This window comes from Cryptomeria japonica, chromosome 3, assembly GCF_030272615.1.
Source record: "Cryptomeria japonica chromosome 3, Sugi_1.0, whole genome shotgun sequence".
NCBI classification, from domain to species: domain Eukaryota; kingdom Viridiplantae; phylum Streptophyta; class Pinopsida; order Cupressales; family Cupressaceae; genus Cryptomeria; species Cryptomeria japonica.
Genome location: NC_081407.1, coordinates 244,960,853 through 245,032,941, shown reverse-complemented (window position 1 = coordinate 245,032,941; position 72,089 = coordinate 244,960,853). Strand labels below are relative to the sequence as shown.

Here is a 72,089-nt window from a genome sequence, read left to right as displayed (position 1 = left end):
GTTTTCATATCTTCTCTTAGTAGTTAATCTCTTTTTCATCTTGACTCTCTCAATCCCTTCATAGATCTCTTTTAACTTTTGCCAGACTTCATGAGCAATATTCAAAGAGATAACCTTAGTCAATTCAGTTTTTGATAATGCAGTGAATAGAGAATACCTTGTTTTTTCTTTTTCTTCATAAGCTTGAATCTCATCTAGAGTATTGAGTCCATTCACTGAAAGAATATACTTAGTCTCCACAACCTTCCAAGTATTGTAACCCAAAGAAACCAAATAACCTCTCATATTCGCTTTCTAGAAACTATAATCAGATCCTTCAAAGATAGGAATGAATAACTTGTGTGCTATCAGATCATGATCTACCTCAAGTGGTTAATCTGTATGTCAAGGAACCACAACTCTAATACCAATTGTTGAATATTTGAGCAACTGAGAGGGGGGAGGGGGGGAGTGAATCAATTGACAACAAATTTAACCTTTTTAACCTTAATGCACAAATCTAAGATATTAAGTAGAATTAACAGAATTAGGAAACACATGCAAAATTCAGATTAGACACAAGAAACACTAGAATTTATGTGGAAATCTCAAGAAGGGAAAAACCACGAAGAATGCTAGCTCTCAATATATAAACACTAGTTAAGGTGATTTTTACAATGGATGACTCACTGCCAATGTGCTCAATGTTGGTGGACTCACTACCCTGAAAGGCTCACTACAGATGGGCTCACTACCAGAGAAGAAATAAAGACAAAGAGAATCCACCATAAGAAAAACACAATTTGTACTATCGGAACTGCTTTCGGTAAAAAACTGACGCAGTCACTGGATTCCTTCAATCTTGAATGTCCTCAACACAAAAAGCCATATATAGAATCATCAAATCAAGCTCCTATATATACTATCATTGGAAATTATAATTTTTAATGTCAGATGAGATAGGGATCTAAAATAGGTCTCCACTAAACATTCCAATGGTGGAAAGGAATGAAAAGTGAACCATATCACATTGTTCCTCCTCGAACACATCAACGCGCTACATACATCACCAAGGCCAGACCTAAAATGCATCCGCACACTAGGAAATCTCAATATATGGTCTAAGGCCTTGATCTCTGGATCACGCTGGACCCAAAAATAATACATAAAAACATCTTTTGCGATACCAAACACATCTGGTAAAGCAGGGAAACCTTCAAGTGCACAATATACCTAAATCAAACACTCTTTCTCATCATACCACATCCGGACTTAATCTGGACCAAAGGATTTGACATCAATGATAACTTAAGGGTTCCTCAGTGTTGGGAGGGGAATCATACAAGGGGACCCTTTATCCTCTTACCTCTTTATTCTGTTAGCTAAGGTCCTTGGAAGAAATATCTTAATGCTGGTGGATTTTGGAGCCCTTAAAGGAATTAACTTTCCTCCTCCCTTCAACCTTTTTCCATCTAGAAGTATGTGGATGACATAATCCTCTTTGGAGCTGCTTCTATGGTGGAATCTAGGAGCTAGGTATCCTGTTTGAATAATTATGTTGATTTATCAGGATAATGTAATAATTATGTAAAAATAATTTTTTTACTTCTTTGATATCACCCTATTTATGCAGAGGATAATTCATAACATTCTTTTTACCAATGTGTTGAATTTCTCGATGTTTATTTGGGCCTCTCTCTCACTATTAAATAAATCTCCCCCTCAATCTGGAACTTAATCCTTGAATGTCCCCAGAAAAAATGGTTGGTTGGTTGGAAAGACAAGCTCCTAAGTCACTCGAGTAAAATTAAACTCCTTGGTTCCTCTTGACAATTATTCTTGTTTACTTCCTCTCCCTCTTCAAAGTTCCTAAATACATTGCTAGAAATTTTGAAAAAATTCAAAAGAATTCTCTTTGGTCTGGTATAGAGGAAATGAAAATAATGACACTGATTAATTGGGATAAAATTTGTTTCCCTAAAAACCATGGTGTTCTTGGCATATGAAAAAATTATCTCTTAAATAGAGCTCTCTTTTCTTAGATTGGTTGAGAGTTCACTCTAAATGAAAAATATTGCAATGCCATTATGAATGCTAAATACCTCAATCATGCTAGGTTCCACAATATTCTTTCTGAATTGAGTTTTCCTAGTGGTTCATGTATTTGGAGCAATATCCTCAAAAACCACAACTTGATTCTTTTGGCTCTAAAATGGAAGAATGGGAATGGCAATGTTATTTGTTTCTAGGAAGACGCTTGGCTCACTGATCAACACCTTCTTTTGCATCATACTTTTAGGGAACTTTATGGTGCAACACGATCTTTCTTTGGCTGTGTTAGCTTAGATTACATGTTGAATACTAAAACTTAGGAAAATATTCAAATTTGTTGCTAGAATTAGGATCACTTTATTCAAAAGGTTGTTTTGATCTAGCAAGAACTTCAAAAGACCACGTTCCCCCTTTTTTCTAGATTGGATCATTTCTTTTGGTCTAGAGATACTAAAGGGAATTTATCTATCAAATCTGTCTACAATTGTTGTTAGACAATGCCAACTACAATATTTTCTAGTGAAGGTTATGGAACAACCAACTCATCCCCAAAATTAATTTTTTTGGTGGATTGAAATACATAAAAAAATTCTTAATCAGGACAACTTTATTAAGCGTGGATTCTAAATGCTGAATAGATGTGTCCTTTGTGGAAATAGGGAGGAAATTATTTGACACCTCCTTCTACATTGTCCCTTTTTAAGAGATGTATGGGGGCTCATGCTATAGAAGCTTGAGATTAGCTAGTCTATGAATGTCGACTTATCCAATTTATTGAGAATTAGGTCTACTCCCTCCCACACTCCCTTATTAAATAATTATGGAGATAAATTCCCCCACACCTTTGCTAGAGCCTATGGAAGGAAAGTATTAATCAAATATTTAGAGATACCGAAAGAAGCCCAAAAGAGGTGTTCGTTGTATTCTCTAAGATACTTCTTAATAATAATATTGTCAGCTCTTGGACAAATCCAAAGACCCACCTCACCCTATAGAGTTCAATATTGCTTCTTAGTGGGGCTTGCCCCTAGACTTCTCTAAAGTTGTTAACACTAAGAAGTCAACCCTTTTGAGAATTAAATAGATGGAACTTTATTGGTTGGTTCAAAATCAACTTTGGTGTCATGACCAAGGGTAACATTGGCCTTGCTAGTGGGGGTGCTATTCTATGATCCCATTTAGGAGCTATTGTGGTTGGTTATACTAGTTGTATGGATGTGAACACAAATAAAGTGGCGCAAGACATGGATTTTATCGACAAAATTAAAATTGGCTTGTTTATTAGGATACAAACCCTCCTCATTAAAGATGACTCCAAACTTATCCTTGATAATATGAAAGGAATTATCTAGCTAGGTTGGTTTATGGTGGATACAACTAATGATGTCTAAAAAATCCTTTTGGGGCTTGATGGATTTGATTTAGCTTATTTATATATAGAGGGAAATAGGGTTGTTGACGTCTTGGCTAGTTTGGGGATAAATCAAGAAACATTAAGATCTAAAGGAGTTTTAGTTGCTTCTCATGAAATATTAAAAACATCCTTTCTAAAGAATGGCAAATTTCCAACCTTCATGATGATTGTTGATTCTAGTTCTAAGTGGGTGGTTTGGATCCTTTTTCTTAACCCTAGTTTTTGTGGTCTAGTTTGAGATTGGATTTGGTTATGCATGATGATCACATGGTTGTTAATAGGAGATGGTTTGATATGTATATGTGGATTTTTGTTTTGATGTGGAAGTTGACTTTTTATAGTGCCTACATGGTGACTACTTGGAAATGTTTTGGAAATACTCTATGGACTCTACACTTGATGTGGATTCTCTTTTCATGGACTACCAATATGAAGATGATCTAGACTTGACCTTATTATTATAAATGGTTCTCTACTTGTAATGATGATAGTTGTACTTGGAAAATCCATGATGGGACATTTTTTAATAAAAAATACTCCCATCTTAAGGCCTTGATTTAAAATGATTATTTGATGGTGACTTATGGCATGAGGATCTCCTTTTACCAACACATGCAAACTTTTCTTTTCTTTTAATCTTGATGGTGCTAGGTAATAATCCTTAATACCTTGGCATGCATCTTAAATTAATCAACAACTTTTTGAAGTCTTCTTCTATTGATTTTTCTTTTTCTATCTAGTGTGTTATTTGAGCAATTATATTAGGAGCGTAGGTTTTAGGAAGAGAACACACATTTTGTCTACTTTATTTTATGTTGTGGATTGTAAAATGAGAGGTGATAGAGTCAAAACTGAACTTGGGTAGTCTGAAGAGTTTTGCAATGATGCCACCATATGACATATATGTAGTGAGGGTGGAGTTTCTTTAGTCTTGGAGTACCTTAATATACATGAAAACAATCTTTTTGCTAAATTTGCTTGCTCCTAGGATAATCATTGAGTACGGGTTGGTAGGATCTCCTTTGAGGTTGATGAAGTTACTGTTGAAGCTATGAGTATGGCTACTAAAGGTTGTAAATGGAAGTATCATAACAAAATTTCAAACAATGAAAACCTTATCCTATTATTTAAAGATGGTGAAATGCTAATCATTCTTCATGGGGGTTTTGATGAGGACAAGATCCTTAAACCTTGGATAAGGTATGCCTCATGTTGATGAAATTTTTTACTCATGAAAAAATATATAAGTGCTAATATTTTTTACCATTTTCCCTACTTAACCACTTCTACAATTCTTTGATAACCTTTTCTTTTTCCCTACTTTATTTTTTTTGGAAGCTTCTATTAAATATTCCCTAGAAATTGTGTCCTAAAACCCATAAAAGTCCCTATCCTTTTGCACCAAGGTTTCATCTTTTAGGTATATCTATTTCACCTAGCCTTTTGCCCCCACATGAAAATTAAAGCTACACTTGTTGATGATTATCTAGAAACCAACTCCTCACCATCTGCTTATCTCATGGGAGCTTGCAGGGTAAAATTTTCTTCATCTGTTAAGGGTAAAAATAAGCTTCGTATGCATCAAAAAAATACCCATGCCTCCCTTTTCGCTACCAAAGTCAAATTCAAAATCCCTTCCCACAAATCACCTCTAATATCACCCTCAGTACCGCTATATTCCTAGGCCTCATGGCCATGTGCTTTTCTGTTGTCCCAAAACTCCCCACACCTCCCAAAAAACTAGTTTCCCAGAGTCTTTGTGATCTTAATCCCCTCACTTCAAATCTAGGCAAAATAAACCACATTGGAAAGTCTCAAAATCCCAAACCCAAAATCCCTAAAAAATGCTATGGCCCATTTTTGTGTGGAGGAAGTCCCTTCTAAGGATGATATGACCTTCGATAAATAATAGGGAAAGCGATGTTGTTGATGTGGGATATACCCAACCAAGGAGATCCAATGGGTTGGCTGACCATCTCAAAATTAATACCAAGGATGAGGAGGTGATGGATGTGATAAAAAATAAAAAGAACACTATTGAAAATGATGAACAAAAAGAAATTGAATACATGTTGTGTTGGGAAAATAGGTGTTGTACACATTTCATAATAATGTTTGTAATTGTAATATTTATTTATTATGTGAGTTTCCCATGGACATGTAATGTAATATTTATTTAATCGATGTTGCACATGGACATGTAACATGTAGAGATTCCTTGGGAATGTTCTCAGGACCACTTGATGAGTTGTATTATAATATTGAGATATTATTATATTACATTTATTTGATATTGGAGAAAGTAATTTAATAAAGTACCCAATATTAGATGTGGGGTCAATGGGGTAGTTAGCCCATGGTATTTGCACATGGTTTTATAGCACATGGTTTTGATGTAATACCACTTGATGATTTTGTGGGAGCTTGTGTTTATAAAAGCAACCACAAGGGTAGTTGTTTGGGTTAGAGCCAAGTTAGCAAGGTTTAGCATTTGTGGAGGTTGGAAGCATGACATGGGATGTGTGGTTGCATGCTTGTTCACATGGAGTGCTTGTTGATGGCTGGAGTTTCAAAAGATTTCACAGTTGTATTGTAATGTTGTATTCCTGAATAATACATGGTTATGGATGCTTCTGGAGGTTGGGTTTTTCTGTCATGAGGGTTTTGTCAGGGTATATCTTGTGTCATATTTGATGGGTATGTTGTCTATTATTTGCATGTGGATTCTATGCGATTATTTTGTTGAAATCCTAATTGGGCTAGGTGGAAATTGTCATAAAGTTGATTGCAAGTTTACTTACAAGTGGTATCAGATCTATGGTTTTACGATGCTATAACCCTAGGTGTTGAATCCATGAATGCATGTAAGAATTAAAGACAAGGCAAGATATGAGGGTTTTGTAGGCTGTTTATTACAAATGTGAGGCTTTTGAGTTTGCTGTTATGATGGGTTGTTGGCAGATTTGGGGTTGGCAAAATGTTGGGTCAAATGGGTTTCCTTGGTTGTGATTTTATATGAGGGTTCTGGGGGTGATATTTCACAAATGACCCTGTGGACAAAATGAACCTCATGGATGGATTTAGATTGGTCGAGAGACGACAAATAATATATAATTTGACCTATTTGGGTAAAGCTAAAAAAATTACAATTTTTTTTGTTTTGAGGCCTTGGCGGCCGTCAAATTTTATGTTGCAGTCCACAAAAAAAAAAATTATCTCATCCAATTTTCTTGCAAAATGAAAAATTAAAAAAAATATATTGTGGGGGGCATTTTTGAAAATACTTGAAAAATAAAAAAATAAAAATCGTGTGGGGGAGGTCTATAGACCCCCCACGCACATAGTCCTTGTACTTCTGATAGCACCGATAGTGGGTGGTACCACTGTCAATACCCATTGTTGGCACTATCGGTAGTGGCACCACCACTTATTGACAACAGGGCCCCTTGTCCCATGGGGAGATCCCTGGGCAGGGTAAAATCCCATTGGGACCACCCATGGGGTGCGGGTTCATCCCCCCATGTGGTTGGTAAAAATTAAAAAAAAAATAAACAATTTTTTTTTCCGCCCATTTAAAAACTAAATTATTTTATATTATAAAGTTTTTTTTTTTTAAAACTTTGTAATATTTAAAATGCTACCATGATAATATTATATGTCATGTAATATTTTATATGCCGTGGTTAATATGTGGATAGATCCGACCAAGGGCCGAAAAATAATATTTATGGGATATTGGGAAAAATTGGAAAATTATTTTTATGGCATATTGGTGAATTTTTTGGAGTCCAAGTGCTTGCATATAGCTAGAATTGGCTATTTTTCTTCTATTGAGCATAACTCAAGCGTATGATGTCAAAATTTTAACTTCTTATAGTCATTGGAAAGGTGGTTCAGCGTACTTCATGTTTATATGATCAATTTTTCTAGATTTTGTTGTTTGGGTAGTGAACTGTCAACTAGAAATGGCTGTTACCTTTTTGAATTTGAGAGGTCATAACTTGAGCATACAAAGTTGGATGATGCACTTTGAATAGTTGATGGAAAGCTCTTGGAGAGCACTACGCTTTGGTTTAGATTTGGAGCAGGTTTAAGATGATTTATTTACTGATATATTGATTTGAGTTTTCTATGGGTTCTCCTGACTATGGTGACAATATGAGTTTATGACATGTTACATATTGAAGATTTGAAGTTTATGTCATTGTACACTCAAAGTTGTATCTTGATTGCTATCATGTTGACATGGTTATCAGTTTTGGTTTGAGCGTGTATGTTGCATTGGTGGGTCTACAAGTTGTATAGTGTTGTAGGCAGTCTATACTTACAAGATTGCATTTATGGCTTGGATATGGGTTGTCTATGCCCATAGAAATTTTATTGTTGATTTATATTCAGATTGGTGGCTTGGTTTGGTCACATGGTTTGCTGATTTTATTGTCATGTTGAGGAGGAGAGATGTCACCAGGTACAATCATGATGGAGGACCTATGGTGTTGACTATGTGATGTTGACATGCTGGACACTTTGAGAGTTAGATGCTTGTTTTGTGGAGGTGATCATGATGCAATGGATGTTTCTTATGTTTAGAGATTTTGGCATGACATGATTGGATTTGGAAGTGCTTTGATTGATGATGATTTGATTGGTTATGGTAGTGTATCTTCTTGTTTAGGATCATGGTTAATTTGGATTTTGAGAGCTCATGATATGCATTGTTGAGTTCTTTGGTTATGTGAGAACTTAGTTTAATTCTCATGTTAGAGGATGGTTTAATCATGGTGTTATGGATAGCTTGTTTATACACTTTCATTGGGAACTTTTGATAGTGATGATGTGGAAGTGTAGGATTGGTTCCTAATTATTTGTTCGTAGTTTTGTATCTTCTTGGCTTGGAGTTCATGGTTTACTTGATGTTATTGAATTTTTAGTTGTATGTGTGTAGACCTGGATGATCTTCATTTAGGAGATGGCTATCAAGATGCTATGGAGATCTCGATATTAAAATTCAACGAGAGCTTATGGAAGTGATGTGTATTCATCATTGGATGGTGGATAATCTTCTTAGTGTGTAGATAATTGGAGGATGGCTTAGATCCTATCACTGTAGAAGGGTCTTTCACATTTGTGGGTACACTAGTAGGAGATGGTGATCTTCATGATATTTGATAATGTGGACATCTTGAGGGACTCACAAATTTCATTGGTTGAGGTGTGGTTTATGCTTTCATTTGACATGTTATCCTTGTTTGATAGGATGGTTGATATTATGTCATGGTGCACTCGTGATACTCGTTTAGAGTTTTGACATGATATGGTTATTTGATATATTCATATGGAACATGTTATCTCTTTGGAGGAGTTGGTTAGATCATGTTTAGAGTTTTGGCATGATATGGTTATTGATATATTTATATGGAGCATGTTATCTCTTTGGAGGAGATGGTTGGATCATGTTGTCATGTTCATGTTCCTGATTCTGCGGTTGGAGCTTTGATATTGATCTTGGTAGTTCTCTTTGTATTGAGTACATGATCATTTTCTTGATTACTTTATGGTGGTGCTATGTTGCATTTGGAGTTGGGATGGATTGATTGGTTGCAGGTACTCATGGATACTTGGAGACATAGGTGATGCTGGTATTCTCTTGTGATTAGAGACATGTGTTGAGATGGTTGATGGTTTCAATAGGAAGACTTAGGAGCATTCACCTAGTATAGACTTGAGATGAGATTGTTCTTAGATGAGTCATGATGACTTGGATATCTTAGAGGAGCATTCTCATTCCCCACACTTGGTCTACTCGACAGTTTACTACTTGAGAGGTATTGTGTATTTTTTTCTTTCAAGTGCATTATATTTATTCTTATCTTTCATAGATATGGATAGATGGTTAGCTCTAGAGGATTTAGTCTGAAAGATGTTTAGCATTGGTTATCTCCTTGTGAATTTGAGTTATTATTATGACATCATTTATTGATATTGAGTTTGGGAGATGGTTTATTGGGCTTATTCCCTTGAGAATGGTATTAGTTTGATCTTCTTGGTTATGAGAGGCTTACATCCATGTTGCTCACATGTTATATATATTTATTTGGTCCAAGGGACTAGACGAGTTTTGGATGTTATTATGCTATTCTCATTTGGGTTTTTTATGGAGGAGATCATACTTGACACGGTTAGCATTTAAAGGTGTATGTAGGACTTACTACACATTTTGATTTGCAGTGTTTCTCTCTTTGGTCTTGGTTATCTTCCTCAATGTTCAGTTGCACATTGCATTGGATTTGAGGTTGTTTGGAGCTATGGGTTCACTAGCTTGTTTTCATGATATGTCACGTGGGAGATGACATGGAGGTTCTTTTATCTCTTTCTTTTATTGGTTGTGGAGAACATGGAAGAGTTATGGAGACTTGTGGTGAGAGTTTTACTTGCGGGTTATTGGTTTATAGGTTATTCATATTGTTGTGGATGTTCCTTGATACTACATGGTTATGGTTACACTTTCTATATGATGTTGTGGATGTTCCTTAATATTTCTACATTTGATCAATTTACATCATTTCAAAATTTAATTTAGAAATGTCACTTTTATGTGGTCGAAATTAAATAGTTTTAGTTGTGTTAGCTGGTTCCTTTATAAGAATGTGACACAGATTTGTATTTTTACCCATACAACACTGTTGTTTTGCTAGTTAGTATTATTAAAAGAAATGATAGTAAGAAAATATGCATAAGAATGAAATCATGTCAAAAGGAATATATATAAATAATGATCAAAATGTTAATACCTAACAAATTAATAAAAACGTGATCACATGTCTAAACTAGATTGAGAAGACAATTCAACTAAGGAGAATAAAGAAACTACCTAAAAATTAGAGATCAAATAAATCAATCAAAAACCAACAAGAAAATAAAGAATAATTTATAAATCTTGGAAGCTAACTAGAATATGAGAGAACAAATAAATATATACAGCAATAATATCTAAGTTACCAAATATATACATGAATATACATCAATGTATATACATATACATATACATATACATATACATATACATATACATATACATATACATATACATATACATATACATATAAATATACACACATATATATACACATATATATACATACATATATGTATATATGTACACACATATACACAGACACACATATATTTAAATGTATATGCTTACATATATAAAATACTATATACATATAGAAAGAGTACAAAATGCACTCTCATATCATAAGCTTAGAAACATAAAGCAATCACACATGTACAAATAAGGTGTCAATGCCAAATTAAGCATAGAATAATTATATGTACATGCTATTAAAAAAAAGAAAGAGGGAACAAAAATTAAGAGATATGTATTAAGGAAAAAGTAATTATATGCATTTGTATTAAATAGAAAAAAAAAGCCTCTTATTCTATTAGATAAAATAAAAAAGCATAAATGCACATATTAATAAAATGAATTTGTAGTGAGAACCAAGAATGAAATATTGAGGCTACTAGACAACAATCACTACTCAAAGATAGGACTAATATAGATATAAATAATTATTTATAAAGATAATCGATTCCAATACAAATGGTTAACTAGTATATATGGCCCCAAATTAATAAATATTTATACATAAATCAATAATTTTTATATATATAAAAGTGACTTAGGAACCAAACCTATATACAAAAAGATGACTACACCAAAGCTCAAAAAATGTCCCAACTCGTCAATGGGTCCTTGGTCTACTAGTGAAATTGAATGGTTCCAAATGAGCCCACCAGGGATCAAGTCTTGCTGAGTGCAAGGCTTCGACATCATAAGGAATGAAACCGAGATCGGATGCATGCATGCAGATAACAAACGAAATCACTGGTTTGCTCAAACCCCTAATCATTGACTTTGAAAAATCTACCCCTTGACGGCTTGCGAGTTTTTAGCATGCACATCACTTTTTTCTCCCAAATAATAAACAAGATCCAAGGGCCGCTGTATGGCATGTTGAGAATAGGCCATACCCCATCATCCATAGTGGTTCAAATTCACTCTCCACTTTGCTCACACCAGTTTCTCCATGATCCTTCTGATTGATGCGCTATCCTCATAGAGCTCAAGTAACCAACCCAAAAACATGGACGCAATGTTTGAATTCACTCACTAACGAAATGATGAGTTGGGGTAATGCTCTCCTAGATGAGCTTAATAGCGTACAATATCTCCGCGTCATTGGATTTCAAAATATTCATTAATCTTGTCTGTAACGCACCTTCTAAAGTCCATTTTCCTATCTAGCACATCCAAACTGATTGTAGTCTCCATCCCGCAAGATGATTGCCGAGAGCTACAAACTGCCGTGCTCATAAATGGGCATGAGGGGAGCCATCACATGTACGAAGAATTACTCTATTCCTCTCTCATTAATGCGGCCATGTTGGTCGCCACTAATGAGAGATTCCTTTGCCATCCAAATGTCTCACAATTCGTAACGTTATTCGCACCAAACACTGCTCAAGTCCATCCACTGTAGCATCTCCTCCATATCTATGGCCCGACTGGCTAATTTATCCACCTCTTTGTTGCCTTCCCTATAAACATGGGTTATCACAACTTAATCAAACTTTTCTAATTAGTCGGACCGAATTTGAACCAATAGTTTCTTTAATTTCCAATTCAACATGTCTTTACTTCTAATAGCATTATGGTGATGATAGAGTCAGTTTCAAGATGAAACCTTTGTTATTTCATAGATGGTGTCATCATAGAATCACTTCAAGTTGAACCTTTTCTATTCATAGATGGTTACACTCTTGTAGTCCTAATGAGGCAATCTGAAATTTTGTTTTAAATTTGTTAGTACCATTCAATAACTTCTAGAGTGAGAGTCCTTCCCTCATGATCGCTGACAATGCATCCAACCCTTAAGAGAGTTAGGTTTCCTTGAGAGGGTCTATTGAAGTTGACCTTTATCTAGCCAACATCTGGCAGCTCCCACTTAGCATCTACTCTACATGAGGCCTTTGGATCAGCCTAGTCAATGCCATTAATGGGGAGAATGTAGAGCCCATTCCAGATAGATCTCATTCCAAGTCATCCCAAATCATGAAGGCACAATTTTTTGATTGTTGGGTGTGTGCACCAATCATAGTGTTGCTTGGAGGACTCTCCTTTCTCCAACCCTCTTAGCTAATCTTAATTATTGATATTCAAATCCAATCTTAGAAGTTGATCCTTCGTCTCGTAAACCTACAATCTACAAATCTATCCAATGTAAAGTCATTTTGGTTTAGAGAGAAATCACATCCTTCTATCACACATCCAAAGTACAATGAAACATACATAGTGTGTGTGCAACAAAAGGTTATAATTCCATTTTCATAAGGGCCTTTCTATTCAGAGAGAAATCACAATCTTTTATCACACATCAAAAGAACAATGAAACATACTTAGTGTGTGTGCAAGAAGAGGTTATATTTCCATTTTCATAAGGGCCTTTCTATAAAAACCTTCCCACTACCTTGAATCATCACACCATAGACTCTCCAAAATACACTCTATCCTACAACATATCCTTTAGATATCACATCTTTAAAAAATTATAACCAACCCACCTTCCTTCATATCTTCTCTATTTGTGTCATAGAAAATATTTCTACTATGAAATACACTTCTTACAAGAATCCATCACCACATTACTCTTTCCCCCCCTATCTAATAAATCTCTCCATCATTCTATAGTACTCTTTAAACTTGGTTCTCCCTTGCCATCAATTCCAAGCCTCCATCATTCTATACTACCTATATATAATCCAATCTGATCTCTTACTTAATTTACCATAATAGTCTCATCTAGATGCATGTAAATACTAATCCAATCAATCTTGTAAAGCCATCTAGCATAACACCCAAAATATCCTTTAGATTTTTTCCCAGTGTCACTGTCAAACTTGATTCACTTTACTCAAATTATTATCATTGGGATATATTGTTTTCCAATCTTTGTATTGTTCTCATTATTAATAATGCTAGATTATTATCATTTATCCATCAATAGATCAAATTTTAACTTGACTAGCAACAACAACTTATTTGCCCTTGTTTAATTTATGCATGCTTGCTTGTTTTCTTATGTGTGCTATCAATTTTATAATATTTTTCATGGTCCTTAAGGAATATCACTACAAAAAAAATTATAGTCTTTCATACCATGGTTCCCTATAGCGTATATTTTCATACAACCTTTTTTTTTGGTCAATCCTTTACACATTTGGTGTATAATCACCCCTGTTCTTATATCTTAATGCATAACATTAAGTGACTCAACAAAAAAATAAAGGTTTCTCAAACTATTGCAGTACAACTATCCTCCCTTTATCTACCCATCTTATTATTCCCCCCACAAACACACACATATATATTCTTTCATCTTTTTTATATTATATTATCCAATCATTTCCTCTATATTGAGAATGCATCCATGTTCTTTAAACCCACCTTTCATCTTGAGACTACATACCTACCTCTTTAATCATTGTCATTCCTCTCCTTCCAATGAATGATACATCATTCCAATTGCCTCATCCCTTCCTAACCACTATATTTTATTCTTGTTTGAAACAATACTACGTTTATTTATAATACAATCTCAAAGAAGGAAAAATAATAGATGCCTAAAATCATTCACAATCAACTACACTCAAATTTATCATATTTTAAGTTTAATTATTTAATTAACCTTCCAAATCATCTTTCAATTATTAATTAATTAATTTGTAATCATTTATTTGATTTTTTTCACCTTTGTTCCTATCTTCCTAGAATTAAATACAATTATTTATTTAATTCTCATAAAAATCCCCCTCAATTAATTAGGTGTCTAGACACAATTAATTGATCTAATTAATAATGATCAAGTTTACTAATGATACGTCAAATTTTGAAATCAAATCTAGCCATCCATTTATCCTAGGAAATCCTCATCTTCCTAATCCTCACACAAGACTCACTTTTCACAGCACACATCCCTATGCATGATCTTGAGACATGTCATAATTCCTTGTGTCTATATGATACTCACACATGAGAGGATATTTATCATATCATTCTTCCTAATAATCCTTATCACATGTTTGAGAAAGTTTAATCTCAATTTTTTGATCAAAAAGGAAATCCTTTTCCTCAAAATATTCCACTTGAAGGCCTCTTGTTCCTCCAAACCTTTCAACTAGTGTCAACCATTTATATTTAAATCAAATCTTAATCTTCTATCTTGTAAATATATAATCGAGCCATCCTTCGACCAAAATAAAAAGTATCTCCAATGTAAAGTCATTTTGGTTTAGAGAGCAACTACATCCTTTTATTCACATCAAGGGCACAAATACACACACTTAGTGTGTATGCAACAAGAGGTTTGGTTTACTATAAGTATTGCAACAATAAGGAAATCTGGGAGCTTTTCCAAATGGCTGGCTTCACTCCCTTCTGCTTAGCATTAAAAGGTTATAACAAGGAGCTTTTTGCTAGATCCTACAACTCCTGGCAGAATGACATGGTCACGGTCGATAGAATTTCGTTTACTATGACTTTGGAGTACATTGTGGAGGTGACGGGCTTACAGAATGAAGGGGAAAGAGTTGAAAGGAAAATATCAGGAGATTATAAAGGGTTCATGAAGTGGTTCTTTGAAAAGGGTGAGAAATCGATGCCATTCCAGAATGGGTATGATCACTCTTCATTACCCAAACCCTTTCCTATTGTTAGTTACTATGTCATAAATTATTTTACCTTAGAGGGTATATACCCTACTATGCACAGGTATCATTTCCCTATCTTGAATCACATTAGGCACCACAAGAAAATTAATTTACCTTTAAACCTATTCTACTCATTGCAAATATGCATTCAAAATGGGGCTAAGCTCCCTCTCCACCAGGGTCTTATATAACTATTGTATAAGTTTGTTGTGGAACACTCTCCTTCTGTTAGCTGTCTTGTCTCCTTGTCTAGTAGTGTTGGTGGCTTTGTTAAGGCTCCTTTTACTTCCCCCAAGTTGTTTCTCTCTGACCCTAAAGCTCAAAATTCTCCTAGCCTGTCTTGCTCTGTTACGACTATTCCCAAGAATCCTACCGCTGTTCTTGAAAAAGACTACTTGAAATGACCCTGCTTGATGTCAATCCTGACAAAAGAAAGTTTGATTCCCCTAAATGCATGTTGAAAAAAATAAAGAAAGCCAATATAGGGTCAGAGGGGAAAAGCATTACCAAAGACTTGGAGGTGCACAATTCTGATGATGAAGGGGAAAATCTGACATAGTAGGGAAATATTGAGAGCAGTTCAGGTGAGAGAAGGTCGGCCTGCCTACGTGCGAAAGGAAGAAGAGATTTAAATAAGGAAGAGGAAAACCCAGCCAAGGCCAATCTGTAGGAAATCTATGACTCAGAGGAGGCAGATGACTCGAAGGATAACTCAGAAGATGAGGACTTCCAGGTGGAAGAAGACTAATGATGAAATGGAGGAAACTGACGAAGAAGAGGAAGGGAAGGAAGAAGAGGAAGGGGAGGATGATAGTGTTGGCAATTGACACTCATTTGGTTGGTTTCAATATGTTGTCATTGATGGTAACATGTTTTGACTTCATATTTTGGTTTAGTACCGACAGACACTTCACTGACATCAACAGGTTGGAAGGAATTCTTTGGTTACCGACATTGCAGGCCGATATCAATTCATCAGGTTATAGGTATTGGAGGTCAACATCATTTGGGAGATCCGACATCGATAATTGTTTTTGATAGTCATGTGTTTATGTTATTGAGCCGACATGTATATTCATATTGTAATTATCTTTGTAAGCTGACATAAGGCACGATTGATTGTAAAGGGGTATATAGGTCAGTTGATTAGATCATTTTGTATATAGGAAAGGATATGGATATGTAAGGTTATGGAATGTAATGGAGATGTGAAATATATAAGAGAGATCATGTATGTGAGGATATTTATGTAAGAGGGTATTCCGGTAAAGGTTTAGGGTTTCAAATCGGAATAGACAAAGCTTAACTAGAACTGTATTCAGGCATAGAAGATGCTATCATTGCAGTTCAATCATTTCTCCAGATTGTAGTCTGGATTTGTATGTAGTTAGTGGGGCTTCTTTTATGATTGAGTAGTGTACTCTAGGCTATAAGCCTTCTTGCAAGTGCAGGCCCCTATATCTTGTAATATCTCTTCATATGGCCAGTGGATTGATATTGTGGGTCACAAATCCCATCGTGGTTTTTCCTCTTTGAGGCTTTCCATGTATAATTCTGTGTGTTATGGTATTCATTTGTGTGATTGGCTTATTGGTTGCTTTACTTCTTTCAATTTTGTATGTACCGGTATACCGGTTGGTGAATGCATGTTTTAATAAGGTTAAAATTGATCATTCCCAGTAGAACACTGATTCACCCCCACTTCTCAGTGTTCTTGGATTCCAACAATTGGTATCGGAGCCTTGTGCCTCAGAGGAAGTTTAACAGCTTGAGGCAGATCCTAAATTTGGAATCCATGGATATGAGTTTGGAGAAGCAACTTGAGGTAGCAATTGAAGATTATGATGCTGAAAGGATGAAGAACTTGAAGTTACAAGATAAATTGAATTCTGCTCAAAAATTCATTCTTGTCCTATAGGAGAGACTATCATCTGTTCAAGCTAGGAGGAAGGAACTTTTGCAGAATAAGGATAATGATGAGAAAGATGCCCTTAATGAGAGATGTCAGAAGTTGAGTAAGGAGAACATGGTTATGAGGAGTGAAATGAAAACTATAACTATGAGGATGTCTAAAGAGATTGAGGGCCGAAAGAAAAAGGAAGAAAATCTTGCTGTATCTCTGAAAACCAAATTTGAAGAATGTGGAAGGTTGGTTCATGGAAATGATATGCTGAGAACTGATTTAGTACAATCCCAGAGTAATGAACAAGAACTTGAGAGACAAATGATAATTCTGAGAGATGATCTTATTATTGCAAGTGAGTATAAAGAAAAATTCAAGATTAGTTCAACACAACTAGATGAGTTATTGAAAAGACAAAGGCAAAATGGAGATGCCAGTGGACTTGGATTTGAACAAGGTCAGAGTTCCAATACTGCAAATGAAGATTAAAACCATAAGGCACTGGTAAGGTAGTTGAATGCTTACAATTTTAATTGTAGATGCTTTGTTTGTAATAAATTTGGTCACATGGCTAGACAATGTAGAAATAGAGAAAATCAGAACCCTGATTCTGCTCCTGGTCAATGTTCTAAATGCAATAAGTATGGTCATAAGACAAAAGATTGCAGAATGAATGTTAAATGTTTTGCATGTGGAAAATTTGGACATATGGCTAATCAGTGTAGGTCAAGCAATTATACTAGTTTTAGCAAAGCAATTCAAAAGAACAATGTTACATGTTATGCATGTAATGAGGTTGGACATATTGTTAAGTTTTGTAGAAGCAGAAATCCACTTGTTGGTAATGATGGATCAAATGAGAAAGGGAAAGAGAAGGTTAATGAAATCCAACAAGATCATACCCAGAGATGGGTCAGGAAGTCAGAAGAACAATCAACAGATGGAAATGATTCGGTTACTCAACCGACATAGGAGGTTGCTCCTGCACTGGTAGGAAGCTCATCCGGTAACTAAGGTAGATGCCTTAGGGGTAGGAAAAATTTATGAAGATAGTGCATATGCCCTAGGAAGAGGTTCTGGAATATGTTCCAGACATTGGAGATGTTTATCTGGCATGGAGATGTTTAATCGAGATCCGATATCTTTCACCATAAGTCATTCATATCAATGATGAATTAGGGTTTCTTGGAGGTTAAAAGGATGAATTCACTTCATTTTTGATTACTTTGCATTTAGAGTGATTCAAAGGAAGTCTAAGGAGATTCAGTGCGATCGATATCTTCTTGAGCAATTTCACCAACGATCAGAAGAGTTCTTTAGGGTTTTTCACCGACATCTATTCACAGTTATTTATCTTTCATCATGGAAGTGAGATCACCATCTGAATCTATGCTTATTGAAAATCCTACTATTGTTGAGGTCAAGGACTGTCCCAGGCCTATTTTTAAGTGATATCCTCATATTGCTACTTTAGATGATTCAGTTGGCGCATTTTCCTGTGTCCTATAAGGAGTCATATATGTCAAAGATGTCAAAGCTTACATTCACTGTCATATTGAGGATTTGGGAATGAGTGATATTAAGAGCATGTACATGAGCAAGTTAGTGGGAAATTCTGGAAAGATTAAGTCTGAGTACCAACATATTGAGGATCTAGGGTTTACCGACATTCTCGATATTCCAAAATTTGAAGATGAGATTGTCAGATATGTTTTGAGCAGAGTGTATGGAGAATTTATTTGGTTAGACAGACCATATAAGATTTCGAAGGAGGCCATGAGGGACATCATCAGTTTACCACAGGTTGGAAAATGTCCCGAGAAGAATGTTTCTAATGATCAAGTCAATAAGATTACCGACACAACATTGGACAAGCGATCAATGAGGATTGACACTATTACCAACATAGATATCAGATTCGGAAGCATGGTCATTGGTTACAAGGTAACACAATCAAACCAACTAAATTCTGTTTCTAGCTCCTACATTTATGTAACTCATAAAATGATGAGGGAGAATGAGAAGTTAGATCTATGTGGTTGGATGTTGGATGAATTGTTGATTAACCTAGGAAAGATCAAAGGAGAGAAAGGAATATTCTAGTATGGAAACCTAATTGTCTCTTTAATTCTTTTTTTCATTAATGAGACTCCCAATTTTGAGAAGAGACAATGGGCATTTAATATCCTGGTAGGGAGGCAACTAAAACAATCAATTTCTACATTGGGTAGTTAGAGAGATGAAAAAGTGTGGGGTTACTTTAAAGCATTTCAAAGGGCTATGAATTCTAGGGAGAGGGTTCCAAAGGACATTGTTGAGAAGTACTCAACCGAGATATGCTTCATGGTCAAGAAAGATGAAACCTTGATGGAAGCTGTAAATCCCCAGAAGATTTTGATTGAGGAAATGGGTTATGAAGTTGATGCTCAGATTCTAGATGCTTATGCACAATTGCTAGCTGATGCACCTATTGATGAAACTATAAAAACCGTTGGTACTTCTACGTAGAAAAAGCAAGAGGTTAAAACTGAGTTCAACTAGAAGAAGAGGGAGAAGCAGCAGGGCAAGGCAAGCAAGTTTGTGGAACATGTTTCACAGGACATCAAGGCATTAATTGATGCTGTTCTGGAGAAAGGGAGAAAAAAGAAAGAGCCAAAAATATTCAATGAGCCAATTGCAGCAGAATCTGGATCTAATGATGACACACCCTTAGCATTCAAGAGGTTATTAAGGAAGAAAATAAATGAGACTAAGGTAGAAGCAAAGAAGAAACCAGTTAGGAAAGTTACTATCAGAGTACCGACATAGAAAAGAGCATGAAAGAAACAACTTCAGCCCCATCCGGTACTAGAAGAAGGAAGAAGAAGGATAACACCAATCTTGCACTTGTATCTTGTAATGTAACTACTATTTTACCCAGGACTTGTGCAAAATTAGTTGATGAAATAAATAAAGATGGTATGTTGAAGAATGTGCAATTTTATTATGAGCATTTGGATGATGGCGAACAAAGAGAAGTAGAGGAATAAATTTTGTTGTATTTGGATATTTATAAGAAAGACTTGTTAGAAATTCAAAACCAAATACTGACACAATTATATGACATATTAGATGCCAAAAGATTATCAGTAATGGGAGATGACATGCATATAAAGATTCAGGAGTTGTTATCTATTTGTATTTCTATTAATCCAGAGGAGATGGACAGGACACTTGAGGTTGTAGATAGAAAGATTTTTTCACAGAAAACACAAAATAGTAAGTCTTATGTTAGGTAGGGTTAATGAGATAGTTAATGAGACCCACAAGGCATGGGTTAAATTCTTTTCAGCAAACCGTGGTTTTTGTACTTCACCGGAACCTAAGACAGATACTACAGACATCCCGGTTGAAGGGAAAGGTAAAGGTATTGTGGGTACTTCACCCTCAATTTTGAAAAATATTAAGATATTGGATATAGAGCCCTCGGTAGAGACTAATGTATAGGCAAATGTTGAGATACCGACAGAATCAGAGAGTGTAAAGGTTGCAAGTGTACATGATACTAATGTTGAGGACAACAGTCCTCTGGATCAAAATGTATAGGATAAGGACACATTTCCTAAGGAGGAACCGACAGTAACTGAGACTGCACCAAGTGACGAAGCCATCGGTGCAATTGAGGAAGCTATAAAAGTTAAACCATCAGAGGAGAAGAAAGGGGAATCTGATAGGGAACCGATAGTGAGTCCATCATTGTTGTCAATTGACACCTCTTAGGTTGAAAAGAAAAGTATAATGAAGATGAGTTCTACTAAACTCATGATGATGGCTGCACAAAAAATGATGAAGGAAGGATCTATGGATAAAGGGGTTATTGATCAGTCTACCACTGTTTTGCATAGACTTGTCCTAGAGTTAAAATTTGACAAAGAAGCGAGACCATCCAACAAACTTAAAACAATTACAGAGCACATTTCAAAGGACTTTCAGTCTTTACAACAAATATCAAACCATCAGGCACTGGAGAGGTTTACACAAGAAAAGAGAGCTAAATTTGATCAAATGATTAAGTCAGAGAGGAAGGAGATTAATGATAAGTTGAAGTTGATAGATAACTCTTTAAGGAAGTGTACTAATATTTATAGATTATGTTGTAACACCGGTTTACTAACAACTAATTTTGATAAAAGGATTAAGGATATTCAGGAGGAGATTGTAGGTATAGTCAATTCTTTTGATGGTTCACACTCATTGTCTACATCTATTGATGGTCAAATTTTAGTTTTGGAAGCCTAAGTTTTAGCTCTTGAGAGGGAAAAAGACAAAATCATAAGGAGAGCCAAAGATCTTAGAGGATTGGTGAGTCCCCGATTGGATTCATTAAGTGTACATAAGAAGGAGTGTATATATATTGTTGGTAAGCCCACATCGACAAAGCTTAATGAGAAAAAGTCATATGCCCATGTGCTAAATGGACTTGTATCTATTTCTAGTACTTTCAAATCAGGTTGGGATACTTATCTAGAGATTTTGGAGAAGGCCTATCTGGATATTTTCAAATATATTCAACAACGGTAAGGTATTTTGGGACATTCATTGTACAGTATTTCATTCTTCGTCCTGATTTTTGGTATATTTTTGGTATTTTTGGCATTGATGTCAAAGGGGGAGTATAGGTGAAAAATATTTAGGAGGTATGGAGTATTTTGTTCAGATGAATATTCAGCTTAGGGGGAGTAGGCTCAAGATGAAACCGACAGATGGAAACCATGACCATTTTTGACATGAGTGTTGCCATCAATGCCAAAGGGGGAGATTGTTGGCAATTGACACTCATTTAGTTGGTTTTAATATGTTGTTATTGATGACAACATGGCAACATGTTCCAACTTCATATTTTGGTTTAGTTGTGTACCGACAGACACTTCATCGGTATCGACACCATCTGGTTGGAAGGAATTCTTTGGTTACGAACATTATAGGCCAGCATGACTTCATCAGGTTATAAGTATTGGAGGCTGACATCATTTGGGAAATCGAGCATCAACAATTGTTTTTGATATTCATGTGTTTATGTTATTGAGCTGACATGTATATTCATATTGTAATTATCTTTGTAAGCCGACATAAGACGTGATGGGTTGTAAAGGGGTATATAGGTCAATTGATTAGATAATTTTGTATACAGGCAAGGATATGGATATCTAAGGTTATGGAATGTATTGGAGATACAAAATATGTAAGAGAGATCATGTATGTGAGGATATTTATGTAAGAGGGTATTCTAGTAAGGGTTTAGTGTTTCAGACCAGAACAAATAGAGCTTAACCGAAACTTTAGTCAGGCATAGAAGATGCTATCATTGCAATTCAATCATTTCTCCAGATTGTAGTATGGATTTGTATGTAGTGAGTGAGTCTCCTTTTGTGATTGAGAAGTGTGCTCTAGGTTGTAAGCCTTCCTACAAGTGCAGGCCCCTATATTTTGTAATATTTCTTCATATGGCCAGTGGATTGATATTGTGGGTCACAAATCCCACCATGGTTTTTCCTCTTTGAGGTTTTCCACGTATAATTCTCCGTGTTATGGTATTCATTTGTATGATTGGGTTATTGGTTGCTTTACTTCTTTCAATTTATATGCACCGGTATACTAGTTAGTGAATGCATGTTTTAATAAGGTTAAAATTGATCATTTTTGTAGAACATTGATTCACCCCCCGCTCTTAGTGTTCTTGGATACCAGCAGACAGTAGAAATACTGAAAGTGAACTGGAGTCCTAGATCAAAAGCCCTGTCTGCCCCAACATCTCTAAAGATGAAGATATGGTGTCGTGTTCTCTTATGTCACCTGTGCATGATGATAGCAATATGATGGAAGGGCAACTAAATGACATGAGAGAGAAACTATCAACCCTAGAACAAAAAAATGAGGAGTAGGACAGAAAAATCCAACTACTGTGTGATGCAATTAACTCTCTTTGCTGCATTACGAACGATATCATGAAGAGTGCTATTCTGGAACTGATCTTGGATACGGAAGAATGAAAAAAATTAAAAAGAAAGTGGCCAAGTAGGAAGCGAAGGAGTTGGATGAGGAAGGGGAAACAGATCAGAATGACACATGGGATCTAAACCTGGGAAGACTCAAAAGGGATTGGAACCTGAATCAAGAAGGAGTAGATATTTTTTGTTTGGCTCCTTCCTTTTGCTTTTTGTTTATATTCTGCTCATGGTGGATTATCGGGGTCTGTGCACCCATTTTGATAAACTTTATATTTTATGGTTATGCTAAGACTTTTATTTCTAGGTTTATGGTTGATATAAACATTAAAATTATTAGTTTTAGGATTACTGATAATAGGTATACTGGGACTGTTCTGTTTAAAATCTGGAAGCTTGTTAGAATATGTAGAAACAAATACAAGATTATGAGGGGTTTTTATCACTTTTGATGGGGGACTAGGTTTTTTTTCTAGCTTCTGGTGGCTGCTTGGTGATGTTTTGCTATAATCCTTGTCTCCAACTCAAGGTTGTCTCCCTGCTAATCTAATAAAAAACAAGAGGTTTAGTTGAGAGTATATATGTTCTTTTATTTCATATTTGTTGTAAATTTTGAACTTAACTAGATATATACTTTAGGATTTAAGTTTTTTTTATTTTAAATCTTGGCTTATATACTTGGCATGGTCTACAAATCAAGCACTCAAGGGAGCAAAAGTAAAATATAGATGAATTAAGTAATAAAGTAAAATATATATGTATGGGTGTATGCAGTTTTTTGGTTTTTTAGTAAACTTAATTTAATAAATATATTAGTCTATTATTATATTTAATCAAATTTATTATTTAATTTAATATATTTATTAATTTTGAGTTTGTTTGATTTATTAGTTCATTTTTTAATTTATTAGAAATAAATAATTGATCAATTTCAACCTTACCCAAAATTAATCAAATAATTTTTTCAAAGATAAATTAAGTGAGAGGGTTGTGACAGATAAAGGTACAATATTGATCATTTACACACTTAAATTAGATGTCATGTTCAACACCAATATTAGTTATTCAAAATATATAATTTAAAAAAAAAATTGATGTAGATGAATTTGAATTTAATATTGAATTGGTTCTAATATAAGATGGGTATATATTTTCCTACAACAATGAGACATTTTTTGGTATTGTATATTTATCTTACATATGATAAGGAGTTGTATGCTATTATTTATGCCCACAAATAATGGAAACACTATATCTTGAGGAAGAAGTAATAACGTTGTAGATTGGTTGAGTTGACCTTCAATAATTGGCCTAACAATTGTGTTATATTATTGTGGCTACCAAATAATGGATTGACCTTAATTGTATGACATTGATCTTGATTTTGTTACATCGACCTAAGACTTCTGGATTGTAAAAAAGCTCATGATTTCTACTCATGGATAAATTATCTACCACATAAGGAAGGAAATTTGTGCTCCTATGGGGGAAAAAATGATGATATGGTTAGAAGAATAATATTGTATAGAAAGAGACTTTGGAACATAATAGATAGTTATTATAATCCATAAGTAATTTTATTGGCCAAAATACATCAACATTATCCTTTAGATTCAATCTTGTATATACCATGGCATTGTAAAACCTATAGATTGAGAACAAAGATTATAAGCTCACCTTCATGTTGTTGAGAAGTCTAAATACTCTATTTCCATGGATTTCATGTTAGGAATTCTTACTACCAAACATGATCATGACTATGGTACATGATGGTAGATAGATTCTCAAAAATAGCCATCATGGTAGCATGAAAGAAGATAAATTCAATAGAAGACACTATCAATATTTTCTTTAAATATGTTTGGGTCCATTTTGGTTTTCCATATAGGATAAGTTTTTATATGGATAGTAGGTTCCTCAATAATTTTTGGTCATCACTATAGTCCATGATGAACATTATGCTAATGAAGTATATGGTATTTCATTGGCAAAACTAGGGCAATGAATTTCACAATTATTTACATTCTATGAATTTATTATTTAATGTATCCCCAAACATGGGATGCGACTTTTTATTATGTACAAATATGTTTTGGATATCTTGACTCAGAATAGTCCATCTAACATTTAGCTTGGGTGTCAACCATTGACACCTATTGAATTATAATTTCTTTTTATGTTAAACAAGACATCATTTCATTCACAAAAGGAGGTATATAAAGTATCTAGGCTTGTCAAGAAGATCTATCATATCTAATAGTATGCTCATGAGATACTACAATGCACTAACTAGACAGACAAGGAAAGATGCAATTAGTATTTAACATCTCTTAAGTTTTAAGTTGACATTTAACTTTGACACAAGGCTTATCTTCACCGCTTGAAAGAGTGGCTTCAAGGGACACATAGAAAATTATTTTCTGTTTAGTATTGATTGTATGCCATCCTCAAATAGATAGGTGAGAATATTTTTTATCCTAATGTAATCCATTTTATTAGATTGCATTCAGTATTAAAGCACTAGTGTTGTGTCCATATTTTATACGATTTTTGGACACATAAGAATTTTTTAAACAACTTTACAAGATAGAAAGGAATCCAAAATTAACAAATTATAACAGACATATATATCAAGTTACTAATATTTTTTCAAAGCAATAAAGATATACTGAATACCTCTCTATCATGTGATATAAGAAAGCTAGTTTCCTCGCTAGGGAAAGTGGTTCACCAAGGGTAAAATTGATAAATAGGTTTCTTCATGCTGGCAATATAGCTTTATAACAGACAATGAAAGATTGTTGGCATTTCAATAAGGATATTGAGAAGGTTGTTGATGATTATGGATATAACTAATTAAAGATGTTTTTCTATCTTTATATTATTATTTTGTCATTGATGTCAAGAAATTGATTTTCTAATTCAGTATGATGTTGCCATATCTTGAGAAGTATGATTTCAAGAGTATATAGATGTCGGTAAAAGACACAGGAAAGAATATGATGAATAAGGTATTCAATGGGCAACTAGTACCGATTCAGACAATGATGAGATCATGATGTTTTAGATTGTTTTAACATCATACATATGCTGTAAAATGTAAAGGTTAATACTATACTATGTTATCAAGCAAAGAACCTAGTTGGTAAACCCTAAGGTTATCACTATCAGTTAATGAAGGCGGAATGTCTACCGAGTGAAGTTTAGTATTCACCGAGTTGTTACCGAGTTGTAATCGAGCTATAACAAAATGAATTAAATGTTTACATGCGTTATTTAATGAAGGAAGCTGATGAGCTGGAACTGATTAAATGATTAGTGAGCCACGAAAGAAGTTTGTTAACGAATCTAAGGCAATGAAAAGTTGGCATGAAGATCTACAGCTCAGATTGAACCACAATACCCTGGCCCAAGTTCCAAGACTAATATGCAAGTTCCAAGGCGGGGTAAAACATTTTCAGATCAAAAGATGCATTGAACCTAGACAAGATCGAAGATCTGATGGCTATGATTGATCATGGGAAATGTGATCAAGGAGATTAAGCTGTTACCTAATTGTTTATAAATAGGAAACTGTTGATAAACAATGTATGCGGGCATGTGTATGCACAGGGATGCTACATAGTGATTACCGAGCACAAAAGCTTGAAGACCTGTTTGAATAACAGAGTATAGAAGCCCAACAGATGGACAAGATTAGTTCTATGTCTAGATTGTATTGAACAAATAGGAATCTGCTTTAGCATTTTAGATGTGAAGTTGCAGATAGATTTTATTACTGTTATTTTGTGAAAGTGACAAAAAATCTCTTAGCCGAGTGGACTTAACAGTCTTATTTGTAAAACCCTCTAGCAAGGTGACATTCTGATTGAGTGTTTGAAATCCTTTAACAAGGTCACCTCTAACAAAGTGAAGATCCTAACAGATTTGAGGGAAATCCCTTAACCGGGTCACATCTAGCAATGTGTTTGTAATCTTTAACAGGATTTTCTTTTAATCGAACATACTCTAGAAGAGTATATTTATTAGTGGGTCTGAAATCCCACAGTGGTTTTTCCCTATTTGGGTTTCCACGTTAAATCTGGTGTTATGAGGTTTATGATGTTTATATGCTTTTGAGTTTGCATGTTTTACAGTTTTGGTTTTATTACTGAAATATATGTTACCGAGGTTGAATCTGATGTTTTTATGGATGATTAAGTTTGTATGATTCACCCCCCCCTCATCTTGTTGGCTATTGGATCTGTACTTATATTAAGTATCAGAACTATCAATTGGTATCAGAGCTTTGGACTTTAGAAGGAAAGTTTAAAGGCACTTGAGTTAAAGATCCAAAGATGTATAAGAGGGATGCACCGAAGTTGAACAAGTCAAGTTTCTCTACATGGTAGAAAAGGATGAAGCTACATCTATCAGGAGTTGGAGAATGATTTTGTTACACCGAGCACCTATCCATTGACTATGGAAGAGATAAAGGCAAAGCAAGAACATATTCAAGAAATGATTGAAATAACATCTGCATTGACCGATTCAGAGTTTAATGATCTAGAAGGCTGCAAAGATGCAAAGGCAATGTGGGATAAGCTCATATCAGTATATGGAGGAGATGAACATGTTCATAGAGAAAAAGTAGATAGTCTAAGAGGACAACTTGAATCTATGAGGATGAATGAAGGTGAGAACAAACTCAGTATAGTACAAGACTATAGGAGATTGTCAATCAAATCAAAGGAGTAGGTGGAACTATTGAAGAAAAGGATATAATAAGTAAGTTGTTAAGAACCCTTCTACCAGCTTATGCAATCAGAGTCTCTGCAATCAATGAATTGAGGTCTGTACCTAATATGCCAGTTTCTTTAGATGCTACTATTAGTAAGCTACATGCATTTGAGTTAAGTAATTTTGATAACAGTGGATCTTCAGTAAATAAAGTTGAATTTGCATTTAGTTCTTTTCATCTCGATGAATCTGATGATTTTAATGAAAGAAAGTATAAGTACTCTGAAGGAGATCACAATGGAGCAAGTGAAAGATTTCGTAAGAACATGGAGGCAGTACACAAATTATATGAGGAAATCAGAAAGCAAGAAGAGTTTGAAGCACTATTAGCTAAAAGGTTACCGAGAGGCAAAGGTAAGTATAAAGGAAAACTACCTTTGGAATGTTTCTATTGTGATAAGATAGGACATATGGATTCTAACTGTCCTGACAAAGATTCTACTGAAAAGAGAGATTACCAAGATGATAGACAAAAAGATAATTATTACAGAGGACACCGAGACTTTGGAAGAAGAGATAGAAAGACATGCCTAATAGCTGATGAGGAATCCAATGATGATAAATCAGATGATACTGATATAGGTGAAGTAGTTTATGTGGCTATCAAAGATGGATCAGATGAAGAAAGGTATGAAGAAAAGGCCCTTATATCTCACATAAACACTAATGATTCTTGGATTATAGATAGTAGATGCTCACATCATATGACAGGAGATAAACACAAGTTTGTTATATTAGAAGATTATGATGGAGGCTATGCCAGATTTGGTAATGATGCACCATGTCCGGTGAGAGGTAAAGGATCTATAACACTTCTTGATAATGCAAGATGAAATGATGTTTATTGGGTTGAAGGTTTGAAATACAATTTGTTGAGTGTAGCACAGCTAAACAACATAGGTTAGCGAATAGAATTTCAGAAAGGAATTGTCAAAGTTCATGACAAAAATAGAAAGTTAGCTACTACCGGGACACAAACAAAAGGTAACACATTTCACCTTGACTCAGCTCGGAATAAGTGTTTGCATGCAAAGTTAGATGATACTTGGTAATGGCATAAAAGGTTTTGTCATGTCAATTTTGATAATCTAATCAAAATAAGAAAGAAGCACAGAGTAAGAGGTCTACCGAGTCTTGAAAAACCTGAGAATGCTATGTGCCGAGGATGCCAGATGGGTAAGATGACAAGATCAAACTTTACAAGTAAGTCTTACACTTCTAAGGGAATTTTAGATCTAGTGCACACTGATCTTTATGGTCCTATGAAAGTTCAAAGTTATTATGGTGATAAATATTTCATATTATTTGTGGATGACTATTCAAGGATGATGTCAGTAATGTTTTTAAAAGAAAAATTAGAAGCTTTTCAAATGTTTAAATGGTACAAGGCAAGAGTTGAAAATGAAACAAGAAGACAACTGAAATGTCTTTGATCAGATAGAGGAGGAGAGTTCACATCTGATGAGTTCAACTTATTTTGCAATGATCATGGTATTAAAAGACAAGTCTCTGCACCGAGAACTCCACAACATAATGGAATAGCTAAGAGAAGAAACAGATCTATTGTGGATTGTGCTAGAACACCGATGATTGAAAAGAAGGTGCCACAAACATTTTGGAGATAAGCAATAAGCATAGCAGTTTACACCTTGAATTGAGTTCAATTGAAGAAAGGTACTTTGAAGACACAATATGAAATCTGGTATGATAAGAAACCTAATGTAAGTTATTTTAAAATCTTTGGAAGTAGATTCTATGTTCATAAAGATGATAGAAATGGAAAATTTGATCAGAAAAGTGAAGAAGGAACGTTTCTAGGTTAGTCTTCTAGAAGAAAAGCATTTAAATGTCTAATCAAATCATCTAACAAAATAGTAGAAAGTGCAAATGTGAAAATTATGAATTTGCAAAAAGAAATGATGAAGATAATTCGAAGGAACTAGAAGACTATGATGAATTTGTCTATGTTCAACCGACAAATCCTACCGAGAAGATTGTTGAAGAAAATGAAGAGAATATCCAGTTACCAAGTGATGAAGAAGATCATACAGAGCCTACCGAGCCTGTATTAGCCAAGTATGTCATAAGACATCATGCACCAAGTCATATTATAGGAGATAAAGATGATCCAGTGATGACAAGGAAAAAACTAAGACAAAACACATGTTTGATATCTGAATTTGAATCGAGAATAGTGAAAGAGGCATTTAACAGTGAAGATTGAATAAATGCTATGACAGAAGAGATTGATCAAATCAAGAAGAATGACACATGGACACTAATCCCAAGATTGAAGGACAAAAATGTAATCGGTACAAAGTGGATTTTCAGAAACAAGCTAAATGAAAAAGGGGAGGTCATTCAAAACAAAGCAAGACTACTTTGCAAAGGTTATGCTCAAGAAGAAGGAATTGATTATGGTGAAACTTTTGCACCTATTGCTAGAATTGAAGGAGTATGAACATTGTTGGCCTATGCTGCTTTCAAAAATTTTAAGGTATATCAAATGGATGTCAAATCTGCATTTCTGAATGGAATATTGGAAGAAGAAGTTTTTATTGAACAACCTGAAGGATTTGTTGAAGACAATAATAAAAATCAGGTATGTAAATTGAACAAAGCTTTATATGGTTTGAAACAAGCACCTAGAGTATGGTATGAGAGATTGCACTCTTATTTGATTAAGATTGGTTTTATAAGGACAAGTGAGAACAACAACATGTACATGAAGAATGATGAAAATGGAATACTGATCTCAGCCATATTTGTTGATGATATTATATTTTGTGGAAATGACTCTTTATGCAAGAACTTTGGAAATGAAATGAGCAAAGAATTTGAGATGTCATTAATTGGTGAGATAAAGTATTTTATAGGTTTACAGATACTACAAATGAAAAATGAGATTTTCATTACTCAATCCAAGTACATAAAGGAAATCTTGAAGAAATTTGGAATGGAGGATTCAAAACCAGTAAGTACTCCTATGACTACCAACTGTAAATTATCAAAGAATGATGAATCTGCATCTATTGATGAGACACTTTACCGATCCATGATTGGAAAGCTACAATATGTTGTTCACAGCAGACCAGATATAGCACATGCAGTAGGTATAGTTGTAAGATTCTCTGCAGATCCTAAGGAGATACACATGACAACAATCAAAAGAATTTTTAGATACTTGAAAGGCACAGAGGATTATGGCTTAGTATATCAGAAAGGAAATGATTTTGATTTAAAAGTTTATACTGATGCTGATTGGGCAGACAACATTGATGACAGAAAAAGCACAAGTGGAGGAGCTTTCTTTTTAGAAGAAAGACTAGTGAGTTGGCTTAGCAAGAAACAAGGATGTGTTTCACAGTCAACAACAGAAGCTGAATACGTTGCTGCAGCATTGAATTGTACCCACATTGCATGGATCAAACAATTGTTGGAAGGTATAAATGAGAAAGTTATCGAGCCAGTAACTATATTCTGTGACAATACTAGTGCCATTAATATTTCAAAAAATCCTGTTATGCACTCTAAGACAAAGCACATATCTATCAAATATCATTATCTTAGAGAAGAAGCTCAAGAGAAGAAAGTGGTGTTGGAGTATGTTAGCAAAAAGGAACAAATAGCAGATATCTTCACCAAGCCACTACCAAGGGACACTTTTGAATATCTCAAAAGTAGGTTAGGGGTCCTACCCCTATCTTCTACTCACTGACTGAGTTCGGTGAAAGGATCAATCTGATGACTCTATCAAATATCTTTTGGGAGTTGATGTTGATTTATACACTTTAGGATGTCTTCTAAAGGTGTACAGGAAATATTATAGGGAACAGGAATTGAAGACAAATGCTCTGACCGAGACTCAGTTGATACACAACAACAGGAAATAACTACTTACAGAAAGTAATTATGTTTTCATTCTTTACTTTTTGGCATTGTTGTCAAAGGGGGAGAAGACCTACAAAGGGGGAGAAGACGAAGACCTATCAGGGGAGAAGACTAAAAGAAAACTGAGCAGACTACAAATTGGAAAGAAGACCAAAAACAAGAGAAGTCTAATGTATGGGGGAGAGCATTTCAGCATTTTAGAATCATAGCAATCCGAATCTTTTAAGGTCAAATCAATTGGTTTTGCCATCAATGCCAAAGGGGGAGATTGTTGGCAATATAGCTTTATAATAGACAATGAAAGATTGTTGGCATTTCAATAAGGATATTGAGAAGCTTCTTGATGATTATGGATATAACTGATTAAGGATGTTTTACTGTCTTGATATTATTATTTTGTCATTGATGTCAAGAAATTGATTTTCTAATTCAGTATGATGTTTGCATATCTTGAGAAGTATGATTTGAAGAGTATATCGATGTCGGTAAAAGACACAAGAAAGAATATGATGAATAAGGTATTCAATGGGCAACTAGTACCGAGTCAGACAATGATGAGATCATGATGTTTTAGATTGTTTTAACATCATACATATGTTGTAAAATGTAAAGGTTAATACTATACTATGTTATCAAGCAAAGAACCTAGTCGGTAAACCCTAAGGTTATCACTATCGGTTAATGAAGGCAGAATGTCTACCGAGTGAAGTTTAGTATTCACCGAGTTGTTACTGAGTTGTAATCGAGCTATAACAGAATGCATTAAATGTTTACATGCATTATTTAATGAAGGAAGCTGATGAGCTAGAACTGATTAAATGATTAGTGAGTCGTGGAAGAAGTTTGTTAACGAATCTAAGGCAATGAAAAGTCGGCATGAAGATCTACAGCTCAAATTGAACCTCAATACCCTGGCACAAGTTCCAAGACTAATATGCAAGTTCCAAGGTGGGGTAAAACATTTTCAGATCAAAAGATGCATTGAACCTGGACAAGATTGAAGATCTGATGGCTATGATTGATCATGGGAAATGTGATCAAGGAGATTAAGCGGTTACCTAATTGTTTATAAATAGGAAACTGTTGATAAACAATGTATGTGGGCAAGTGTGTGCACAGGGATGCTACATAGTGATTACCAAGCACAAAAGCTTGAAGACCTGTTTGAATAACAGAGTATAGAAGCCCAGTAGATGGACAAGATTAGTTCTATGTCTAGATTGTATTGAACAAATAGGAATCTGCTTTAGCATTTTAGATGTGAAGTTGAAGATAGATTTTATTACTGTTATTTTGTGAAAGTGACAGAAAATCTCTTAACCGAGTGGACTTAACAGTCTTATTTGTAAAACCCTCTAGCAAGGTGACATTCTGATTGAGTGTTTGAAATCCTTTAACAAGGTCACTTCTAACAAAGTGAAGATCCTAACAGATCTGAGGGAAATCCCTTAACCAGGTCACATCTAGCAATATGTTTGTAATCTTTAATAGGATTTGCTTTTAACCAAGCATACTTTAGAAGAGTATATTTATTAGTGGGTCCGAAATCCCATAGTGGTTTTTCCCTATTTGGGTTTCCACGTTAAATCTGGTGTTATGAGGTTTATGATGTTTATATGCTTTTGAGTTTGCATGTTTAACAGTTTTGGTTTTATTACTGAAATATATGTTACTGAGGTTGAATCTGATGTTTTTATGGATGATAAAGTTTGTATGATTCACCTCCCCCCTCTCATCTTGTTGGCTATTGGATCTGTACTTATATTAAGTATCAGAACTATCACTTCACTTGTTAGAAATACTTGTGTGACGAGGTCCATTTCTTCTCAATATGGTATGAATAATCCATCTAATATATATGAGAGTTTTGATGGTATTTCCTTCATTGATCTACGAAAGATCAAGAATCTAAGTTGTCAATATTTTTTACATCTTTGTAATCCTAATTTGCATGGGCATTTGTTGTGATTTTTTCTATTGACTCTTAAATCCTCTATGGAGTATTTATATCTCATGTCTTAGATATCTTTCCGAGACATACAACAAGTACAATATTTGCCTAGTGGGATAAGAGTTATGACCCCACCAAGTTGGGGTACTAAAATTAAATGTTTTTCTATATTTATTTTAACTTTGTAGTTAATTTAACATCATTTGGTTTTTATTTTCAACTTCCAAATAAGAAATGAGTGTGACAACTTTATTTTCTTACATGAACCATAATTACTATTTTTAGTATAAATTCTAATTTATATAAAATGCATATGCATTGAATTGGAATCAATTAAAGATAGTTGAAGGCATGCATCATTGCCATGGGGTTTTCATAATGTATGAATTCTCCATTTTGAATCCAAATTAAGGATGTTTTGTGTTTCTTTAGTATTCATATTTTGTGTCAATTATTGGTTACAATACAACTAGAGCCCCTAATTGGGTATACCCATTTTCCTAGGTTAATTCATAACCATTTATCAATTATGTATTTTTCATTTTCTATTTTCTTCACTCATCCCAATGTAGTGTGTTTATTGAAAAAAATCCATCTTTATTTGACTTTGTTAACTATGCACACCCATTTTGAATATGTCTCTCTAATTTACAAGGATTTTAAACATTCCTCATGTTGATTTTCCTATCTTTATAGTTTTACCACATTGATTTTTCTATACTTAAAGGCTTTCCACCTTGATTATCCATTATTAAAATATATATACTCATAGAGTATCTTTGACTGTAATAGAAAAATGCAAGCAAATTTCAAATCAATTGCAACATATTAGATATCCTATATCAAAATTATGCGTATTTATTGAAGTAGGTATGTGTATAACACATGGTCAACATGGGTTTGAAGCTCTATAACAAGCCCAAGATAGAGATTGAGATGGGTATAAATATGCAGTTAAATGATTATTTAGATCCATTATTGTGCCAAAAAATATACACTTAAAATAATCTCATCGATATCTCAATCAATATTTTTCATTCAAAACCATATCTACCTTTAAAACTTGTATCCATTACCTCTCCATCTAGTTTATTAAAAACTTAGAAGAGAAAAATAAAGATATAATAGAGATAGTAATTATTAAATACTAATATAAACTATAATATCATAAGAAAATATGGGTTTAGTTCAGTCAAGTCTAAAGGAAGTCAATTAAAAAAAGGATAAATTATAGTAATATTAGTGAGGAAGAGAGATTTAATGTGTGACACAAAAAACTGACCAATGTGGTTGAAGTAACAAGTAACGAGAAGAGAGCATATATATTACTAATTACAAAAGATATTTTCTTACAAAATAATACAAATCAAAGTAGACCTAAAGAAATGAAGTGAAATTTTAGATGTCATTGACTTTGAAATATATAGAATTTTAGTAAAGTGCTTCAAATTTTCTATTTAAAGTATTGTATAAGACAATAACCTATACATTCCAAAATATATTTAAAGCTCTTTTTGCAATTATTTTTATTAGCTCCTCATGATATGATGGATATATAACACTTCAAATCAAACATATTCCAATGTCTAATTACTCCATGATGTTACATATCAAGATATAATAAACTTGATTCACATATGGAATCATATATTCCGAAAATATAAAGGCACATTAGTGGTCAATAATGATTTTGAAGTATTTATGAGAAGTGGTGTAGGTTGAGGACAATCTTCCTAGTCATTAGATAGAGCCAATGTAGCAAAGGATGGATGTACACCATTTCGTAGGGTAAAGGGATATAGTGATTGAGTAGTGTTTAGGCCCAAAGGATTCACTTAATAAACCAATTCCATATCATGTTCATTTAGCCTGTATTGATAAACAATCATTTCTACTTCTCAAATTTATATTTTAATATACCCTTAATGTAACATACACTAATTTAACTAAAATAACACTCTATTTTCATCACGTATCATATATACGTATTGTTGGTAAAATTAATATATCCTTTATCATTTTTTTATATATCAAATACGAGCACAAATCACACTTATATATAAATTGAAACTAGTTTTTATTGCCATCCCATACATTAAAGTACAAAAACATAAAACCTAGATTAGCTCTATATGTAATTTTGCCAAAAGATTTATTTAAGATAATGCATACATCTCAATAAAAAAACTTTCTGCATCAACTTTAACAATGAATCAACTTAATAAAAGATATCTCAATTATATATTTTCTTAATAGCTTAATCTCTTGCCCAAGGATAAAAATTTGGTGGTAGGTAGTCATTTATGCAATTAGATTGATCACAGGTGAAGTTGTTGATCAATAGATCCATCATTAGGATTAGAAATGTGTTTAGTTCCTAAAATGAGGATGGGATTTATTTAGAAGTACAAATAGCTAGTAGTTCCATGTTAATAGATAGTACCCATACATCAAAGAGAGCTAATCTAAGTTTTTGGTTTACTAATATAATTCATCATCTTGATTATATATTATGATAGAAGGGATTTAGAGATACTTAGCGATTCTTCTAGGAAGGTTCATTACATTACCAAAATATCTCAAATAACTAGTTTTGGATAGTAGAGTGATAACTAGTCATGTCACTAAAAGGAACATATGAAGTATCCAAAATGTAATAGAGATAAGAAAAGAGACATTGGAAGTAAGAGTGCAAATGAATGAAAATAAATTGTTAAGAGGGAGTAGATACGCACCATACAATTAACTATCCTTACAACCAATGATTTGAAAATCTCTAAACCAAAGGGCTTATAAATCAACTTGTTGTGAAGAGAACAAACCTTGAGTAAGTAGTTATGTATTGATAGCCATTGGTACTTAATTAATAAAGTAATTGTGTAACAAAAGAAAAATAATTCTTATCAATTTATTTCAAGTGTTCCTCATGGTCAATTTAAATTTATTGTCAGTGTTATTCATTATACCAGAAAATATATTATAACTAACTAAATTAGGAACAATTATATTATTTAGAAGAGGATTTATTAAAAAAGGGAAAGTAGGACAATGATGAGACTTTGGAATATGTTTTGTTGGGTCCTAATATTATTTCTTTATAATCCTATAACTCAATTTCAACTACATGGCTTGAGTTTTTTCATCAAGAAGGTAAAATGAGAGTTAATTGATGGATTGAGGATGCTTGAAGGCCAGTTGAAAAGAGTGGTTAGCCTATCTTGCACTATGATCTCATCTTAGACTTCAGAGGCTATTACTAGAGATAAAATTAAGCACTTGGTTTTAAAATAGTTAAGATATAACATAATTGTAACAATGGGAGCTATACTAGATGTATGCTTGACCCCTATAATTATCACTACACTAGAAACTAAATAGATACATAAAAACATATTTGATTATGTTATAGAGATAAATGTTTGAACTTAAATAAATAAAATAATGATATTTATCTCCAAAATTGACGATGACTACTATCCCAAATGTCTCAAATCAATTCACCAATTTGTTAGAGTATTGGAAGATATTAGTCAGCCATCTATGTATTAGTGAATTTCTTTTATGATGTTGTAGTTCAATTCTACTCTTGTATATACAAACCTTACTCATAGAAATGATCTTGACATAAATTTTTGTCTATAATATATATGCCTCAATGTTTATAACATGTGATGGTCAAGGATTGTTCTCCTTTGGTCAATCCCTTGTTACTAATTTAGTGGTTCAAGATAAATGATTTAACACAAGTGACCATCACGTGATGTCTAAACTACTAATGTAATTGGATGACACTCTAATACACTATCCATATGATGGTGCACTAAAAAATAAGAAATCTTTCCTAGATCAATAATGAATTAGGGTTTGTCCTTAAATACAATCATGATATGTGGCCTAATGAGATAGGGAGTAGGTGAGGGTAGGTAGGAGAAATAATAAAATATTTCACAAGAGGTGGATCAGCCACCGAAGGTGGAATGTGAAGCCAACGAAGGTGGAATGTGACAACAAGATAAGACCACAAAAGGTGGAGTTTCTCGTACAAGTAACTTCCCTAGATGCACACTTCCCTAAGTGTCTCATATGCAAAATACAATGAATGCATTATCCAAAGTCAACTTAAGTATAGTGTAATTTTGAGACATAAATTACACCAACAATAACGAATTGGGGGTTTGTCCTTAAATACAACACCCTAGTGCATGTCTTAACAAATTTTGTGTTGAAATCTACTCATAGTGTCTAGCTCGAGGAAGAAGGCTTGAGCTCATATTTAAATTTGAATTATAGTATTTAGGGATATTTATTCACCTACAAAATTGACTTGGATCAATTACATGCTTGTATATTTCATCCAAGCTAATGAACAGATGGGCTTAGAATCAAGACCGAACTATAGAAATATGTGCAAATGACATCTTGAGTCCGGTTCAAAGTATTTACTTTTATACACAAGCATACCACTTAAAACGCTAATCATTCCATTAGAAAAAACCGAATCAAAATAAACCTACAATATATAACAAAAAATCTTTAATATGCAATTGTCAAATATTGACATCAACATGAGACCAATGCAAACTCTTGGGAGGACACCAACAAGATTAACAACTTAGAAATTTACTTATTTAGAAACCACAGCACAATAGAAATCAATTATGAAAAACCCAAAATCACAACTTTGAATTCCATATTAGATATCTCCTTGTAATTTGTAGATACTTTAACCAATTAAACTCAATTGTATACAATTTTTAAATTAAAAATAAGGATAGTTAAAAAAAAAAAAATCAAAAGATTCATGTATAAGCTCACATCCAAATTGGTCAAGCAAAGGAGGTTGTGTGTGAATACATTAGCAAAAATATGAAAAACCAAATTAAGTATAACGAAATCATACGGCGCTTACATGATTGGGCATGCTCTTCACCACCCTAATAAGAAGTCAAATTCCTCCATTTTTTCTGCTCTGTGAAAACCTAACCTCCACAACTAAAATTCCGTTGCACAGAGGAAGCAAAAAATGGACAGTGAATTATCAGATTACGAATTAGGTCATGTAATTGGCATCGGCACGGTCGCCAAAGTTTACACTGCAAAAAACACGCACAGCGGCGAAATCTTTGCCCTAAAAGTGGTCGACAAGGAAAAATTGTGTGAAGAAGACATGGACAAAATCGACAGAGAAATCACGGCCATGTTATGGCTCAGGCATCCGAACATAGTCCGCATGTACGACGTAATCGAAACCGAGAAAAAAATATTCTTAACAATGGAATACGCCGGCGGAGGAGACCTGTGGAAAATAGCCGGGAAATTGAACCAGGATTTGGTTCGGAAATATTTACGGCAGCTAATTAGCGCCATGGATTACTGCCACAGCAAGGGTTTCATTCACAGAGACCTCAGGGCAGAGAATCTGTTACTTGACGGAAACGGCAACATTAAAGTTTCCAATTTTGGACTCTGCGCTTTGCCGTCGGAGGTGGATAGCCAGGGTTTGGTGAAAATCGGGCGTTTTGGCGGGCGTCTGCAATACACGGCGCCTGAACTTCTCGTTTCAAAGGATCGTTTTGACGGTTCGAAGGCGGATATTTGGGCCTGTGGAATCATTTTGTATGTGATCTTGACGGGAAATTTCCCGTTCGAGACCAGTAATTTGACGGACTTTGTCAGAAATGTTTCGACGGGCGGTTTTGAGTGCCCGGGGTGGTTTCCAGGCGAGGTTAACGACCTGGTTTCGATGCTTCTGGTGCCTAATCCCCGTAAGCGGATTTGCCTTCCCATGTTGCAGACTGTGGATTGGGTTTGCAAAGGGTTAGAGGAAGAAGTTGGCGGCCATGAATTGGGGGCAGATTTGGAGGAGGATGAAGATGAGGGGGTGGATGAGTTCAGATTTACGACAAATTTAGTGGTGGGTGAGATTGCTTTGAGGATTGTGGAGATTGTATCTGGTGCTGGTTTTAGGGTTTGGAGGAATGACTGGTTGGTGAAGATGGAGTGGGTGGAAATGGGAAGGGGAAGTTGTTTGGGAGTAGTTGTGAAGTTTTTGGAGTTGAAGGCTGGCCTGGTTTTGGTGGAGATGAGTAAAACATTGGGGGAGAGTGAGGAGTTTGAGAGGTTTTGTCATGTGCTTCAGTCTTCCATTACAGACCATGTTTTGGATTGGGATGTGTAGGAGGAGATAATATACTCAAAATCTATCTAAGGAGATAATATACCCAAAATCTAACTAAGTAGAATTTGGTTGAATATTTTAAAATGAAGATATTTTATTATATTGGTATGATTGTGACGGACAGATCATTTTCTTGTAAAGAGAAATATGTCTGGTATGTTTTTCATTTTTATCTTATTTTATAAAGCTGTCCCTAGGATGTAATCTTAACTTTTAATATGGAAAATTATTCATATCAAGCTGTTTATCAGAAATTTCTTCATCCTTCACCATCACCATCATGTTCTTTTCTGTGAAGAAGAATCCAAAAAACATATCTTTTGGTTATGCTCATATGCTGGCAACATTTGGATATAATCATGTCCCCACTTTTACAATTTGAATCCTACTTTCCAAGGCAAACAATCTTTGAATTTATTTGGTACTTGTCAATATGGATGCTAAAAAATGAATTATACATCTACGATTGTGTATATAAATAAATCATCCTATAACAATTGCACATCATCACATTATCAAATAACTGTCTTGGGACGAGACTAATGCATAAGGAAGTCTTGAACTTGAACCCTTACATAACAAGTTCCACAATCCTCATTAGCACAATCACTATTTTCTTTACCCCAAATATCAACATGTCAATAATTATTGTGGATATCCATGGTCTAATTCTTCTTAAAACAAAATAGCAAAATTTTAAACAGTCACATTCCTAACAAGGGTCGTGGCAATGATTGTATCCCATACACTAGGCTTCTTTGATTTCATTCATCTGTGTTTTCTAATCCATAATTTAATATCAAATTATTTGCACACGTCTCTACTATAGCACGACATCAGTTAACATGCACTTTAATTGGTTTTCATGTATGTACAACCCTTTTTGATCATCTTTCTATTCAGTTTATGTTTAAATAAAATATTAATTAATTATCTTCAATTGTGTTATCAAATTCAACTCATATATTTAGACTATTATTTATTACTTAAATATAATATGCATTAATTTATTAACACCTTCCCTTAGGGTTAGATTTTTTAATTTTTCTTAATTTGATTGATCTTAATGCACTTAGTGTGTCACCTAGTCTTTGACCCTTATTTGGTTATAATTTTGTAGGTTGAAAAATTGAATTTATGAACCTTCATGTGTATAAATATCAGGAGATACTAAATTCTTTATATTATTTTATTGACTTATATTTTACTTAAAATAAAAATATAAAAATGTAATAATCAAATTTGAATTAAACTAATAAGAATAAGAATTAGAATTAGGAAGAGGAAATGTAAAACATGAAATGATTATTGGAAAAGAAATATAAAAAAAGAATATGCGCACCATGTATTTGTCAAATCTAGTACCAAAAACATGTTGACAAGTCGAAACGGTGTTCTATTATAGATAAAGGTTAAATTGAATCAATATTTTACAAAGTAGGGGTTGTAGTAGTATTAGGAGTAATTGTTACCCCTCTTGAAGTCTAGTGAATTTCTCTCCAGCTGATTTATAAATTTTAATAGTTTTTTTGACTTTATTCTCACTTGTTGAATCAACATTTTTACTCTCTATGACTCAAATATAAGTTGAAGATTAGGAAAAAGAAGGAATGGTTGCGACGTTTTAAAATTACTTCAATTGATCCTTTAGGTGATATTAACCTCACAAAGGCATTACTTTAGAAAGGGGTGAGCAGCCAATAATGGTCAAAATATTTTACCCTCCATGGGTAATGAAACTAAAGTGGTGTGTGCTTTGGATTGATTGAATGAGACATTAAAAAAGACAACAAAAGATGTGAAAACAGACAAAAGAAAGTAAGACTTGACGAGGGAAACAATCAAGGATTTGCATGCATACTTTAGAGTGGATATTAAAGAGGAAAAGGGTCTCCACTACTTATTCATGAATAATGGAAAGGAATAAATAGTATAGATAGAAAAGGGGGAGTTAAAATACAAAAAATCCATGGTTAATATGCTCCAAGAAGTCTCACAAGATTTATATTTACAATGGTTTACCCTCTAGCTCTAATGATGTTTCTTGTATGTTTTTGTAACATCATAAATTGTACACCCTTTATTAGTGTGTCCAATTTTACACTCTCCTAGCACCTATTTTAGTATTTCTCTTTCCTCTATGTATTATAGGACCTTTATTGTGATTAATTAATATTTAATTCAATATTATGGGTCTTATTCCATATTATTACATCATCAAACTCTTATTTGGACCCTTAATTCTAGGTCTTCCCTTTATCATTTTATTCTGATTTATCCTTAATCTTGCCCTAATTTCAAATCTCAAAGTATATTTTGCATATCTACAAATTTTGGGTTAAGCCACTGATATGGATTTAGCATTAGAATCATGATATCTCACTTCCCTATAAATTTAGAAAGAAGTGGTTGGGATTAGAGCGCCTGTCGCTATGGTCCTACGCTTTTTTCCTTGAATTTTGAGAGGATGATTGGTCAGTCTTATCCTATTCAAATTTAGTTGTGTGTAAAAATATATTAATTCTAAGTTAACCTAAATGTGATTTTAATTATAAAATCCCTATATAAGACATCCTTCTCAACTCATTTTCATCTAATTCAATCTAAGCAATCTATCTCTCCAAGCAATCAAGCATCCTTGCATCCGTGAAGCATTAATAAGCATTTTAAGGGGTCTTCAAGGTTTCACATTCTTCATTCATTCATTGTAGAGAGAAATTACATCATTCATATTCAATAATGTGTGTGTGATTAGGGTTTTGTCATGTTCATGCCATTTCATAAAACATATGTGATTACATTCAAGAAGTAAAGCATCATTATTAGTCATTGCAGATTTGAGGTATATATTTTCATCATTGATTTAATTATTTGCAACATTTCATTCAATGTTAATTCCTAAACCAAGGTTTGACTTAGGAAAACTCCTATTCCCAACCTATTTCTCTTATTTAGAGTTACAAAAAAAGGTATGGAGCCATGATCTTTAGAATTGTCTTTATTTAAAGTGATGAACTGATCCCCCATTGGAGTGCAAAAAGTGTGGAGGACCAAGGAGACCACCGTCCTAGTCTTGACAAATTAGGAGCTCCTTTTGGGAATAGGTTCGAGTACTCTTATATTCATCAGATCCAGGTCCATGGCTTAATCTGAATACTATAGCTCACTGTTCATGTATTTTTACTTTGATTCCAAACAAATCCTTATGATACATCTGTATGCCGAATTTCATCTCAATTGGACAAACGAGTCAAAAGTTATGACCCCACAAAGTCCCTGCATCATCAAGGTAGATTTTATTTGTATTTCACCCGTGGTGCTGCATTTGTTGCAGGGGCATGGAGGAACAAAAGATAGTTAGTGCTTGGGTTGTTTATCTAAGCTATAAAAGAAAAAAAATTTAAATAATTTCTTAGCAAATACTTTTTAGTGAAACTAAAAGAGGGGTAAATTTTTTTTTAAGAAGGGCCAACTGCCGAATAGAGAAAGAGAATTACACATCCTTTCCATTTTCCACCATGTGATCCAGCACAAGAGACAATTCCGGAGGTAATTTTCCCCTATCCACAAAATTCCAACATTGCATTTGATCAGGAACCCATTTTGCCAAACAATCGGCAACACCATTCCACTCCCTAGGAATGTATTTCTAAAAGTAACAGATTCCAAGGAGCCACACAATTGAAGAATCTATCTAATAACCAGAGCTAAGTGCCATCTAACATCATCCAACCGCTGCCCATTCAAAAAAGTCACCACCACCTAAGAATTAGATTCACAAATAATCGTTTATCAACAATGAAACTTCTTTTTAGTGAAAGGAAAACCAAGATTAAAATATTTTCTTAAAGTTCTAAGGAAAAAAATATATTTCAATGAGGAAACATAAGGACATGAATACATTTATGAACACAATTAAAACTACCCTTTAAAACTTAATTGTAATGAAAAAGTAAGAAAACAATTAATTATTGAGTTGACATAAAATTTTACGTTATCAACTAAGCATTCCAAGTAAATTGCAATTGTCCTATTACTTTTCAAAGTTATATAACATTTTTTTTGTATTATACTAAATAATAATAATAAAACTAATGAAATTCTTGTAACCACATGTTACATTAAAAGCTTAATAAGGACATTATCAATGGAAGTAGTATTAGATATTTTAATTGGCTATAAAGGATTGGAATGAAAATTTTGACCTCTCAAGTAAACATTTGAATGAAAGTATAGTTAAAAACAAATAGACACTTTATAATAGTTTTATTGATCAATTTGCATTGTTAAATAGATAAAATAAATATTTTCTTTTCAAGGTATCCAACTATGCACAATACTTCATTTTCTAATCTTTAATGAGAATTTTAAGTTATTAACTCATCTTGCTGAACAAATAGAATTTGCTTCTTTTGATAAATTCTTATTGTTTGGTTCATTGAAAATGTTGTAGATAAGTTCTTATTATTTTTACCCCTATGACTCATGATATAAAATATATTGTCAATGCCATTCAAAGTATTTACAGATTAGGAGATATATGTACTTGAATTATATTGATTCCATAGATTTTTTCAAGTTTCTAACAAGAATTATATATTATTTTACTTGTTCATGAATTTTGTTTTTAATGACCAACCTTTGAAATAAGTTTACACTTTACCAAATTAATCTATAATGGTCTCCTCACTTTTAAATAATTTCTAAGTATGATTAAAATGTGTCATTATTGATATCAAATCATTGAAATAAAACTAATAATGTCTGTAATTTTTTCTATTCTTGGTTTCGAAAGGGGAGTTAATCTTCTCATTCCATTAGCTTGAAACTTAATCCATATAACACAAGTTGTCTAATGGATATATTCCAAATGGGAAAGGGAGGTTGTTTGGGAGTAGTTGTGAAGTTTTTGGAGTTGAAGGCTAGCCTGGTTTTGATGGAGATGAGTATAATAGTTGGGGAGGGTAAGAAGTTTGAGAGGTTTTTTCATGTGCTTCAGTCTTCCATTACAGACCGTGTTTTGGATTGGGATGTATAGGAGGAGATAATATACTCAAAATCTATCTAAGGAGATAATATACCCAAAATCTATCTAATTAAAATTTGGTTGAATATTTTAAAATGAAGATATTTTATTATATTGGTATGATTGTGATGGATAGATCATTTTCTTGTATAAGAGAAATATGTCTGGTATGTTTTTCATTTTGATCTTATTTTATAAAGCAGTCCATAGGATGCAATCTTAGCTTTTAATATGGAAAATTATTCATATCAAGCTGTCTATCAAAAATTTCTTCATCCTTCACCATCACCATCATGTTCTTTTTGTGGAGAAGAATCCATAAAACATATATTTTGGTTATGTTCTTATGTTCACAACACTTGGATATAATCATGTCCCCAATTTTACAAATTGGATCCTACTTTCTAATGAAAACAATATTTGAATTTATTTGGTACTTGTCAACATGGATGCTAAAAAAATAATTATACATCTTGGATTATGCATATAAATAAATCATCCTATAACACTTGCACATCATCACACAATCAAATAAGAAAAGGAATAAAAACATATTCCCCCCCTTGCAAGTAATCATTCATCATATTTGAGTACAACAATCAACAATTGATATTCATTGTTAAAGCACACTCCAAGTATATTTTCTAACATAATTACTCTTCAACTAATAACTAGTTTAACCAAAATTTCAAGAATACTCTTCCTTGGGATGAGACTAATGCACAAGAAAGTCTCGAACTTGAACCTTTACATAACAAGTTCCACAATGCTTGTTAGCACACTCACTATTTTCTTTGACCCAAATATCAATATGTCAATAATTATTGTGGATCAATGGTCTAATTCTTCTTAAAACAAAATAGCAATTTTTTAAATAGTCACATTCCTAACAAGGGTCATGGAAATGATTTTATGCCACACACTAAGCTTCTTTGATTTTATTCATCTGTTTATTTTCTAATCCATAATTTAATATCAAATTATTTGCACACATCTCTACTATAGAATGACATCAGGTAAAATACACTTTAATTGGTTTTCATGTATGTACAACACTTTTTGATCATCTTTCTATTCACATTATGTTTAAATAGAATATTAATTAATTATCTTCAGTTGTGTTATCAAATTCAACTCATATATTTAGAGTAGTATCTATTACTTAAATACTATATGCATTAATTTATTAACACTTTAGATATATTTATGACAATACATATCCCTTAGGGTTAGATTTTCTAATTTTTCTTAATTTGATTGATCCTAATGCATTTAGCGTGTCACCTAGTCTTTGAACCTTATTTGGTTATAATTTGTAGGTTGAAAAATAGAATTTATGAACCTCCATGTATATTAATATTAGGAGATACTAAATTCTTTATATTATTTTACTAACTTATATTTTAGTTAAAATAAAAATATGGAAAGGCAATAATCAAATTTGAATAAAACTAATGAGAATAAGAATTAGGAAGAGGAAATATAAAATATGAAATGACTATTGGAAAACAAATATAAAAAAGGAATATGTCTACCATGTACTTGTCAAATTTAGTACCAGAAACATGTTGGCAAGTCTAAAGTGTGTTCTATTATAGATAAAGGTTAAATTGGATGAATATCATACAAATTAGGGGTTGTAGAAGTCTCAAGAGTGATTGTTGCCCCTCTTGAAGGCTAGTGAATTTATCTCCAACTAATTTATAAATTTTAATAGTTTTTTGGCTTTATTCTCACTTGTTGAATTAAATTTTTCACTCTCTATGACTCAAATATAAGTTGAAGATTAGGAAAAAGAAGGAATGATTGTGATGTTTTAAAATTACCTCAATTGATTCTCTAGGTGATATTAACCTCATAAAGGTATTAGTTTAGAAAGGGGTGAGCGTCTAATAATGGTCAAAATATTTTACCGTGTGTGGGTAATTAAACTAAAGTAGTGTGTGCTTTCGATTGATTGAATGAGACATTAGAAAAGACGACAAAAGATGTGAAAATAGGTAAAAGCGAGTAAGACTCGATGATGGAAACAATCAAGGATTTGCATGTATACTTTAGAATGGATAACAAAGAGGAAAAGGGTTTCCACTACTTGTTGATGAATAATGGAAAGCAATAAATAGTATAGATAGAAAAGGGGGAGTTAAAATACAAAAAATCCATGGTTAATATGCTCCAAGAAGTCTCACAAGATTTATATTTATGATGGTTTACCCTCTAGCTCTAACGATGTTTCTTTAATTCTTCTATAAGATCGTAAATTGTACACCCTTTATTAGTGTGTCCAATTTCACACTCTCCTAGCACCTATATTAGTATTTCCCTTTCCTCTATGTATTATAGGACCTTTATTATGATAAATTAATATTTAATTCAGTATTATGCGTCTTATTCCACATTATTACATCATAACACTCTTATTTAGACCCTTAATTCTAGGTGTTCCCTTTATCATTTTATTCTAATTTATCCTTAATCTTGACCTAATTTGAACTCTCAAACCATATTTTGCATATCTACAAATCTTGGGTTGAGCCACTGAGCTGGATTTAGCATTAGAATCATGATAGCTCACATCCCTAGAAATTTGGAAAGAGGTGGTTGGGATTGGAGTGCTCGTCACTGCACTTTTTTCTCAAATTTTGAGAGGATGATTGGACGGTCTTATCCTATTCAAATTTATCTCTATGCAAAAATATTTTAATTCTAAGTTGGCCTAAAAGTGATTTTAATTATGAAATCCCTATATAAGGCATCCTTCTCAACTCATTTTCATGTAATTCAATCTAAGCAATCTATCTCTCCAAGCAATCAAGCATCCTTGTATCCATGAAGCATTAATAAGTATTTTAAGGGGTATTCAAGGTTACATATTCTTCATTCATTCATTGTAGAAAAAAATAATATCATTCATATGCAAGAATGTGTGTGTGATTAGGGTTTTGTCATGTTCATGCCATTTCATAAAACATATGTGATTACTTTCAAGAAGCAAAGCATCATTATTAGTCATTGCATATTTGAGGTATATCTTTTCATCATTTATTTTATTATTTTTAACATTTAATTCAAGGTTAATTCCTAAATCAGGGTTTGACTTAGGCAAACCCCTATTCCCAGCCTATTTCTCTTCTCTAGTGTGCACAAAAATAGGTACGGAGTCGTGATCTTCATAATTATCTTTATTTATAGTGATGAACTGATCCCCCATTGGAGTGCAAAAAGTGCGGAAGACCAAGGTGACCACCATCTTGGTCTCGACAAATTAGGAGCTCCTTTTGGGAATAGGTCTGAATACTCATATTCCTCAAACCCATGTTTGTGGATCGATCTGATGACTATAGATCACTGTTCATACATTTTTACTTTGATTCCAATATATTTACCCTAATTTTAGTATCTTCAACAATTCAATTCAACTAAAGGGAAAGAAGATGCACATTTAAAACCCCTTGGAATTAGATCATAATCTAGATCTATCTGGTTTAGATCTATCTAATTCCTATCTTTCCCTAATGTAATAGTCCTTAAGAAAAATTACTGGTTTTACTACATCTAATGGTGGAAACTCTAATTTTCACCATTGTAGTTTCTTGTGTGTTGGAAGAGGGGTGAATACTATTTTCTCTCAATTACAAGTGATATATGAATCAAGGAAAAACATGGGCTTAAATATGAACCCTTAATATATTTTGTGGTGCATTAGTTAGTGTTATAGGATGTTAGTGACTTTGAATACTTTGTATTTTAGTATTTTAGAGATTTTTAAGGATAGCCTTCTAAGGTTTAGAATGTTTACAATTGTAATATAGGAGAAGTGATCCTAGACTAACATGTGTATTAACTTAAGATTGATTCATTTTTCCCATGCAACATAAGAGGTCTGAGTGATCTTGGATTGTTATCCACAAGAAAGAGTCATGTTGTCTTAGACTAACACTTCTGTTGATTGCATTCGATTGGAATTGTTTGTGTGTATGATGGAATAGGATAGAGAGGGTTAAATTAAACAATATTGATAGCATAGAATGCAATTGTAGACAATATAGATCTAGAAAAGAGATATAGAGAACCTAGATCTAAAATATAGAGAAAATTGTGTTGAACATGGGTGTTGTGTGACCTAGTTTGAAAGAATTAAAAAACTAAAAAAGATGATGAAAAATGCAATTATGAGGCTCTGAGACATTGTCTCCTAAAAATATTTCTTAAAAAAGTAGGAAAGGAGTGGTAGACAAATTAGTCGAGGGTCTTTGATTTGTTCAAATTCCATCACAACTTGTAATTGTTCATTCTACACTCTTATAGCCTTTTCATTATCAGATCTTAACTTGCATATATTGAAAATAGGAAAAAATAGTTATTTTGTTTGGGGGCTTATCTAAGTCAAACCATGTGTTTGTGTTCTCACCTCTACAACAACAACGATAATAAAAATATAGCTTATCTCTATAGAGACATGCTAAGTAAATTATAAAATTTGAAAATGACAAGATTACCTTAAGTATGAAATCTTCTCAAGGATTTCCACATAAAGGTGGTGATGTAACATAATGATTAATAAATGATAAAACATGAATCCATACTTGATAATAGAATGTTGGTACTCTATTGTTCCATAATCTGATTAATCTAAAATTAATTAGTAGTGCTTACTAGATAGATAGTCTTAGACATTATGAATGATAGAAGATGTTCTTTATATAGGGATCACAAGGTTAATTTTTGATAAAAGGATGACACATAAAATCAAATACACAAATCAAGATCAAATTTTAAAATACAAAGGCCAAAAATTCAAGTGGCCACTTTTTTGGGAGATTTTGGTAGGACTAAGAAGGCGTTGGATACCCTAGTCCTCCCAAATCAGCTCCCCAAAAGGGAAACACAAGTGTCAAGGCTTGTGGCATAAGATCTGGTCCCAATTTTGGTGTTTGACAATGAATTTAAGTGTGAGATCAAATGTAAATTTTTAGGGTAGCTCATAGAGAATAAAGAGGCTTAAAAGGATCTTGAGGAAATCACACTAAAGTAGGTGCTAAATAGAGTGTAAAATTGTCAAGGTATACAATTTAGGACATTACATTTAGCCTCCACTTTACCAGGAGTATGAATTTATGCTCATACTTGCAATAAAGGAATATAGAAGTGAAGAGAAAGGCATATTAAGATAAGATGACACTAAATGAGGCATACAGAATTTACCAGGTTATGATGCTACCAATCTACACAAAATAACTCAAAGAAGGATACATACATGAAGAGTAATATAATAAATTCAATGAAAATAATGTTAGCACTAAGGTAATAAAAAGTACTTAAGTTAACTATGTGAAGAGACCTTGATGTAAAGGTCATCTTAATCAGTGAAGATAATCCCCAAAATTATTTGTAAATACACAAGTGATCTTTTGGAAAGAGATAAGAGCATACACCATTTAATAAATTCAATTCCATGATTGACAAACTAGAAAGTTGTGTTATGTTAGGGGTCCATGGAGTTTCCATACTACACAAGTTCTAGTATTCAAGAAATTATGTTATGTTGGGTGATTCATGTATACAACATGGATCCACTTGGTTAACAATTTCTACTACATAGGGTGATCCATGTATCACAAAAAAATGATCACAAGTTGTAAGCCATGCTATACTAGGTGATCAATGCCTCAAGGAGCATAAACAACAATGATTATAACTAGTAAGGTACACTATGCTAGGTGATCAATAGATCAAGAGAGAGTGTGTTCTCATAGGAATAGATGCAAAAGAGTGTGTGTTTCCATAGGAACAAAGGAAAATATAGGGAAAATAAATAACCAATACTTCATTACAAAAGTTGATATAACCATTCCTTATGGGTGTTATGAAAAATAACACTAGCACAAAGCTTGTACATCAACGAGGTCAAAGTTTAGGAGGCCATATGCCACCTTAAAACATTGGATTATATTCTATATGCTAATTTTTTAGGAAAAAAGAGGGGATAGGATCTTCAAATAAGGATATATACCAACCAAAAGAGGATAAGGGATCATCAAACAAAAAACATATGCCTCCCATAAGAAGGAGGGAGTGTCATCAAACAAGTATGCACACCTCCAAAAAGAAGGATAGGTGATACTCAAGAAATGATGCATACCTGAAAGAAAGTTGTCCATGACACTAATGTATAGGCGAGGATAACAAGACTAGAGATTGTTAGATTGCTACCATAAAAAATAATGGTTGTATTTGAGGTTGTACAACTATAAATGACAATGAAGTTCCATATAGAGCTACAAATTTCACATAGTGATGAGCAACATAATAGAAGTAATTTAGAAGGGATAGGAAAAAGGTGAAACCCATTATCACTTGTCATATGATGATTCCATATTTAATGAGTTGTATTATTTTACCTTTCAAGTCTTGGCCTTCATTAGTAAAATTTCCTAGTGCTTGATGATATACACACAAAAAAAAAATTTAATTTCCTACATTTTGGAGGAGAATGGGTACTTAAGTGGGATATGAGAAACCTTATAAAAATATACTCTTGTATAGATAGGAGATGAGAAGTAGGAAGTAATCGTTTCTCTTGTTAAGAACGGTTTGATCTCTCATAAGAAGAAGATACAAAGAAATTAAATAATGGAAGAGGGTATGCACAAAAAAAGTAAAGTTAGAAACCTAACCCCTCTTTAGAAAAGTTTGGTGTAGGGTTCACATGAGCCTTAATTATTTTATATATAAACCTTAAACTATTTCCATTGTATCTTATTCCATAATATTTATCTAAATAACATGTAGTATTGGTAGTGTAATTGTCATGAGAGGAAGGACCAACTCTTTTGTAAGAATGTAGATCCTTATTAAGTGTCGAGGTGCTAGAATGAGAGAGTCAATCTTAGATTCGACTAGTCCATGTACAATAAAATATAAAGATCCATAATAATAATCTAGACACCTATTAGGAGAAGAAGGTATAATACATTGATAATTAGAATGGACAAATAAAACAAAAGACTCCTTTGATATCTTAGGTACACCAATTGTGGGACTTTATATTCTTTTAAAATGGAGATTGTGAAGTCTAATTCACCTTAATTATAATGTAAGAAGGCATATTGAAATAATGGATAACTATAATTGAAAGGTGATGTATCTACTTTGATTAAAGAAGGAATTGTATAACTAAGAGGATAGTTAGATTCTATTTCTATTTGTACACAACTTTTTGTATTTCTGTCAACTTCTACTATGTGCAATTTTCTATTGTCTATATGAATTTTATTGTGTGAAGAAGTGTAGATGGGATTGGATACATGGAATGAATCCATGCTATACCGAAACATATAAATATCATATATCCTCTCCTCAAGGTCAAATCTATCTTTATTTACATCAATTACCTAACTAAATTAACATTGGTTTGTATTGAATACAAAAAATATTTAAAAATTTTATAATTAAATTAACAATGGTTTTATTTTCATCATTGAATTAACATTGAACTTAAGATCATCATATGAAAATGTTATACTAGCTATATTATTTATGATGAAAAGATTTGATGGAATGATTTAAGATCAAGAATTAAATGAAAGTCCACCTTCTTGATGGTAGTAGGTTTTAGTTATTATAGACTATAGAAATGTTTTCAAAGTGTTTAGTACGTAAATTACCCTACTCCATCTTATAAAGAAAGCAAAGAGGGCCTTAGTTTTCTTAGTGATAGGAATATTGGATTTGAAGAAGAGTTCACTACATAAAATTATTATGGTAACACCACTCTATATGAATAGCTAGAGTTATGTAAAGGCACTTGCAAAATAGGATTTAAAATTAGAATTAAGGGGAATTCCTTATTTATGGGATCAATATTATTACTTATTTATGTTTAAAATCTCTTAATCTCCTAGAGAGGAAAATACTAAGTTCATGAAAAAATAAGATGAGGATTAGGAACTTGAATGGATGAATAAGAGGATTATTGTCTTGATCATAAAATTATTTATAATGAGGTAATAAAAAATACATACAAGGAACTAATTCTAGCATATATAGGACACTTACATTGAATGGTGAAAATAAATTCTTCATGACAATTTAAGACATGTGTCTCATAAATATGCTTATCATCAGAGGGATATAATACCCATTATAGTTGGTATCTAATGGATTTCCATAACCATTTCATCTAATAATAAAAATTTAACACGCACAAATTTATATACATAATGTTGCAAATATGAAGTAGTGTGATGTTATTGATGTCAACCTATGATACATCCATATGCTAACCAAAGATACAACTTCATAATTAAGGGTGAGGCTGATGTAGATAACCCATGATATGGCTCAGGGGGATGATACGATAGTTATGGTTCCTGCATATAATTAGTGATACCAACCTATAATGGAATAGTTTAGCATTATGGTCATTTCAAAGATAAGTAGTGAGCATTAATCATACATAGTTATACTTTATCTTCTGAAGCTCATGTCCATTGTGTGTATCAGTGTGTCTTTAATGAGTCAATGTTTTGATAAGTTATGTATCAAAGATACTCAAAGTTGATATCTAAGTAAGATGGAGTTATGAGTACACAAATGAAAGATGCAATTGTGAATGCACATGTCTTCACATGTTTTCAAGGATTCTATAGTGATATCTTATTATTTTGACATATCGCACATAGTGGTACGATACAAAAAATTTGTCTACTTAGGCATTAATAATGTATCTCCTAAGGTAGAGACACAATAATTTGGTCTGTACTCTACAAGACTCATAGCAAGATGTTATCTTACAATTTAGAAGTTAAGATTGTAGAGATACAAAGATGTTATATTTAGAGTTTCAAGTCTCAGCCTCTTCCATATAAAAAGTTAGAGATAACATTTGGAGTAATTAGGACAATTATATAATTATTTATTAATTAGGTTGTTTAATTAATTTTTCACTTAAGCTAAACTTAGTTTCCTTTTTATCTAGATTTATTCTTTTTTAGTTTAAGTTCACTTAGTGGTACTTTAGTTTATGATGCAGTCAAGATAGGGAGGTCCAATGAAGGATAGTCCCGCCTTGTAGCCTAAAACATAAACACCATGAATAATAGAGGAATCGGTTTACACAACATAAGATACAACTGGGAAAAATAGGGAAAATGAGAAATATTTAAAATAGTTTGATGAAATACATATGTCCTCAGGCTTTAAAGATGCTAGGCCACATCCTAGGATAACAAAATGATTCAAAAAAATTAATTTCCTAATCTGGTAGATCATATGCCTTCAACTCTGTCTTCTACTCTATCTGCTGATCCAGACCTCAATCAGTCAGACCGAAGACACCTCTGTGCCTCCAAAATCTACATCTTTTTTGTAAATCTTCCCCTTTCCAAATGAATCTCCTTACTTCCCCTTTATACAATCCAAAAGCCTCAACAACTTAATCAAGTTGGCCAAAATGCTCCAGTTTATGAAGAAACATGCAAACACAAACTTGACAGCTAAATCACCAAGAACACCTCCAAAAATGTTTAGGACTTCGAGCGGGTCTCCATAAACATTGGCTAGGTCCAAAACAACACCCCCATATGATTTGCAAGTCACGAAAATGATCCGCAACCCAATACCAGATTAATACTAGAATCAATATCTATAAGAACAATATGGTAAGGACAAACCAATACTGGAACAATACAAGAATCAATATCTCACCAGAATCAAATCTAAATGCTATGAAGCTCAAATATGTTTAAGCCAAGGATCTATAGATGCTAAATCTAGATCCGCAACTTTAAATTCACAAATATGAAGAAATGCAACAATCTCCAAGGTCACCTCCTTGGTAATCAACAACTCCATGGTCAACTGCTCCAATCAGATGAATTTCCCAGATGCCCCTACATCAGTTTAGATGTAGTTGAGCTTTATTTATCTCACATGTTTTTTCTTTATTTCTCCTAAATTTAGTTTAGGGCATCCTTGTTCTCTCTATATAAGCATATTATTATGCATTGTAATTTCATTCTATAATCTTTTACTTTGAGGAATATGACATATTTTTTTGCTATTGACATTTGTGGAAGGTGTTCTAGTTTTCTATTTGATCTTGCTGGTTTGTGTTGTGAAATTCAACATGGTATTAGAGAATGGATCCAACAAAACCCTTCTTAAGTTCTGAGGGTTTTTTCCTTAGAAGTATTGTAGGGTCTCCAAGTTTTCCTTGTGTATATTAAGAAATGGGTAATTTTTTTATCATCTTTTGGAGTAAAATGGGTGTCAATGTTTTTAGGAAATTTTCATTTTTTGAAAACTATGTAGTTTTTGAAATATTTCTATTTTTGGAAAGTCTCTATTTGCCAAAAACAATTATTTTCAATTATTTTCCTTTTCTAGAAACCCTTAAAACATTCCAAGCCCTAATCAACACACAGGTAGGTTTTCAACCATAACTTGTTCATATGGAGTTAAAATTGCACAAATAAGTTAGCCAGGAAGCTAGTTCTTATACCAATCTAATGGTACTAGTTATTTTTTTATATTGTGAATCAATTTTCTATACTAGACCTCCAAACGCAACCTTCAATTTGGCACTTCTCAGGCCATATATTGCACATTTGGGGCCATATCTTTCCCATGTGGTCTTTGATTTCTCAAAAACTTAACATTGTTGAAAATCTCTCAAAGTCCTCTATCTACATATTAGGTTCATTTTTTACAAATTTTTCATTGGGTTCATTTTATTTGATTTTTGTTTGTTTTCACTATCTAATCAATTAGTTGGATGCTTTGGCACTTGGGATGGATCTATTTATTGAAGAGGGTTGTATTGGATTTTCTTTACATGTTTTGAGATTTTTGGGGTTTGATAATTTCATTTGAGGAGGTATCATGGGATTTCTTGTTCATCCTTTTGTTATTTGCCTAGTAAAGGGCAATTAGGAGTCTTGGCAATATGACATCTCGACACATCTCAGGTGGCTAAATTTTTTGCCTTTTGTGTGGACTCATACTTGGTCCAATGACTCTAGGAGGTGGATCAACTTGGGGTAATATCATAGACCATGTTGCAGGTGTGATTTATTATAGTGTTGATCATGATACTATGTATACTATATTGGACCTTGAGTGTCTGTGCATACTTTGGACTCAACTTCATGAGATGAATGAAGATTCTCATATCTCTATGTTACTAGAGGATCCTACAGTAGATTGTCTTGATCCCTTACACATGCAGATTTTATACCCTTTGATGATTATACTTTAGAGGACCTTGAGTTTAGCAAAGGTCTTGCATGCTTTGATGGATTAGGGGCCTATCTTAATTTTCCTACTCTTCACATTGGGATACCATATCAATCATCTTCATTTTTTATTGTTCTTGATGACTTTGACATTCACGTGCATGCATGGCCTGCATAGATTTAGTGCAATAAAATATTGTCCTTCTAGACATAGCTACTTGGGATTCATATCTTACAGACATATCCTTACTTGTGGAGTCTCAGGTTGCATATTTAGAGGATCATTTTGAGGAAATTTATCTCCTCTTTATTGACATCTTCATCAACATTGTGAATCCATCTTCATCACACATGGATCTTGTTCTTCATTAGTATTTGTAGAGTCCCAATTTGTCACCTCATACATTGATTAGGTATGTACCTGATTGGTTTGTAGAATCATCATCTACCATGGAATTAGAAAAAATTGAGAAATTTCTAGAGGGACATAGTATTTGGAGTTGAATTCCTACTTCTTCCATATAGGATTTGATTCTCTTATGATCTTTGGTAGATTTATTTCGTCCTAAGAGGGATAAATATTATTTGTATGTAGTGGATTGTGTTCTATCTTTAGGATTTCATCATTGGCATAAGATCTGTTGGTAAAATGATGAGCACTCCCCTCGGGATTCATGACAAGGGACTAATCGTTTGCCATGTGATCCATATCTCTACAGTTTGTCTGAGGCATTGAAGAAATTGGTCTTTTAATGCAACAACAAATTGGGACTATAAATGGTATCAGAGCGTTGGGTCATGGGTTCAAATCCCCTCAAGTAATGATGAGGGGGGGATTATTGGCAAAATGGTCAATGCTCCCCTTGGGATTCATGACAAGGGACTAACTACCTCCCGTGTGATCCATCTCTCTAAAGTTTGTATCAGGCTTTGACCGATCGGTCTTTTGACACAACGACAAAATAGGCCAACATGATCTACTTCTTCATAGGGGGTATTCCTATCCTTCTTTTCTCTCTCTTATGGGGGACATTCATTGTGCTATTATGATAGCAATGGTCCCTAGGGTCATATTGAGTCTTCCTTTCCTTCTTCCACTAGTATAGTGATTATATTTTCTCTTTTGAAGAAGAGTTTTCTCCCACTACGTATTTCTCCTTTTCTTTGGTTGTGAGAGTTTCGTTGGTTTTTATATTCAGAGTACCTGATCAGGCCTTTGTTTGTGGGACTCATTCTATTTGCATTTCGTATTCATATTTATCTTTTTAGCTAGTCCCTATGTTTATCTTAAGGGGAGGTGATGGAGTAGTTAGGACATTTATCTAATTATTTATTAATTAGGTCCTTTAATTACTTTCTTACTTAAGCTAAAATTAGGTACCGTCTTTTCCAGAGTTCTACTTTTCTAGTTTAAGTTCACTCGGTAGTAATATAGCTTCTAGCTGCAGTTGAGCTTTACATAGCTCATCATGCTTTTTATTTAGTTCTCTATTTAGTTTAGGCCATTCTTGTGCTCTATATATAAGCACATAATTATGTATTATAATTTCATTTTGTAATCTTTTCTTTTGAGGAATATGCCATATTTTTCTGGCTACTCTCATTTGTGGAAGGATTTCTAGTTTGTTGTTTGATCTTGAAAGCTTGTGCTGTAAAATTCAACAATGACAATGTACTAGATAGTACAAAGGGAGAGTAAAGGGTCTTAGGGACAAATTAGAATCCTCTACATTCCACCACACTAAACGATATGGTCATACAATTTTAAGGATATGATCAACTATGTCTTAAGGCATGTCCTATTCAAGTTCTAGATAATTTGGTATATCACAAGTTCAATCTTCAAAGTGTAATGGTGTTATAGTTGAATTGATATGCCTTGTCTTCACCTATACACATGGTTATGTACTTACACCAACAAAAGGATGTGTACTTCAATGATACGAGTCTATGTGGATGTTCCACATGCCTCATAAATGGTCAAGGTATGAATTGCATAGAGTTTCTCCATGATTTTACCAAAAGTTTTTCAATGTTGTTCCTCTGGGTGACTAATGGTTAATGGGTCAACAACACATAGTTTTCATTCTTGCACCATGTTTTTGTGTATTTGTGCCACTTTAAAGGATTTATTGATATTTCTTTTAGCCTAGTTGAATCTTGTCTTAGACTGCAGTGTATTATCTCTTTTAGCATATGTCTTTTATAGCTTATTGGTGCAGTGCAACACATTTCATCCATATGATACTTTGAAGCCAACTCAATTGATGTTTTGAAGGCTTTCCAAAGGTATATATAGAAGATCAAGTTTATTTTATTTGAGATGAAGGTGTATAGAAAGAGAAAAGAATAAATGCAAAAGGAAGTGAGCCAAAAGTAGTTATTGATACAAAGAAAAACATTGTTGATTGACTAGAGGAAAAAAGCCATCAAAATTAGTTGTATTTCAGTACTCAAAATTGTAATTCAGGGAGTTGGTGCTTCATTGGGTTGTTTCCCTAAAACAAACTTATAATCCCATTTCTCACCATGGTGTTTCCCTATTTGGGTTTTCCACAATAATCTACTATTATTGTTATTTGGTTATGTGTGTCTATTTTTGCAGAGATTGTTGAAGTACCGATTCACCACCTTGTCCTCCCTAGTACTCTTATGTGTCAAACACATAATCTTAAATACATTTGACCCTCACTTTATTTTAGGCTCTTAATATCAATTTTTGTAATTACATCAATAAGAAACATAGGGAAATACCCTCCTATGTTTGACAAAAGCCTAAATAAGGGTATGATTTTCCCACTCTTATGAATTGAAAGATAACCATATATTTGCCATTTTTCTATGGTATTATTCATCACTTGTCACAATTTTATGTGCTTTAGGAGAATAAATCTATTTTTGGTGAAAAAATAATAGTGACACCAATAGGGAGTGAAGTTCCCAATTTCCTCTTTCCTAAAGTGTTACTATATATGTAGCCCTCTACTACTAAAGAACACATACTCTCTACATTAGATTTCTTTTATTCTTAAAATTTTCTCTTGAATAGATGAAGTGGTATACAAGTGTTTCAAAATATTCTTGGTTGTCATCAAGTGTAAGTCATGGTTTCTATGCATACACACCAAGTAGTAGTTTACGTGTTATTTTTTTTATTCTTATTATCTTTCTAAGAAAGAAAACACATTATGGGATGATATAATCCTGGCATATGAGTATTATTTTATAATAATAATTTGAAGATCAAATATTGGTGTTCAATGGTTGCCGGTTTTGAAGTATTTTTAAGTTCATTTTATTATTGTTCATTATGTATCCACAAACTATTCTATTTTTAGAAATGATAACTTAAAATACACTAATGGCGATTCTTATGTTATTGATTATTGTGAGATACTGTTTTTATTAGAGAAATTAGGATCCCATCATGAAGTTGGCCAAACTTCAAGGGATCAAACCAAGAGACTATCTAACCACACATGAGAATTTTGCAACTTGAGCAATGAAGAACAATTAGATCGGGAAACAATGCTTGAGATGCACCTGCACCAAATTGCTATGACAATTGATATACTACAATGCACAAATAAGCTTATTTATATAGGAAAATGAGCAGGGAGTAGTTACAACTACCCTATGACAAAATTAAATGCAAGATGCTAACTCATCTCTATCTAGAATGACACCTAAGATAACTAACATTTAAACAATATTAAGTGATTGTGTCATGTGACAACTAAGCTATCCTAAGTAAACTTAACATGTGTGAATAGGTGCTAGCCAATAAATAATTAGGATAATATCCTAATTCATACCAACACCCCCCTTAAGTGCAACTTAAGGAGAAAAACTATTATGCATATGATGCAAACTAATTATGAAGATGAAATATATAGGGGTGGACAACTAGGCCATGTTAGGTACCCATGCACAACTAATCATGTAACTAATGTCTTACAAATGAAGAAAAAAAGGAAACCTCATGGGGAAAAACTCCTCTCCAAAAAAGAGATATGCAAGATATGTACAAGTGATAGATCATGTGATGTATGGAGGTCTCAATTAGTACCCCCCAAGAACAATATCTATCACAAAAATACAATTGATAGCACCCTATAATGAATAATCGCCTACAAGAATGGTAAGTAGTTGAAGAAAAAACTTGATCTAATGCTTGTAAACCAATTGTCTCCCCTTCAAAAGAAACAAATCCATGTATCTATAGATGTAGGGATGATTCCCATTTTGGGTATGTAATGAAAGATAGAAGCATGAAGAATGAAGACGATGTCTTTGAAAAATACTTATGCATCTCCTTTTCCATGAAGGATGATGATGCCACAATTCATTCAAGCACATACCCAAACAAACAAGAAAGTGACAAGCTGGAACTATGTGTTAACTAATATGGAGCAAGATCCAAAGATGAATATATTGAAATATTTCCTCCAATCAAATAGGAAGGACAATGATAGTCCTACTGGTTAGGAATAATGGAAGTCTAAATTTATAACTCTAGAGGAGAATTCAATGAGAGTGAAGGTGGATCAACTATCTCTGAAGCAGAATCAGGAACCTCTGAAGCAACCTCAACTGAAGTGTCAAAAAACTCCAAAAGATCACAATCCATGTTTCTAGGGGCATGAGTGGTCAAGGCATAACCCTCTTCTTTACAATCAAAAGATTTGTCCTCATGTTTGGGAGGAAATAAAATTGATAAAGAAAAACCAAAAATGTTATGCAGCTTAAGTAATTATCACAACTCATGATTTTCCTTTTTGAACAATTAAATCCTTGAATCTACCATAATATGCAAGAGCACAAATGGATAAAGTGCAAGAGATACCCCATAAGAGTGAATTTTACAATTCCAAATGTCAAATTTGCCAAGTGAACAATAATTACAACTGTGACAAATTGAAGCTGGAACAAGGCAAGTTACCTGAGTGGATAAGAACGGCTAGTGTGAGGCAGCTGATGACAGTTGATCGGCGTTGGAAGTCGTCGGTTCGAAGGATAAGTCCGTCACCAAAAACGACTCCTCCAAATATTCGCAGCCTTGAGAAAATATCATGGTCCAAAAAACAAACTATATTCTCGCAGCCTTGGAGTATTGTCGCAGCCGACTGATCTTATATCGCCAAACTTATATAGATTGAAAAGACGGTTCTGCGATATATAAGCTGCCCCTATTAACAATCGATTGCTCCAGCCATTTGTATCAAGTCTTCAATGTTAAAATGTTAGGGCCCTCACAAAGGGCGATGAATCGATGCAACCAAGAATTGAATGGGAGTTCGCCTATAGCAAATGATCGATTTACCTCAAACTCAAAACGACGGCTTCACCAATAATGAAAGAGCTACCCTAATATATCGTTCTACTAATCAAAACGTTGATGCTGTCTCTTAATAAATAAAATGATAGCACCTTTACTTTAATAAAGATCTTAGCTTCTAATGTTATCGATGGCAATTTAAATATGTGCTGGCCTTGGTAAAATATCGATGCACCATCTCAAAAGTTCAAAAGAAGCGTGGTTCCTTCAAACACAGCTGGGGAAAATTTGAAATCGCAGCTCTTAGAAATATCGGTGCAACAATATAAATGCAAAACTGTTTCCTTTGTAATCGCACACCATCTCAATGAACATCAATCTTCACAAAAAACCGCACCAATGATAATTGTAGTATGAATCGATGCAGTTTAAAAAAACGCCGCTACTTCCTGCAATCACTTGAAATCGATGCACTACCTCACCAACCGATGGAGCAATATGAGATCGATGCAGATAGTATGCAGCAAATAGGAGCTGATGGTGTTGTAGAATGTGGATAGTAACTTGACCAACACGTTGAGGGAAAAAAAGCCTCCCTTGACTGTTGACAGGTTGAGATTGAACTTAGCTTTGGAGAATATCACTCCTTGAAATAACTTTTCAATAAATGTGTGCCCCAAAAAAGGAATCGACTGGTAAGAAAGGCTTGAGTTATATCGCTGCTACCTCAATATGGATGAAAATAATCGCCTAGTCAAATGTAATACAACTTCTTCGAAAAAAATTGCCACCAATGATACGGCTGGAAAAGGATAGATATCACAGCCCCAATGTTGATATAGCGCTGGCAAAGACGTATCCGTGCTTGTTACTGGATGATCGCACCACAACCACACTCGCTCTTTCAATATATCAAATCAACCTAAGGCATGCAGCGCTGGAGGTGTATTATCACAGCAAGAACAATGTTGAATTTGATATAAAAAGGAGTGGACGATGACAGATAAATTGCTACAGGTAAACTCAGATAATCACTGCAGGAAGAATAAGAAAATATAAATTGCTGTTAGCAGGTGAAATAGCTAATATGAACATGCCAAAAACTAAACAATATCACCGTAGTTGTTACAACAGATTGAATGGAAGCGACATTTAAAATTTTGAGAATTTTCAACGTCAGAATGAAATCGAATCTGCAAACTAGACCGTGGGAGTTTGAATATCGAAATTCTTATCAGTTACTCGATTCTCTGAATGGGAAGGTAATTTGCTTGGACGAAGCTTGAATACCATCTTGGAGAAATTAGAAGCCTATCATGAAGTTTGGCCAAACTTCAAAGGATCAAACTAAAAAGCTTATCCAACCACACACGAAAATGTTGGCACTTGAATAATGAAGAAAAAACGAGACCGAAAAGCAATGCTTGAGACTTGCATTAAATTTGCTATGAATTCATGATCAATTGATATATTACACTGTACAAATGAGCTTACTTATATAGACAAGTGAGGAGGGAGTAGTTATAACTACCCCATAACAAAATTAATTGCAAGATGCTGACTCATCTTTATCTATAATGACATCTAAGATAACTAACATGAACAATATTAAATGATTGTTTCATGTGAAAACTAAGTTATCCTAAGTAAATTTAATATGTGTGGATATGTGCTAACCAATAACTAGTTAGGATAATATCGTTATTCACACCAACACCTTTTTCTTTTCTAGATATAACATATTGGTTCTGAAAGCTATATGATGTATTAATCATAAAGTGAAAGCTAAAGATTAAATTTTTTGATTAGGATTCTAATTGTAAGGGGCCCCAAAACCCTTACAATTAGAGAAATGCCTGTTAGGCCCAATATGGAAAGCTAATGTACTGAGAGGGGAGGGGTGAATCAGTACTTCAAATCCTTTTTCCAACAATATTTTTACTGTTATGCATAAACCACAAATTGTTGTAACATAACATAAAGCCAAAACAAATAAATAACAATCATACATGATTCACTCCATAACACATATATTTTGGTTACGCAGAAACTCTTGGTTAGAGAGAAAAACTGCGGTGGGGATGGCACCCACAACTTCACTTCTGCAATAATAAAGGTTGCTCGGTTAGAGCTACATGTTCAGCTATTTCTGATAGCTTACCCTGTTAGGAGTATCAAGATCTGTTAGATCTACCTTGCTAAAGGATTTTACAACACTTAAACTAAATGTTGCACCTGGTTAGAGGCTTTACAATTTATAGACTTAGTTAGAGTCTTTTACCCTGTTAAAGGTTTCTCTTACAACTTCAAAATATTTCAATAAAATCTTTACAAATATCTGCAACTTTACATCTGGAATGTTATAGCAGATTCTATGTGCTCAAAATAAGATTACCTTACTTATAGCATACCTCGGTAACCCATAAAGTAACTCGGTAAACCCTTTTGTTTACTCTGTTCTTTGACTGTTCTCTGAAATCCTTCTCGGTGACCTCCGTGTCTTTGTTACAGTCATAACACTTAGTGCTTTTTTATGTATCACACATGTCTTGATTCATACACCTCTGTATATCTTTGTCTATCACACTTTTATCCATAGTTCATGCTGTATAAATAGATCTCTTATGTCGGTGATCTGATTCATTGCTTCGATCTTACAAACATGATTTATCGACTAAATAACTATATTAATTATTTCATTGGTTAGATGACCTCAAAATCATACACAATCTTTAAGTGCAATTTCCAATGTGATAACGATTCTATGTTCCTCGATCTTGTAACACATTTTCCCATGTGTGTCTAGATTCAATGAATTTGGTAACACGGTTCACTCGGTGTATATCAACTCGGTGTATCATTATTTCTGCTCGGTAGACAACTCGGTGCATACTGGGCTCTGTGACTACTTTCTTCTATAACCGACTGTTCTATGCATACCAACTGAATGTTTTGGTAGTAGTAACCGACTAGAGTATATAGAATGACTTTGGATATAAAAATAATGGCAACTTGATAAGTAGTAACAATCTCCCCTTTTGACATTAGTTGAGATGTTTGACAAAACTACTTTCAAAGTCATAACTCAAAAATCTATATACTTACAAAATTTGACTAAACAGACAGTCTATACATTAGTTAATGAAATAGTATATTCAGATATACTCCCCTTATCAATATACTGTACAAAACTCTGAGTTTGCATGCTTGATGATCAATGTTCTGTGATAACTACTTGGTTCACTGCTCTGTTCTCTATTCCCTGTCAAAATTGACTCTGCATTTGAATACTTTATTTTGCTCGGTATATACTCCCCCTGTATACTACATTCCCCTGTATACTTTGATATGATACTCACTCCCCCTTTTGACAAACATCAAAACTTAGTTACCATTCAGTGGTGGCAACTGGTCAAAAATTGATTTATACTTTGTCCTTGCATCAGTGAGAGCAGCAGAGAGGGAATCTTTAACACTGTCCATGAGTGAATTCTGTGCTTGAATGTCAGCTAATAGTGAAATGAGTCCATCTAAGGTGCTTCTCTTTTGCTGAGTGGATAGGGAGGTAGCTTTGTTGATATGTTCTTGGACGGAGGAAAGATGAGGAATAAATAATGTTTGAAGTGTCATTATGTCCATTCTTATCTTGTGTTCTTCATTCCTAAGTTCCAATTGTTGAGCCATGAGCTGTTGTAGCTTGGTATAAAAATTCTAAATGGAATTAGGCTCAGTGGTCAACTTTTTTAAGAGATCAATGATCTCTTTCTCAATTGCTTCTATTTTATTCTTGATATCTTTAATAAATAAAGAGAATGTACAGAGTTTCTGAAATAAATAAAGAATGTGCTTGAGTTGAGGGGTCAATTCAGTAATAAATTTGACAAGTTTAACTTTGCCAATGGCAATAGCTTTCTATACCTCTTCAATCATTTTTGCAGTGAGCTCCTTGTCTTTTAACTTGCTCAAATATTCAGATGCATCTACTCCAGATGTCTCTATCTTGTTTAGGAGGTCATCTAGTTGAATGTGGATGGTTGCAACTTTGGTTACTGTAGCTTCAGGTAGCATATCGGTTAAGAGTGCTTTCACCTTCTGAAGTAATTTATTTTTCTTTTGAATAGCCATTTGCTTCTCCTGTTCAGCTTTGGCTTTGCATAGTTCACTGAATTCAATGAGTGCTTGGCCTTTTAATTTGGATATATCAACACTAGGCAACACTATTGGTTTTGACAAATCTAATTTGAAGCTATTCTTTTTCATCTTCTTTTCTTTACCTTTCATTGGTTGGACTAAAACAATGGCTTGTGAGGCTTGTTGACCCTTGGTAGGTTGCTCGGTAGAGGCAACACTTTGATCGGTTTCTTTAGCCTTTGTAGTGTCCTTTGGTGTCTCTGAGCTTGGTGTCTCGGTTGCAACATTTTTACTGCTAGAAGGAGCTTGAGAGGTCTGTTCTTGAGAAGTAGCTTCTCTTGCTATTGACTTGTGACCTTCTGTGCCTTGCTCTGTATCCTTAGGGGCCTTAGTTGAAATAGGCTGATTGACTGGAGGATAGGGCTGAACTTGTTCCAAAACTGATTCACTGGATACAAGTTGGGCATAAGCATTCCCCTCTATCATTTCCTATTCCGGTGCCTTTGTATCCATGATATCTTCATCTACTTGTATGGTGTTAGCAGGGTCCTGCCCAGTGATATCAGGATCTTGCTCGGTGACATCAACTATTTCAACTTCAGCTTGCTCACCAGCATTCTTGATTTGAAATATTTCCTACCATCTTTCTTTGGTCTCATTCTCTACATCCAAGTAAAGGCCATTCATCAATTTCAAGGCTTTTTGCTTGACTAGGAATTTTGTGTGGCAGTTTTTCAAATGTTCGGTGATCTCATCTACCGACATGTCTGGGAAAAGATGTACCAGACTTCTTTCTCTCATCTGTTTCTCTAAGTCCATTGCATACTTCCACCTATTGTCAATATGCAAATGTAATTCATTTGGAAGAGATTTACATACTTCCAATGGGACCAATCAGAATTTCAATAGTGTGCAGATGATTGCTTCTTCTATTTGTCTCTTTTCATCATCAGATCTTGATTCATATTTTACATATCTGAATGATCCAAATCCACCATATTTCTTCAGATTAGCACAAAAATTTTCAACACTATGTACATTTACCTTCTTGCTCTTGACAATCTGAAATTTACTTGCATCTTCAGATTCGGTGTCACTAGACTCTTTTGCCAAAATGAGTCTCCTAGTAGATTTCTTGTAAGTTTTGTTATCTTTGGTGCAGCAACAGTCTTTGTTTTCTTACTTGGTGGTGCTACAGATGCTCTTGTGTTAGGTCTCTTTGCTGGAGGAGTCGGTGATACCTTTGATGTATCCTGTTTCTTTCTTTTCAACACTTTTCCCTTAGGCAATTCGGTGCTCAGTGTTATAGCTGCCTCTTGGGCTTCAGATTCCTCTTCGGTAATGGCTATAGTGCCCTTGACACGTGTGGAGGAAGAATCTTCTCCAAATTTCTCCGTTAATGCCTTTATCATCTTTGTTGCCTTCCTTGTAGCTTTGGGTACTACAATGCTCATTTTTACTTTTTCCTTCACTTCTTCATATGTTCCATACCTCAACTTGGTAGCATGCCTTGGTAATGTAAGAAATGCATCTATCTACTGTTGTGTGATGTCAAAATCAATCTCGTAACCCATAGGTGGAAAAGCTTGAGTTCTTGGTTCCACAACATTCACATAACAGTAATCAGTGTCCACTTCAAAACATATGTCATTCTTGTATTTCTCCACTAGCTTGGGTGGAATCCGGTACCTGTTATGCATCCTTTCCTGAAGCATGCTAAAGTAATCATCCATAATATCATTAAAGTTATCACCTAGCTTCTTGATGAAGTCATTGATTTGATGGGTGATTGGTCGGTGTAGTTCCCAAACAACTTTACCAACTAATGGAAAGAATTTTTCAAAATAGAAAAACATGCATATTAACAGTGATCCAAAGTTTAGTGTGTTGGCCGAATTGTTCTTCTTTGGCTTCCTTATGGTGTTCAGATTCTCAAACAGGTTTTTCAGCAATACCTCACATAAATCAATTTTCATGCCTTTCTTCACAATTTTATATGCTAAGTCTACTGCTGCATAGGGTACACTGTTTTCCCTTACCGATTGGAAGAAACAGTAACCTATTACTCTAATGGAAAACTTTAGCTCTGCATCATTGACATTGTTCAATTTCAGTCCCCTGCAATCAGATTATACTCCAGATAAAATCATCAATTCCTTTTGTGATATCATTTTCTGAGCTCAGGCATGATCATAAATAGGGTAACCAGTGATCAAATGAATTATTTCCTTGGTGATCTTAAATGGTTGCTCTTCTAGCCACATGAAGTCATCATGAACTCTACTCAGAAGAAACTTGACCCACTGGGGTTTAAAGACACGGGGATAGGTTAGGGCTTCAGTCAATCCCTTGATCTTAATGTGCTCATACTTGCTATCCATTTTACCATCAGTGCACAATTCATCACATGTGTCTTTAATTTCAACGTGACCTAGTTCTTCAACTCGACATTTGGTAAAGAATCTCACATCCTCGACTAATAAAACTCTATCCGGAATGAGTGAACATGCAGTTTTGTCATCCGGTTTAGAAGCAATTTTAGGAGTTAAAGAGTATTTCAGTGAGGGATTTTTGATGTTCTCAACAACAACGAGATTCTTAATCTTAGGTGCCATTGGAAATTTTAGATAAGAATTAACACAAGATCCTTAAGGTTTGAAGATTTTCAAACGACAGACGCTTCACACTTAGCAGATAATAACAACTTGATATGATCAGTAAACCAACTTAACAATGCGTTGAGATTGATGTAAATACCTTGAATTTTGCTTTGGAGGAGGTTTGATCACCTTTGATTTGCTCTGCTCTGCTTTCTTGAAAACTTGGTGAGTGAAAAATGACCGCGTAAATGCTTTAAGTACACAATATACCTTATTGAGCTCCGTGCAGGTTAGGTTAAAAACATTAAATGCACTCGGTTCCACTAAAATTTCTTTCCTTTTTGCGCTTTAACCGAGTAACCAGACTTTCTTCATTTATCGACTTGACAGGCTTCCTGTATTCACCGACTTGACAGTCTTCCTGTATAGTGCTCCAAAAGACTTTGATAGAATTTCAAACTTACAAATACACCTTAGTTATGCAGATTTTGAATTAAGTACATAATAAAATAGGAACTGTTAAGATTTGACCTTTGAGATAATGCAGTCCCTTCATACCTTTACCGATTAATTTGGAATAGTTGCACCTAAGTCTGTAGGTAAGGTGCTTTCTTCATTTGACACAATTTCCTTCTTTTTCCAAATCATCTGTAATTTGTCTTTTATTTCTTCAGTGTCTCCTCTAGGTTGATCTCTGCAATCTCTAGCCAAGTGTCCAACTTTGTGACAATGAAAACATGCCATACTGGGATTTTTCCATGATCTTCGGTTGTTCATTCTAAACCTTATAAAGCAGTTGGCACTTATATGTCCATATCTTCCATAAAATTCACACCAAATCCTTGTATTGTAATCCCATGGTACTGCAAAATATTTTCGGTAAGGATCCGTGTGAGTTCGGTAACCTCTAGTATTTGTTCGGTGTGCAGACCACATATAGTTTTTCTACTTAAACCAACACTCCTCGGTACTATGTCCATATCTATTACAATTTTTACAAAACCCTTTGAAATTTGCCTTCTTACAATTGTTAACAGACTTTGTCCTACATTGGTTAAATGTGTGACCATATTTATTACAATTGTAACAATAACCATTAGACTTAGTGACATTCGGTTGCGTACCTTTTCTGATTTGGTACATGTTAGCAGTATGACCTTGATTTCCATAGTAGTTGCAAATAAGCTTCTTTCTTTTGATGTGCTTCTTGTTTCCAGCTTGTTTTGATGATTCTCCTCTCTTAGTTGTATGAATTCCCTTCTCGGTAGAGTCTTTTCCTTCTTAACCGAGTCCTTCTTCTTTGTTGGGTCTTCTTGTATTCAGTTGCTCATCCAACATCTTTGATGCTTCATATCTCTTCTTTAGTGTTTCCTTGGATTTCTTTTCTATTTCAAGTTCATTGGCCAACCTTGATATTTCAAGTTTCAATGCTTGATTCTCATCATCTTTCAGATTTGCATCATGATGTGCATAACCTAATTGATCTGATAGATTTTGTTGAATCCCAGTCAACCTTATGATTTCATCATTCTTTTCAGATACTAATGCTTCAAGATGTTGTTTTTCTCTTTCTAGATCTCTTACTTTATCCTTAGCTGTCCTCAATGCATCAAGATTCTTAGTCATCTGTGTGCTGAAATGTTCATGTCCTCTTTTCATTGCTTTTAGCTGATCAACCAGTGCTTCGTTCTTTTCTTTCAATACTCCAATCATTTCTTCAGTCTCTTCAGATATACTATTCTTAGATGATGTTTCAATTTGTTCCACTAACTCTTGAGAGTCCTACAAATCATCAGATAATCTTCTTTTAACATTTAATGATTTTTGCATTTGTCTTTACATGTCTGCAATTACTTGATTAGCATGATCCAACTATTCTTGCAGATACACAATTTTCTGAGATTGTTTATAGCCTTCCATTGATAAGATCTTTCTCTTTAGGTTGTTAAACCTTTTTCCAAGATTCAGGCTCTAATACCAATTGTTAGGCCCAATATGGAAAGCTAATGTACTGAGAGGGGAGGGGTGAATGGGTACTTCTAATCCTTTTTCCAACAATATTTTTACTATTATGCATAAACCAAAAACTACTGTAACATAACATAAAGCCAAAACAAATAAATAGCAATCATACATGATTCACTCCATAACACATATATTTTGGTTACGCAGAAACTCTTGGTTAGAGAGAAAAACTGCAGTGGGGATGGCACCCACAACTTCACTACTGCAACAATAAAGGTTGCTCGGTTAGAGCTACATGTTCAGCTATTTCTGATAGCTTACCCTGTTAGGAATATCAAGATCTATTAGATCTACCTTGCTAAAGGATTTTACAACACTTAAACTAAATGCTACACCTGGTTAGAGGCTTTACAATTTATAGACTTAGTTAGAGTCTTTTACCCTATTAAAGGTTTCTCTTACAACTTCAAAATATTTCAATAAAATCTTTACAAATATTTGCAGCTTTACATCTCGAATGTTATAGAAGATTCTATGTGCTCAAAATAAGATTACCTTGCTTATAGCATACCTCGGTAACCCATAAAGTAACTCGGTAAACCCTTCTGTTTACTCTGTTCTTTGACTGTTCTCTAAAATCCTTCTCGGTGACCTCTGTGTCTTTGTAACAGTTATAACACTTAGTGCTTTCTTATGTATCACACATGTCTTGATTCATACACCTCTGTATATCTCTGTCTATCACACTTTTTTCCTTAGTCCATGCATTATAAATAGATCTCTTATGTCAGTGATCTGATTCATTGCTTTGATCTTACAAACATGATTTATCGAATGAATAACTATATAAAATATTTCATTGGTTAGATGACCTCAAAATCATACACAATCTTTAAGTGCATTTTCCAATGTGATAACGGGAACTATGTTCTTCGATCTTGTAACACATTTTCCCATGTGTGTCTAGATTCAATGAATCTGGTAACACATTTCACTCGGTGTATATCAACTCGATGTATCATTATTTCTGCTCCATAGACATGGAATGTTACTCGGTAGACAACTCATTGCATACTGGGCTCTATGACTACTTTCTTCTATAATCGATTGTTCAGTGCATACTGACTGAATGTTTCGGTAGTAGTAACCCACTAGAGTATATAGAATGACTTTGGATATAAAACTAATCACAACTTGATAAGTAGTATCACTGCCATCATAAAATAGACTAGAATAACTGGTAGCGAACCACAAGTTTTAGAAAGGACCTGAAACCTTATGGACTTACGGGCATCCAAAGCCCAAAAACCTAAGACTGCACAAATATTAAACATAAAAACAAATCAGCCACCACCAACCAAACTCCAGCCAAAAATCAAGTGTAAAGCATTACAAAATAAGTTGGTCTAAGAAGAGGAACAAAGTCACCAGACAAAAGTCCTCAAAAACAAAGAATAAGGGGTTTTTCAGGCACCCTCAACAAACATGAAGGGTTTTCCTAGGTTCTCATAATTTGTAATAGAAACTTCGGACCACAAAAGCCCCAAAGATGAATCCTAACCAAAAATAAATACTGGTCCGACTGGGCCCTTGAAAACTACTAACATCTAGACTGTCCTTGAGAGAAGCAAAAAATATAGGGTTTTCCTAGGCTCTCTCAACCTTGAGAATGGATTTTACAGGGCTCCCACAATAAAAAACAATGGGTTTTCGATAGGCTCACACAACCTTGAACGTGAGAATGAACAAAGCAGAGCAAAAAGTACCCTCTGAGATCACCACCTCCACAAGTGAAACATGAGAGAAATCAAATAAAAGACTATTCTCTCAAGCGACATTGAGAAAAATATACCCTCCACTCTCTCCACCTCAATAGGAGAAAAATGAGATAAATCCATTGAAAGGCCCATCTCAGTCCCTAGATAACCAAAAGATAACACACCACCTGC

At 33.8% G+C, this 72,089-nt stretch overlaps 1 protein-coding gene across 1 annotated transcript; it reads left to right on the top strand.

Moving 5' to 3' along the window:
* Positions 1 to 38,748: 38,748 nt before the first annotated feature.
* On the top strand, positions 38,749 to 39,903 carry LOC131074409 (CBL-interacting serine/threonine-protein kinase 20-like). Its single transcript, XM_058011037.1, has one exon. It carries the CDS (start codon positions 38,749 to 38,751, stop codon positions 39,901 to 39,903), a length of 1,155 nt encoding a protein of 384 aa, XP_057867020.1.
* Positions 39,904 to 72,089: the final 32,186 nt, after the last annotated feature.

Excerpts from the sequence above, each read along its gene's own strand:
- LOC131074409 (XM_058011037.1), top strand. The coding sequence starts at position 38,749 with ATGGACAGTGAATTATCAGATTACGAATTAGGTCATGTAATTGGCATC.